We start from the raw sequence: 71149 nt of genomic DNA, 5'->3' as shown, positions 1-71149 counted from the left end.
ACCTATAGTTCCAGCTACTTGAGAGGCTGACGTGGGAGAATCACCTGAGCCCTGGGAGGTTGAGGCTACAGTAAGCCATGATCATGCCACTGCACTCCAGCCTGGGAGACAGAGTGAGAACCTGCTGTCTCAGGGAGGAAGCTCTGATTGGTGAGGGGTGGCAATGGTTAAGACTAGTCAGGATAGTAGCAGGCCAGGCGTGGTGGCTCACACCTGTAATCCCAACACTTCGGAAGGCCAAGGCGGGTGGATCATGAGATCAGGAGATCAAGACCATCCTGGCGAACAACGTGAAACCCTGTCTCTACTAAAGATACAAAGAATTAGCCAGGCGTGGTGGCGGACGCCTGTAATCCTAGCTACTTAGGAGGCTGAGGCAGGGGAATTGCTTGAACCTGGGAGGCGGAAGTTGCAGTGAGCCAAGATCATGCCACTGCACTCCAGTCTGGGCGACAGAACAAGACTCTGTCTCAAAAAAAAAAAAAAAAAGGAAGAATAACAGCAGGCTGTTTCAGTAGCCGTTAGATAAACTGGGTTCAGTTTACAACAAGCCGGCAGTTTCAGCAGGCAGGCTTGCAGAGAATCACATATTCAGAGCAATGTTACCCTCCCTGGGAGTGTTTCCCCCCAGACTCTCTACTCTGATTTAGTTGGGTACGACAAGAACGATACAATTTGCACCACCAATTTTTACAAGAGTTTTGCATTCTCAGTCCTTCCATAAACCCTCCTCCTTTTCTTTCACTGAGATCTTGTTTTCTCTAACCACCCTGGTACCACAGTGCACAGAATCTGCTGGGTCAAGGCCAACAATGACTCTCCCTCCAACCCCCAGCCCAGGCCAGCATGCCCAGGTAGGAGCCAAGAGGAAAACAGTGCTTCTGTCCTGCACTGGGTGGTGGTGATGGGGGTAGGGTGCCTCCCTCCCTTTGGGAGACATCCACCCAGGCTTTCTCGCCATTGTTTGCCTGGGCTCAAGTAAGGGCCAAACCTGCATCTGCAGCTCAAGCGAGTGTTAATGCCGCCACCTTCATAACACCCACCTCTGCAAGGAAGTTCTTCAGACATAACATACATTTTTGCAAGGGGCGTAGTATCAAAGATTAGGAAAGGAGATGGACGATGCCTCTTTCTGTTAGGCAAAGAGCTGAAATGCCACTTTTTGAGTGAGGGCTCTCTTATGTGCTGGGTAGGGACAGGTGTCTGCACAGCCTGGGCGGGGGGTGGGGTGGGGGGGACTGCTGACATGACATTTGTGTGAGTGGCACCTGCTGGTCCTCACAGCAGCCAAGGTATATGCTGAGAGTAAAACTCTCCAGCATCCAGAGTAAAACTCTCAGAAGAAGAAACTGGGCTGCAAGACTAGGACTCAAACCTGTGTGTCTGATCCATTCCATGCTAACCCCAGACAAGGATCGGAGGACATTTCCTCCCTCTGTGGACTTGGGTAAGTTATTCCAGTTCTATTGGCCCGGGTTCCCTCTTCTGAAAAATGGACATCCTACTTCTTGGGTTGTTGTGAAGATTAAATGAGGTAACACATTCAAAGAGCTTAGAATAGTAGCTGTGTTCCCTCCACAGCTGCTTTTAAAAAAATATTTAAGCTGAGTGTGGTGGCTCTCACCTGTAACCCCAGCACTTTGGGAGGCCGAGGTGAGCAGATCACCAGGTCACGAGATCGAGACCAGCCTGGCCAACATGGTGAAACTCCGTCTCTACTGAAAATACAAAAGTTAGCTAGGCGTGGTGGTGCGTGCTTGTAATCCCAGCTGCTGGGGAGGCTGAGGCAGAAGAATCACTTGAACCTGGGAGGCAGAGGTTGCAGTGAGCCGAGATCGTGCCACTGCACTTCAGCCTGGCGACAGAGTGAGACTCTGTCTCAAAAAAAATCAAAAACAAAAAACAACTGTTTAAACATTATCCTCATTATTACTGTAGTAGCAGCAGCCGTAGCTATTATTATCCCCCTTGAGGTCTCCCCGCCAACCCGACACCTGGGAAGCAGGACCAGTGCTCCTCTCGTCCACCAGATGGCAGCATCGCAGAGCGGACCGGCCCTTGCCAGCCGCCTCTGCGCTGGATTTGCAGGGAAGCCCTCCAGCTTCCCCAGAAGGCCGGGAGAGAACCAGCACCTCCGCCAATGCAGGAAGGACATCAAAGGTCAGGCTCCTTCACCCACCGGCCCCTGTTCTTGCCCCAGCTTTCTAGGACTTCCTGCCCGTGGGGGGCCCAGGGTCTGGATCTTGGAAAGTTCATTATTTGTATTTGCCAAATGCTTCGCAGAGGGCCAGGCCGAGGAACCTTTTCAGGAACCGTCTGATGAACCCTCCGGGTGTAAACTTCCCCAGCGAAGGCCCAGCTCTTTCTGGGTGCTTCCTGCTGAAAGCCACCCCAAGCCCTCCCGGCTGACCTCCAATGCCTTCCAGGGGTTGACTGCCCTATCTGCTTCCGGACTTCCGCGTAGACACAAGGACTGTGGGGTCCCCAGGAAGGGCTTTCAGAAAGGCTCTCTTGGTTCCATGCTCACGGGCTCCCTACACACACACAGTCCCACCACTGCTTCTACCTTGAGAGACCCCAAGCCCTGACCTCCAGCCTCTGGCCTGCTCACTTGCACCCACTGGCCATGTCATGGGAGGGCCGGCTGCCTTAGATCACAGATGGAGCTTATCAAAAGGGTGAATTCCAAAGCCTCACCTAGGACCAGAGGTCCTCAAAGTGCAGTTCCAGGACAAGGGCAGCACCTCTCATGGGAACTTCCAAGAAATGCAAATTCTCCCCACACTCCCACTGAATCCGAAACCCTGGGTTGGGGTCCAGCAAGCTGTGTGTGATGTTGCTATGGCATTTGTAAACTGTCATGGTGGGAGTGTAGCAGTGACAACGACTAGAGGTCATTCTCAAGGCCATCTTGGTTTTGGTGAGATTTGGCTGGCCTCTTTACTGCATGCTGTTTTATCAGCAAGGTCTTTATGACCTGTATCTTGTGCTGACCACCTATCTCATCCTGTGACTTAGCATGCCTTAGCAGTCTGGGAATGCAGCCCAGTAGGTCTCAGCCTCATTTTACTCAACCCCTATTCAAGATGGAGTTGCTCTGGTTCAAACACCTCTGACATAATCACATGAGCCAATTCTTTATTAAAATGTCTATCTCTCTCTGTGCATCCAATGATTCTGTTTTTCTGGAGAATCTTGACTAATCCAGCCCCCAAAATAGCACTTAGGAAAGAGGTGTGGCCGGGCGTGGTGGATGACACCTGTAATCCCAGCACTTTGGGAGGCTGAGGCAGGTGGATCACTTGAGGTCAGGAGTTCGAGACCAGCCTAGCCAACATGATGAAGGCTCGTTTCTACTAAAAATTGAAAAAAAAGAAAATAACCTGGCATGGTGGCTCGCACCTGTAATCCCAGCTACTCAGGAGACTGAGGTGGGAGAATCCCTGGAACCCAGGAGGTGGAGGTTGCAGTGAGCCAAGATTGTGCCACGGCACTCCAGGCTGGGTGACAGATTGAGACTCTGAAGAAAGAAAGAAGGAAGGAAAGAGAGAGAGGAAGGAAGGAAGGAGAGAGAGGAAGGAAGGAAGGAAGGAAGGAAGGAGAGAGATGAAGCCAGTGCGCTCCAGGCTGTGTGTCAGAGTGAGACTCCATCAAAAAAAAGAAAGAAGGAAAAAAGGAAAGAAAGAAAGAGAGAGAGAAAGGGAAAAGAAAAGAAGTGAAACCACTGCTCTCCAGGCTGGATGACAGAGTGAGACTCTGTCAAGAAAGAAAGGAAGGAAGGAAGGAGGGAAGGAGGGAAGGCGGGAGGGAGGCAGGGAAGGAAGAAAGGAAGAAGTGAAGGCAGGCAGGCAGGCAAACCACTGTCCCCATCACAGATATCCCAGCTGAAGGCAGTGCTAAAGGAGAGGAGAAATTTAAGTTAGATAAAAAACTAGAGTTCCAATATTGCTTAATATTGAACAGGGCTTTTTATTACTAAAATGAAACTGTTCTTAGACAACATAGACATTTGTGCAACAAACAGGTTCCACCAGGAATGCAAGTGTGGTTCAGTATTAGGATAATTTAAAAACCATGTGATCAGACCTATAGATGTTGGGAAGGTATTTGATAAAAGTCAGCATATGTTTCCAATAGAAAACTCTATATAAAATAGGAATCAGGCGGGGCACAGAGGCTCCTGCCTATAATCCTAGCACTTTGGCAGGCCAAGGCAGGTAGAACGCTGGAGCTCAGGAGTTCGAGACCAGCTGGGCAATGTGGCAAAACCCTATCTCTACAAGTAAAAAAATAAAAAAATAATTAGCTGGGTGTGGTGGGGCACACCTGTAGTCCCAACTACTCAGGAGGCTGAGGTGCGATGATCACTTAAATCCAGGAGGTCAAGGCTGTGGTGAGATATTGTGCCACTGCACTCCAGCCTGGGGGACAAAGTGACACCCTGTCTCAAACATAAAATAGTAAAATAAGGTAAAATAAAATAAAACAGGAATCAAAAGAAACTACCTAATATTTTAAAGACTGTGTACCTGAAGCCAGCAACTCATGTCTATTTTTTATTTTAAAATGCAGAAAAGCACAAAGAAAAAGAAATTATTCATATTTTCATCATCTAGAACTAATAATTTGACTATTTGCTTATGGCTTTTTAAAGAAAAAGTATTATGCTCTGTAATACATGTTTATTAAAAATAACTATAAAAAAGTACAACAATAAAGTTTGAAAAAAAATCACCAATCAGAAACAGCCTGGGCACGGTAGCTCACAATTGTAATCCCAGCACTTTGGGAGGCTGAAGTGGGCAGATCACTTGAGATCAGGAGTTCGAGACCAGCCTGGCCAACATGGTGAAACCTAGTCTCTACTAAAAATATAAAAACTAGCTGAGCATTGTGGCAGGCACCTGTAAACCCAGCTAATTGGGAGGCTGAGGCAGAAGAATTGCTTGAACCCAAGAAGAGGAGGTTGCAGTGAGCAGAGATGGTACCACTGCACTCCACACTGGGCAACAGGGCAAGACTCTGTCTCAAAAAAAAATTTTAGCTGGCCTTGGTGGTGCAGGTCTGTGGTCCCAGCTGCTTGGGAGGCTGAGGTGGGAGGATTACTTGAGCCTGGGAGGCTGGGGTTGCAGTGAGCTGAGACTGTACCACTGCACTCCAGCCTGGGTGACAGAGCCAGACTCCATTTCATAAAAAAAGAAAGAAAGAAACAGTCATTATTAATATCAGGTAAACATCATTTCACATATCCTTCCATACATATTTACAGATGGACAGAGATACATACATTTAATTTTACCTAAATTTGCATCTGTATTTGTGAGGAATACTGGTCTAGAGTTCTCTCTTCCTGTAGTGTCTTTGTCTGGTTTTCATATTAAGGTAACACTGGCCTCATAAAATGAATTTGGGAAGTGTTCTATACGTCCTTATTTTAAAAAAAGAGTTTGTCGGCCAGGTGTGGTGGCTCACCCTATGATCCCAGCACTTTGGGAGGCTGAGGTAGGCAGATCGTGAGGTCAGGATTTCAAGACAAGCCTGGCCAACATGGTGAAACCTTGTCTCTACTAAAAATACAAAAATTAGCCGGGTGTGGTGGTGTACACCTGTAATCCCAGCTACTTGGGAGGCTGAGGCAGGAGAATCGCTTGAACCTGGGAGGTGGAGATTGCAGTGAGCAGATACCGAACCACTGCACTCCAGCTTGGGCAACAGAGCAAGACTCCATCTTGGAGTGGGGGAAGAGTTTGTATAGTATTGCTATATAAAAAAATAATGTTTCATAGAATTCATGAGTAAAGCCTTCTGGACCTGGAGTTTCTTCTGTGGGACGTTTTAAATTACAGGTTCAATATTTGGAATTAGCCTAAGGATATTCAAAATTTCTGTTTCTTCTTTGGTAGTTTGTGTCCCAGAAGAAATTTTTCTATTTCATCTAGATTGTTCAATTATTTTGCATAAAGTTGTTCATAATATTTTATTCCCTTATCATCCTTTTAATATCTGTGGAGGCCATAGTCATGTTCCTTCTTTCATTCCTGATATTAATAACTTTTTATCTTTTCTCTTTTTTCCTTGCTTAGTTTGGCTAAAAGCTTATCAATTTTGTTGATATTTTCAAAGACCCGGTTTTTTATTTCATTGATTTTCTTTATTGTTGATCTATATTTTATTTAATTAATTGCTGTACCTGTCTTTGTGGTTTGCTTTCTTCTACCTTAGGTCTAAATTACACTTCTGTTTCCAGTTTCTCAAGGTAGGAATACAGATAATTGGTTTTAGACTTTTCTTCATTCTAATAGAAGCAAACATTTAAAGCTATAGATGTTTTCTTACCACTGCTTTAGCTGCATCTGATAAACGTTAATGCGTTATCATTAGATTAAAATATTGTCCAATTTCCCTTAGATTTCTCTTTCGATCTACGGATTATATAGAGTGGTGTTGTTTAATTTTTAAATATTTTGGGGTTTTCTAATTATCTGATTTTTCATAAGCACTAATTTAATTCTACTGTGATCAGAGAATCTATTCTCCAAAATTTCAGACCCTTTAATGATCTGGACCATCATAAGATGTATCATATACCCTTGAAAAGAAGGTATTTGGCTATTTTGTGGTATAGAGTCATCCTTCAAATATCAATTAAGTCAAGTTTTGAAAGTCTCTTTCGATCTATATCTTTGTTGATTTTTTTGGTCTGCCAATTGCTAAGGGAGGGATGTAAAAACCTTCCGATTTGGTTAAGAATTATCCATTTTCTCTTTGCTGAATGTTTGAGCGGTAGTGATATGGTTTGGATCCATGTCCCCAGCCGAATCTCATGTTCATTTGTAATTCTCAGTGTTGACCATGGGACCTGGTAGAAGGTGATTGGATCATGGGGGCAGATCCTTCATGAATGGTTTCGCCATCCCTTAGGTGCTGTTCTCGTGATAGAGTTTTCACCTCCTGCTCCAGCCATTGAAACCATGCCTGCTTACCCTTTGATTGTAAGTTTCTCGAGGTCTCCTCAGCCATGCTTCCTGCACAGCCTACAGAACTGTAAGCCAATTAAGCCTCTTTTCTCTATAAATTACCCAGTCTCAGACATTTCTTTATAGCAGTGAGAGAATGAACTAATACAGGTAGAAAGGGAGAAAAGGGGAACAGACACCAGGTAGAGCTAAGAGAAAACAAAGAACAACACAGCACACTTGAGACCAAATATATCAGTTATTACATCAAATAAAAAAGGACTTCAACACTGCGATTAAAGACAGAGATGATCTGACTGGTTATTAGATAATGACTCAACTTTATGTATATGAGACATTTTAAACGTAAGAACACAGGTTGAAAGTAAAAGGATGAAAAGAAACATATCATACATACAGTAGGCATGAAAAAGCTGAGGTGCCTATATTCATATCAGGCAAAATAGACCTCAAGACAAGAAGAACAATCAAAGATAAACAGGGATATTTTATAGTAATAAAATGGTGAATCTATTAGGAAGACATAATTATAAAATGTGTATGTGCCTAACAGCAGAGCTTCAAAATACATGAAACAACATTTGACAGAATCTGAAGATGAAATAACAACAAGCACATTTGGAAAGTTTAATGCTGCTCTCAGTAATTTAGATGATAGCTAGACAAAAAACTAGCAAGGATATAGAAGTTCTAAGCAATATTATCAATCCTCTTGATGTAAGTGACATTTATAGAACAACTACAGAATATACCTTATTTTCAAGTACTCATGGAACCAACATAGACTCTTTACCGTGCCATAAAACAAGACTCACCACATTTCTGAGGCTTTAAGTCATTCAATATACGTTTTCTAACCACAAAAAATTAAATAGTTAATAACAAATAAACTAGAAAATCTCCACCTATTTAAAAATTAGAGAAGAGACTTCTAAATAATTAATAAATCAAAGAGAAACTCACAAAGGAAAATAGAATATTTTTAAACAGAACAAATAAGGAAACTCTAACATATTGAACCTAAACCTAACATAAGAATACACAAAATGTCTGAGTAATCATAGATGTTAACAAAATTAGGCCTGGCACTGTGGTTCACGCCTCTAATCTTAGCACTTTGGGAGGCCAAGGAGGGAGAATTGCTTGAGGCCAGAAGGTCATGACCAGCCTGGACAACATAGCCAGACTCTGTCTACAAAAATATAAAAGTTAGTGGTGGTGTGTGTCCATAGTCCCAGCTACTCAGGAGGCTGAGGCTGGAGGATCACTTGAGCCCAAGAGGTCGAGATATGTTCACACCACTTAGCACTCCAGCCTGGGTGACAGAGTGAGACCATCTCTTAAAAAAAAAACCAACAAAAAGAATTGCAGGAGTGAAGCAGAGCTGAGAAGAAGGGGCAGCGTAGGAATAACACTGTGGGAAGGGATGAGGGAGTGTGGGAAGGATATCCCAAACTACAGCTTCCAGGCCCTGTCTAAAAGTCCTGGAACCTGGGCCGGGTGTGATGGCTCACACTTGTAATCCCAGCACTTTGGGAGGCCGAGGCAGGCAAATCACAAGGTCAAGAGATCGAGATCATCCTGGCCAACGTGGTGAAACCTGTCTCTACTAAAATTAGAAAAATTGGCCGGGCACGGTGGCTCAAGCCTGTAATCCCAGCACTTTGGGAGGCCGAGGCGGGTGGATCACGAGGTCAAGAGATCGAGACCATCCTGGTCAACATGGTGAAACCCCGTCTCTACTAAAGGTGCAAAAAAATTAGCTGGGCATGGTGGCGCGTGCCTGTTATCCCAGCTACTCAGGAGGCTGAGGCAGGAGAATTGCCTGAACCCAGGAGGCGGAGGTTGCGGTGAGCCGAGATCGCGCCATTGCACTCCAGCCTGGGTAACAAGAACGAAACTCCGTCTCAAAAAAAAAAAAAAAAGAAAGAAACATTATCTGGGCATGGTGGTGTGCGCCTGTAGTCCCAGCTATTTGGGCGGCTGAGGCAAGAGAATCACTTGAACCTGGGAGGCAGAGTTTGCAGTGAGCTGAGATTGCACCATTGCACTCTAGCCTGGTGACAGAGCAAGAATCCATCTAAAAAAAAAAAAAAAAAAAAAAAAAAAAGGAAGAAAGAAAAAAGAAGTCCTGGAACTATGCACACCTGTCTGCAAGCAGCAAGGGCAGGTATGTGGAGGGATATGAGGTCGCAGATTCTAAGAGAGGCCTGGCTGAGGTTTCAACATAGTGGTTGTCGTCCTGGCCTCCATCCCACACCATGTTAGAGAAAGAGAAGCAATCAGAGCCTGACTGTCCAAGAAGACAGCAACTCCACCTTCTCCCAGAACAGTGAACACCAAGCAGGCCACCTGCTTCACACTTAGGGTGTGAGGTGTGTGAGAAGTGTGGTGGGGCTGGAGACCCCGGCGCAGGCTGGATCCCTCAAGAGGTGATCTTGGGCGGTAGGCAGGGGTCAGATCATGTAGGACATTGCAGAGACATCGCTATTCTCTGACTCCCGATGTCTTCCTGCTGCTCCTCCACACACCCACCTCCACCAAGTTTTCCTAAGAGTGTAAAATAATTGGCTTCTTACATGCAGTCTCTGCATCTGCTCTCACCCGCAGGGCCCCAAACTGTGCTCCAAATGTGGTCAGTTTCACTGGCTGTCACATTGGTTCCAGGCACAGCCCAAAAAGATGATAGGGTGAGCAGCCTAAGGGGCTGCAGCTTTCTGTCCACCTGTTCATCAGGCAAGGTGAGAAGGACTGTCCTGTTTGTGGCTCAAAACATTCTCGTGTTCATTCACGTGTGTGTTTCTTCATGAACACTGAGCACCTGCTGCACTCCAGGCACTCTGATAGGGGCTAAGCTTGGCAAACCAGAAAATTATTCAGATACACTCAGAGAATTGGTTGCCTTTTGCAGGATAAGGCCTCAGAAACACTCTGGTTAAATCCTTCATTTGATCCAACAGCTTGCCAAAGTCTAGAGTGGGAGTGGGATTTGCCCACAGTCATACAGAAAATCATTGTTTTTGAGTTTTAAAAAATGAGATGCTGTACAAATGGCCAAAAAGTACACAAAAAGATGCTCAGCATCACTAATCATCAGAGAATGCAAATCAAAAACCATGAGATGCCACCTCACATCCATTAGAATGGCTACTATTAAAAACAACAACAACAAAACTAACAAGTGTTGGCAAGGATGTGGGGAAACTGGAACCTTTGTGCACTGTTGATGGAAATATGAAATGGCTCAGCTGCTGTGGAAAGCAGAATGGCAGGCCTTCAAATATTAAAAATAGAATTACCATTGATCTAGCAATTCCTCTTCTGAGTATTACCCAAAAGAACTGAAAGCAAGGTTGAAGAAGAGATATTTGTACACCCAGTTCACAGCAGCATTACTCACAGTTGTTACAATGTGGAAGCAGCCCAAGCGACGATGGACAGACGATTGGAAAGACACAACGTGGTAAATACCCACAGTGAAGGATTAGCTTTGGAAAGGAAGGAAATTCTGACACATGCCACAACATGGATGAACCTTAAAGACATTCATGTTTAAAAAAAAAAACAGTCACAAAAAAAGACAAACATATGGAATTATGTTTGTAATTATAATTCCACATAAACATACGGAATTATAGAATGTAAGATTCCACTTATATGAGGTATTTAGAGTAGTCAAAGTCAGAGCGACAGAAAACGAAATGGTGGTTGTGGGTATTGGAGGGTGTGGAGGGGAGTTATTGTTCAATGGGTATAAAGTTTTGGTTTTGCAAGGCCAAGAGTTCTGGAGATGGTGATGATGGTTACACAACCATCCGCGTGTACTTATTACCACTGAGCTGTACCCTTAAAATGGTTAGAATAGTAAACGTTATATGTATTTTGCAAGAATAAAAAAGTTTTTTTAGTAGAGACGAGGCTGGAGAATTGCTTGAACCAGAACCTGGGAGGCGGAGGTTGCAGCGAGCTGAGATTGCGCCACTGGACTCCAGCCCGGGCTGCAGAGCAAGACTCCATCTCAAAAAAAAAAAAAAAAAAGAAATTATACAGGTAAAACACAAATACATTCTTGTTGTAAAAAGTCAAACAAGACAAACAAAACCCCAGTTCTTCTCTGACAACGTCCCCATCTGGATATACAGCCTTACACACATTGCATCTGACTCAGTCCTCATGACCACCCTATGGTTTAAATATTATGATCTGCATTTCACAGATAAGGAAACGGAACAACACATTCTCTAGTTCCAGAGTCAGTAAGTACTTGAGTCTCAATTTAAACCCAAACAAATGCAAGAGATTCTGATTTTACCCCATGCTCCCTAGCCTCTTCCTGTAGGTCAGGCTCGAACCTAGGCACTGAGACAGAAAGATATATGAGATACAGCGGCTTCTCTCAAAGAATACCCAGTCTAACAGAGGGGACACAGAAAATTTCTCTAGCTCTGTATGGAAAAATAAATAAATAAATAAAACTAATGACACCCGTGGGCATGGAGGCTCATACCTGTAATCTCAGCACTTTGGGAGGCTGAAGCAGGTGGATCATTCTAGGTCAGGAGTTCGAGACCAGCCTGACCAACATGGTGAAGCCTCGTTCTACTAAAAATACAAAAAAATTAGCTGGGCGTGGTGGTGCATGCCTGTAATCCCAGCTACTTGGGAAGCTGAGGCAAGAGAATAGCTTGAACCTGGGAGGCGGAGGTTGTAGTGAGCCAAGATCACACCACTGCACTCCAGCCTGGGGAAGAGTGAGACTCCACTCCTATAAAACACAAACAAAAAACTAATGACACTTACATAGCAGAGGACATATATCTTTCTGTTCCAAAGGGGAGATGATTTGTGAGATACTAAATTAAAAAAAATAATATAATTAGGCTGGGCACTGTAGCTTCTGCCTATAACCCCAGTACTTTGGGAGGCCAAGGCAGGCAGACCACCTGAGATCAGGAGTTTGAAACTAGCCTGGCCAAGATGGAGAAACCCCGTCTCTACTAAAAATAGAAAAAAATTAGCTTTGCATGGTGGCACACACCTGTAATCCCAGCTACTGGGGAGGCAAGGCAGGAGAATCGCTTGAACCCAGGAGGCGGAGGTTGCAGTGAGCCAAAATTGTGGCTGCAGCCTGGCTGACGAGAGTGAAATTCGGTCTCAAAGAAGAAGAAGAAGAATAGTAAAGTTGTATGTACACTTTGGCCATCTTTTAAATTTAGGTCTCAACCTAATTTTCCAAATCAATCTGGCTAAAACAGCCCTTCTCCCCACGCCAGTCACTCTCTCTCAGCCTACTCACTGCACTCTCTGCAGAGCACCTTTCCTGACCTGCTGTTTTCTTGCTCTTTATTTAAATGTTGGTGTCTGTCTTCCTACACTAGAACGTCAGCTGTATGAGAGCCACGAGCCTGTCTGTTCTGTTTACCCTGAATCTCGTATGCCTGGAACGGTGCCTGGCACTCAGTAGAAGGCTGTATTCATTTCCTAGGGCTGCAGTAATGAAGTGCCACAAACTGGATGGCTTAAAACAAGAGGATTTTACTCTCACAGTTCTGGAGGCCAGTAGGGCTGAGCTCTCTTCCATGTTCTAGGGAAGAATCCTTCCTTGCTTCTTCCTGGCTCCTGGTGGGTGCCAGCAATGCTTGACGTTCCTTGCCCTGTAGCTGTACCCCTCTGGTTTCTATGTGTGTCTTCACATGGCCTTTCCTTCCTGTGTCTCCTCTGTGTCCCCGTCTCCGAATCTCTCTTTTCTTATAAGGACACCAGTCATTGAATTTAGGGTCCAGCCTAATTGAATATGATCTCATCTTAACTTGGTTACATCTGCAGAGACTCTTTCTTCTTTCTTTTTTTCTTTTTGAAACGGAGTTTTGCTCTTGTTGCCCAGGCTGGAGTGCAGTGGCTTGATCTCAGCTCACTGCAACCTCCGCCTCCTGGGTTCAAGCGAGTCTCCTGCTTCAGCCTCCTGAGTAGTTGGGATTACAGGCACCCACCACCATGCCCAGCTGATTTTTTGTATTCTTAGTAGAAATGGGGTTTCTCCTTGTTGGTCAAGCTGGTCTTGAACTCCCAACCTCAGGTGATTCACCTGCCTCGGCCTCCCAAAGTGCTGGGATTACAAGTGTGAGCCATTGTGCCTGGCCCAGAGACTCTACTTCAAATAAGATTACACCCACAGGTACCAAGGGTTTCAACATAGACACAGTTCAATCCACAGTAGTGACCAATGAATATTTATTTGAGCTTCAAACAGCTAGTATGTAATAGGATGCACATTCAAATGTGTTCAGGCAAAGGCATCATTCTCCCCAGGTTTGGCTGTGATTAAACCACTCAACAAATATTATTTTGCTGGCTGTAGTAACTAGATGTCCAGATCAAGGGAAATAAAGGCTCCAATATTCTAGGCACAGATTCCATCTCAGGTAGATTAGAGAGCTTTCAATGTCATATTCTCAATGTTCTCATATATTTAATTTATGAGTATTTTACTGACATTATAAATAAGGTTTTTAAAGGGGGGGGCAGGCATGGTTGCTCACACCTATAATCTCAACACTTTGGGTGGCTGAGGCAGGTGGATCACTTTGAGGTCAGGAGTTCAAGACCAGCCTGGCCAACATGGAGAAACCCCGTCTCTACTAAAAATACAAAAATTTTCTGGGTATGGTGGCAGGTGCCAGTAATCCCAGCTACTTGGGAGGCTAAGGCAGGAGAATCACTTGAACCCTGAAGGCAGAGGTTACAGTGAGCTGAGATTGCGTCGCTGCACTCTAGACTGGGCAACAGAGTGAGGTTCCATCTCAAAAAGCAAATAAATAAAAATTTAAAAATACATTTAAAAAGGGGGAAATGTAGTAATAATCCCACCATCCTAACATACTTTGGAGAAGTTGTAGAAGAGGAACATTCCAGGTAGAGAGAACAGCAAGCACAAAAGCCTTGAGGCATAAATGAGCTTGACGTGTTCAAGGAACAGAAAGGCGATGCAGCTGGGGGTGGCAATGTCCCGCAGGTCTCAGGCTGGGCATCTGTGGCAGTGGGTTTCCATCCAGTTCACAAACAACCAACCTTCTTTTCTCTAGTAATCCCCCCACAAACTCACTACCTTCCACACCCTCTCCCAAACTAACTCACATGGGGTTTGAGGTGTGGACCTGCTGTCTGTGAAGGATGAAAGGGATGATAGATTCAGTTGTATCCTCTTCAAGGGATTTGAAATTGGGACAGGGTCAAGGCCGTCTCTCTGGATTGGTGAGACCTGTGTCCTGCAGCTCTGGATGTTGGGAGAAAGTCTGTTCTGCACTTCAGCCAGCCAGGCAGGTCAGCAGGGAGGGACACAAGGATGAGGAGCGCAGTTCTGCCAATGAGCTTCCTGGTCCGTCCATCCTGAGAGCAGCCACATTCGGCCTCAGATTCCAGAATTCCCAGCATCACTATCGTACACTCTCTTTTGCTTCAGCAGACCTGGGTCAACCAACAGAGAAGTATTTTCAGGAAAGAATTCTGTGGTCAAATAATCTGGGAAGCACTGGGTTAAATAGAATTTAATAGCTGTTTGAAGGACTTCACAGAGCCTTTAATAGGACTGTGTACATGCAACTCTCTAGAAGGAACTCCAGTAAGCAGCATTTCTTCTGTTGATTTCCCAGGCTACACTAGGAGCTGCCTGTGTTACAGGAAGTTAAGTTGGGGGACTTTCAGCCTCTGTTTTGGCTGAGTCCTGGAAAGCCAAGAACAACAGAGAAGGGTCCAGGTATTCTGACCATCAAAAACACACTCATTGTTGAAAAAATTCATTGCGTTAAGTTTATCCAAGAGAGAGGGATAAAACCAGACAGAGAAAAAGAGAGGGAACAAGTGCGAAAGAGAATGAGAATGAGAGAGAGTGAGGGTGGGGGTAGAGAGAGAAAGAAGGAGAAAAAGAAGAGAATACAGCTGTCTTAATGATTGCCATCCATCGGCTCCAGCCTTTCGATAAAGCTGTTGAAAGGATAGAGAGTCATTCCAAATCATTCCTATACATTTGTCAACTCCAAAATCACATTCCAGTAATTGATATGAGTCCTTTCATGTGGTCGCCTGAAATATATGCTATCCACAAGATGATTTACTATCAGAACTTAAGCGCTTCGGAGCTCCACCTGCTCTGATCGTTCAAGGGCTAGAAACCATGGGCTTTGCCGTCGACTGTCACGCACTTCGGGGCTTCCTCTTCATCTCTCCTTTTATTCACCGGTCACTTGCCCTTGTTGGGCGCCCCACAGATGGCCAGGACGGGCCGGCCCCGGGAAGTTCCGGGTCTGATGATGCCGGGAATGACAATCCAAACTGACACCTCGCAGAGAGGGTGGGAAGAGCCGGGCAGAGGGTTTTGTGGCGGGCAGGAGGGACCCTGAGCTCAGCTCGATGAGGCTGGGGGCTAGGTCCAAGCTTTACAGATGCCAGAGGAGCTGGCAGCGTTGCAGGCTCTAGGGGCCAGTTGGAGGGCGGAGAAGCAGGATCTGAGGCTGGGGAGGCCTGGCTGAGCCTGCCGAGGGAGGGCCTCGAATGCCGGCTGAGTCCAGCCTGCACTGTGTAGTGCTGTGTATTATAGACTGCGTGTAGGAAACAGGTTTTAGGTGATGTTTATCCATGATAAGCCAGTTGTACACAGGCCTCGGTGAGTCATCAACCACCTAGGGCTGCACTTGGTCCACCCAGACCGGCGAGTGCGCACCTCCGCCTGACGCCTGCGCCGCAAGCTGGGGTCGGAGATCGAGCTCACCTGCTGGCGGCTCTCGAGCCAGGCCGGCGGCCCGCCCCCCTGGGGCGGAGACTTCCGGAGCGGCGGGCTCACTGGAGCCGAGCGCGGCTCCGTGCGTTTCCAGGCGCTGCTCTCCAGTGTGCCGAGAACGCTTAGCCGCAGAGAACGCTGAGCTCGGAGCGCAGCAAGGAGGCGCGGCCTGGTCCTCGCGCTTGGGAGACAGATGCGCCCGGGCGTCGGGGAATGCGGACCTAAGCTCGGGTGAAGCTCTCGGGAAGGGCAAGACGGCGGCGACGAGATGCGAGCGGAGGAGTCCTGCGCCCCCCAGTCCCCCAGTGCCCCGGGAGCCCAGCGCGCGCCGGGCCCCGAGCTGCGCCTGTCCAGCCAGCTGCTGCCGCAGCTCTATACTTTCGTGGTGCGCGTGCTGTTCTACCTGGGACCTGTCTACCTGGCCGGCTACCTGGGGCTCAGCATAACCTGGTTGCTGCTCGGCACCCTGCTGTGGATGTGGTGGCGCAGGAACCGCCGTGGGAAGCTCGGGCGTCTGGCCGCCGCCTTCGAATTCCTCGACAATGAACGCGAGTTCATCAGCCGCGAGCTCCGGGGCCTGCACCTGCCAGCCTGGGTGAGCTGAGCCGGGCGGGGGTCGGAGGTGGGCAGAGGCCTTTCGAGGTTGGGAGGAACTTGCAGTCAGCGGGGAGCTGGGGCGCGTAAACCCGAGGGAGGGCGGGAGCCCGGCGACCCGCACACCGCGTTCCCCACGGCACTCGGCGCACAGACCCTGGGGTGGTGGCCGTCCCTCTGGTCCGACTTTGGTGGGAGCGGGGAACCTGGGTTTAATTTAAGGCTCCAGAGCCTGAGAGAAGAGTCACGAGCGGGCCACACCCTGGAGGAAAACAAGGGCGTCTGGGACTTCGCAGAGTAACTCGCGTTGGAACCAGAAGGCATTTCTTCCATCCGCCTGTTGGTTCAGAGAACCAACGCCGGACGCAAAACATAGATGGGCAAATACAGCAGTGACAGAAACAGCGGGACCCAGTTGCTTTCGTTCGAGGCCGGACCGCGGGAGGGGGAGGGCTCGGCGGGGCTGGAGGTGGAGTGGCGGGGGCGGCGGTAGACCCACTGCGCCGTGTTCCAGGCCTCGGTCCCTCCCTTCCTCCCTCTGCCGGATAGGGATGCCCGGGCACGCACACTGCGCCGACAGATCCATCTCCTGGGGTGGCATGAGTGGCACTACGGTTCCTGAAACGCTTCTGGTCCTGGCTCACCTAACAAAACCCAAGTTCCTGGCCCCATCGCGTAACTCCCAGGGTGGCGCAGAGGTACCCCAGGTGATTGTTATGATTGGGCGAGCTTGGGAAACACTGGCGAGAGGGGTATTCCGTCCAAGGGTTGGCCTGTGGCAAATCCTACTGTCCCTCCAGTGTTGGGGTCTCTGCCTTCTCAGGTTTCTTCCAGATACTCTCAGGCCCACGGGGGAGGCTGCCAGATCCCTCATTGTCTCTAGCCGGTGGCCTATAGAGTCCAGCAGGGCCATAGGTTCCTCCTGACAGTAGTCTACAAGGTAGGGTGTGAAAAAAAAAAATATAAGGCCCATTTAGGCCATAACGGAGTACCGCAGGCCGCGTGGCTTAAGCAGCAGACACTTCTTTCCTTTCCTTTCTAGAGCCCCAAAGTCCAAGATCAAGGTGTTGGCAGGGCCGGTTTCTTCGGTGGCCTCTGCTGGCTTGCAGCTGGCTGTCTTCACAGGGTCTTCCTTCTGTTTCTACTCTTTTTAGAAGGACTTCAGTCATATTGGATTAAGGCTCACCCTAATGAACTCATTTTAACTTAATTACCTCTTTAAAAACCCTACCTGCAAACAGAATCACATTCTGAGGGACTGAGAATTAGTACTTCAAAGTGGGCATACACTTCATAACACTTAATATTTCATGTACGAATTGATGGTAAAGCTTTGTAAATAGTTTACATATATGGGGGATGAGGAGCCAAAAACTTTTCCCGATAAGGGTGCACAGTTTTCTATGGTAGCCGTAGGGGTAGTGCATGGGGCCTCGCTCCCACAGACCTTGGTTATCCTGATGGTTCCGTGGGGCTTGTGATTCTGAAAGGTGTGGACCCAGAGAGCAGGCTCGACCTGTCCACACCCTTACTCACTGTAGGCAGCTCAGGCCACCTGTTAGATCTATTTTGTCCCCCTTGGTGGCCTTAACCCGTGAAAGTGGGCCTGTGAGACTTCACTAAGTAACACCTCTTTTCTCCCCTTCTGTATTAGGTAAGCCTGTAGACACTTAGCTCTATGTAAAGGCAGCATGTCTGATTCAAAAGTCAGACCCTGTAGGGGCATTGACACCCTCCCTGCCTCTTCCCTGCATATACCAGAGACACAGTTGGCCTCTGTTGAGGACATGGACCCCAGGAGCAACATGGACCTAGCCAACAGGGAGCTCAGCCTGAACTCAAGGCACCTCCTGGGTTTTCCCCTCAACCCATATCCTAAGCCTGACCCAGCTGGCTATGGGGACACCCAGAGGAAGGTGATGCTCTCTCTCCTACCAAGAGGGCAGTCTCGAGGGGTGGCAGACAGATGCATAACAGGTAATTGCTATAGAGGGGAATTGGAGTCAGGAGTCGGAGAAGAGTCCAGACAGGTAGAAGGCCTGGTGTGAAGGACACCCTATCAGGTTTCCATACCATGTTGTTCCCACATTGCAGCCTTAGCCTGCATTCTGCAGACTCCCCTGGCTGGCTTGTCTGGGCTTGGATAACCTGTTGGATTGAGCCGCTGGTGCGGCACAGGACATTCTGGCCGAGGGAGGCGGTGAGCACACACTGGAGGTGTCACTCCGCTGCTACATGAGGGAGCGCTGTGTGCTGGGCCTGGCTGAAGAGTGTGGTCCGGGTTGATGGACGGAGTCAAGTTGAGGCCGACTTGATGGAGGCTGGCCCTGTTCTGAAGGCTGCAAGGAGCCTTGGGTGGTTTTGAAAGGCCCTTCAGAAAACAGCATGGTGGGACGAGTAAGGCGGGAGGAGACGGGCCAGTTGGGGAAGTGGTTTGAGCCAGGATGGTGGTAGTGAGGGAGGAGGGTGGGAGATGTGTGGGAGCGGGACTTTAGATGAGTGGTAGCCTCCAGAGTTGGGGTGCAGGGGGATCCAGGGGTCTTCCAGGGCGCTTTCTGTTTAGGGAGCTGGTTGCCCATTACCGTGATTGGGATTCCAGGATGAGAAACAGGTCTGGGGAGCTTGGTTAACTGCATGAACACCTGTGAAGTGCATAAAACTAGATGCAAGTGTGGTCTTCCCCCGGCCTCGGGAAGGTTTCCACGCCCAGGGATGATACAGAAAACCTGGAGTCTACGTGGTTGAATAGTTTTCCTTTGCCTCTTTAGGAACACAAACTGTGAAAGCAAAGAGAGATGGGGCTCTGGGTGTGGTGGGGGCAGCACGGCCCCTTGTGCAGAATTTTGGGCACGGATGAATGCATCACTTTATCATCACCTGCCGACCTTTGAGTATGCCTTCCCTCTTGAGAACTGATTTCTCTGCATGAAAGAGAGAAGGAAGGCTTATGACCTCCTTTGGTATCAAGAAATATTTCTGTGTTAACAGATGACAAATCAATAGAGGGGGCCTGAAGAAAAGTTGAATAGCTCAAGGGCCTCCTACCTCAAGGACACTACACTCAGGTGTGCCTTGTGTATTAAGCTGGCCTGGTACTCGAGCCCCCAGTGGGGAGGGATGGATATCCGCTCACCTGCTGCTTGTCAAGCTATATGCTGCCTGGAAGAGGCATCTTTTTCTAATTTGCACTGACTCCCTATGAAGGGGTGGAGGTCAAGGCCTGGCTGAGCTGAGGCAGGGACGCCAGCCCTCCCCCTGCCATCCACAGCAGTCATCGCCAGCCGGTCCTCAGTCACGCACGTCTTTCCTGCTTGGTCTTAGACTCCTTCTCAACATTTTGCTCCAAGCTGCTGCCTTCAGGTAATCATAGAATTGGCTTTCCTTGCCTGAACTCGTTTCCCAGCCTGTAAAAGGAGGTGGTATTGGATGGTCTTTGAGAGTCATTTTGGCCCTGATGTCTGATTTCTAGTCACACTTCAGACAGTCCTGCTTCTCCTCCAGGTCCCTGGCCATGGGAAATACAGCTCAAAGGTAGAATTTGCCTTACTAGAAGAGGCCAGGAGGGAAGAGCCTGTGGATCATCTTGTGAAAGTGTCCTGATTGCATGGGGAAGAAAGCAGGTGACCCCAACAGCTCACCTTGAACAGAGGGTTCAAGAGGCTGCATGTTTACACGAGTCTGCTCCTTTGACACAGTGTTTATATCTATTTTTGAAGGGATTAAGAGCGTCCTCGGTCAGCTGTCCTTGTCGGGTGGGGACTGTGTATAGCACAGTGACAAGCACGGAACCCTTGATATTACTCATTTAGTTGTAGGCCTTTGAAACCACAAAAGCTCTGTTTCCACACCTGGTTGTGGGAGTCACAGAGCCAGACACAAGCGAATACATGGTGGGGGCTGTCCCTTTATGTTCCTCAGTTTCTCTGGCTTCCTATCTACCGTTTCCTAATATGAAATTACTGCCCAGTGTCCCAGGGGCAAGCTGGGCTTTCCAGCAGTTGGATGACTGTCAAGGAGTGAAGCGAGCAGAAGGAAGTCGCAGAGCATTTCTCTGGAACCCCCTGCACCCCAGCTCTCCCCGGAGCCTGCCCCTGTGGGTTCTCAGAGTCCCAGCTGTGCTGCTGGTGCTAGAGCTGCCTTCTGATCTTCAGAGCCCATCCTTCATGCTTCGGGCTCCTAAGACCCTGCTCAGGGTGACTGCTGCTTTGCCTCCCCGCCCACCTCCCCTGATAGGGGCCCCTGCGTGAAGCTCGGCAGCTTTCACTCCTGGATTTGTGCATGGATCAGCTCTTTACTGACTTGTGAATTTCCAGTTATTCATTCAGCCATTGATCAGTGTTTCAACTGGAATGATTGGGTTGCTTATCAGATATTGATTTGCCCTGGCCATGACTGGGCCCCTGTGAGGAGGGAAGTTTGAAATCTTCACCTTGCTCAGGGTTAAGGGAATGAGAACTGGTAGTAGGAAAACAGCCTGAGGCCATGTACAGAGGAGAAAGAGCTGTGGGAAAACTTTGCATTTTGTCTGTCTGTGGTTTCTAGCCAGGCTGGCTCTCCTTTCAGCTGGTAGCAATCAGTTACATGGTTGCCGCTTTGTGAGGGGCAGTTAACCCTTGTGTGTCTGCTGGTGAGATGGTTGTGATGTGAAATGGTGGGATCATTGGAGTCATTCACAGAGGGATCTTGAGAAGCCACCTTTTCTCGCTGGGCCTCTGATTTCTCTGAAAATAATGACATTTTAGGGGGTGTTCTATACAATCTTTGTAGCCGTAGGGTCTGCCATCATTAACCAGTCCTGAGTCAGCTTTTCTCTGGTGCCACATACCCCACAGGGCACCACTCCCCACCTTCCATGCCTGTCCCCATCCAACCAGGTGCACTTTGGGGCAGAAGCAAGCACCTGGGGAAGAGGTGAGCCATTCACACAAAGCGATGGGCATTCCAAGACACAGAGCAATGTCCCTGGGATTGCCTGCTCCAAACCTCCCTGCCAGCCATTCAGGCAGACAGCCACGGGCTGAGTGCTCTGCTTACCTAGTGCTGAGAGCTTGACATTCTTTCTGTGGCTGGAGCCCAGGCTCTCACAGTCTGTCCTGAGATACTTCAGTTAATTAGAGGAAGTTAATTCAGTGACAGCTCTGAGCTAGCCTGGGCACTCTCGGATTAGATCCAAAGCCTGATGCTTGCAGCCGGGGCCACGGAACCTGAGTTTACACCTCAGGACTGGCTGGGGGCTGCTTGGACTTGGGGAGACTTCTTACCCTTGAGGTCCCTGCAGCCCCGTGAAGTTATTCAAATGACTTGGCATCAGGCCTGTCCTCAAGAAGGAAGAAGCAGATCGATTGTAGTCATGCTTTTGGGTTTCTGCCCCTATGTGTTAATGATGGTTCATGGACTTACGTCCTGGGCCAGGATTGGGCAATGTGAGTGACAGAGTGTGGGCCCTCTTTCCTCCAAGCCCAACAGAGGGATCCTAGGAATCCATGTGTTCATTCCTATACTCACTCAGCAAGCATTTATGGAGAGCTTGCAGTGTGTCAGGCACAGGGCTGCAGGTGGGGCAGCCGAGCCATAGGCATGAGTGACACATGGCCCTGCCCTTGAGGAACTCATGAGCTAGATGGAGATTCAGACCCGCCAGGGCAGCCTCTTCGGATGCAGTGTGATCAGTTCTCTGAGGTGGCAGTCTGAGGCTCCAAGACAGCATGGGGGAGGGAGTGTATGGAAGTGGCCCAGGAAGCCTTCTTGGAGGAAGAAGCACTATGGTATTTTTGGCTGTGGTAGGGATTTGGGGACTCGGCCCACAGTCTTTCACGGGTTAGGTCAGTTGAGCTCACGATTGAATCTTGGGATGAGCAGATTCTGGGACAACAATGTATGATACCTGAGCTCACATGAGACTACTTACTGCTTCATTTACAAGGGGCTGAATCTTTCTGGGACAGGAGTATCCAGGCAACCTTTTCTCAGCCAGTGGCCTGAGTAACTGAGAGGTCACATGGGGGATGAGGATAAGGGCCACAAGTAGGGTCAGGCCCTGTTCTCCTGTGTTGCAGCCCCCTCTCCAGTGGGCAGGAAGCTGGGGAGAGATGGTCACCAGCTTCCACTGGCTCCTGGCCCAGCTGCTTGATAGCAGGCGGAGCTGGCACTTCTGTGGGAATGTCTCTGGTGACTTTGAGGAGGGGGCTCTGGAAGGTATGAGCTGCTCCGCTAAAGACCTGGGAGGGTAGCAACACAGCTGCCTCTAGGAGCAGCAGCTGAGTGAGACCTGATCTGCCTTGCTCCTCCCCCTCCCACTCCTGCCAGCAGAGTTCAGGGATTTCTTTTTTTTTTTGTTTGTTTTTTTTTAAGACGGAGTTTCACTCTTGTTACCCAGGCTGGAGTGCAATGACGCGATCTCGGCTCACCGCAAGCTCCGCCTCCTAGATTCAGGCAATTCTCCTGCCTCAGCCTCCCGAGTAGCTGGGATTACAGGCACGTGCCACCATGCCCAGCTAATTTTTTGTATTTTTAGTAGAGACGGGGTTTCACCATGTTGACCAGGATGGTCTTGATCTCTCGACCTCGTGATCCACCCTCCTCGGCCTCCCAAAGTGCTGGGATTACAGGCTTGAGCCACCGCGCCCGGCCTTGGGATTTCTAAGTCTCTGGGAACCTAGAGCTTGTGGCACAAAAGTGTTCACATGTGCTTGAGGCCAGTGATTTCCTTTTCCTCCTCCTCCTCTACTGCAAATATTGAAGAAGGATTTAAGATGTTTTTCTGCCCCATTGAGAATTATTAAAGGGACAAAACAACTTTTTTTTTTTTTTTAAAGGACCTCTGTATTTCAAACTAAGCGTAAGAGACTTGATTTCTTCAGGCCACAGAGGGCTGCCGAGCCCAGGTCCCATAAGCCCTGTCTCTGTGGGAGGGTGGCCGAGAAGCCCCTTGCCACTGTGTCATGAGCCCTGGAAATACTCAGTAAAAAGCCAGGGAAATTCTCTAGGCTATAGGATGTTTCAAGACCCCAGAATCACCCACTCTATTCCTTTGCCCATGTTGTATTTACTTTTTAACAAAATTGGTTATAAACTTTCTAAAAATGTGTTTTTTCTTGTCATAAAAGTAAACATTCTCATTGGAGAATATTTGGAAATGGCCTAAAAGTTAAAATTAGGATAAGCATTTTACAATCCCTCCACCCAGAGATGCAGTATGTTTGGGTGTACTTACTTTACATAGAAAATATATGAGAACAGTTTTTAAAAAATGTATACCCTTTTTCTTATTTTTTATGTTCTTAACATTATATTACAAACATTCTCCAAAAACACTTCTAAGGACGATCATATCTTTAATGTAAATATACCCCAAGTTATGTAATTGTTTCCCTAGCCTTGATTATTTTGGTTATTTCAAAGTTTTCCTGGCACATGGCTAGCGGAGATAGATGGTGGATTCCCCTCTCTGTCCATAGTTTCTCTCTCTGATCTCCCCATCAAGATTCTGTGACTCATCCTTCAAGTCCAAGCTCAGGCTCCACCCCCAGGATCTTCTCCTTGGGCTCCTACAGAGCTCTGAGCATGTGTCCGTCACTCTGCTTCCCATACTGATTTTTAACCTACCTGCTTTTATGGGTAACTTTTCTTCCAAGCTGAAAGTTCTTTTAAGATAAGGTATGTTTCTTGTACATACTTGTAGCTTCAGCTACTAGCTCAATGCCCAGTACCTAGTAAGGACTCAATAGAAACCTGCTGAATGAATGCTAAGTGAATGCCTACTGTGTAAATCTTAGTCCACATTTCTCAGTTTAGTTAGTATGGATTCCTAGAAGCTTATGAAGATTTTAAAGACACTTTTGCCCATTCACTGTGGCCTTATCAGCAATGAATATTTTCTTTTTGGGGCTTTTGCTAGTTTGATAAGCAAGAAGACAAGTTTTTTAACTTCTAGGAATTACCAACCCTGACTGGATCTTTGAACTCTCTGAATTTACCATCATCACTTAGGTCCCCATTTAAAAACTACTCTGTGGACATTTCAGGCCCACCCCACTCTGCTTTGAGCCCTTATTCCTTAGCAAAGAGTGATAGTGTTCAGTGATCAGTGTTCTCATCACTGTGACTAGTGAAGTTTCATCCGCTCGGTTCTGCTGGGTCCAGCTGATGTGGGCCAGTTTGCTGGCTGCGTGTATTAAGTAGCATGTGGATTATAGAACAGTGCCAGACAGATTCTCAAGTTGGCAAAGCAATTGTTTCCCTTCAAGTACCTGAGTCGGGTAATTTAAAGCAGAAGGGTTGAAAGATTTAAAAGTAGTTTTAGTGGTTAAATGTTTGCCTCCCAAGAACAGAGAAAAAAAGGACAAGGGCTATGCATCTGGAGAAAAGTGAAACTGAAGGACCACTTTGCTTGTAAGGCAGGAACCACTGAACAGGCAGCCACAGAGCAGCTGCCTATCTTGTGAAGACAGGAGCCAACCTGCTTTTGTAGGACATCTCTGTAGGACACTCAGAATAAGTGGGTCTCCTCTACTCTGAGCGGTTAGTTAGCAAGGGTGTATGTCTGTGAGAATGCCCTTTGGAGTAGGGAAGAACCATTAGGCTTTTATTTTAGGAAACAGTGTGCGTCTTTGTGCATGTGTTGTGAGTCTGGATGTGACTGTGTAGTTGTGCATTTGTTGTGAGTCTGCGGATGTGTCTGTGTAGTTGTGCGTGTGTTGAGTCTGCGGATGTGTCTGTGTAGTTGTGCGTGTGTGTGAGTCTGCGGATGTGTCTAGTTGTGCGTGTGTGTGTCTGTGGATGTGTCTGTGTAGTGCGTGTGCGTGAGTCTGTGGATGTGTCTGTGTAGTTGTGCATGTGTTGTGAGTCTGCGGATGTGTCTGTAGTTGTGCATATGTTGTGAGTCTGCGGATGTGTCTGTGTAGTTGTGTGTGTGTTGTGAGTCTGTGGATGTGTCTGTGTAGTTGTGCATGTGCGTGAGTCTGCGGATGTGTCTGTGTAGTTGTGCGTGAGTCTGTGGATGTGTCTGTGTAGTCGTGCATGTGCGTGAGTCTGCAGATGTGTCTGTAGTTGTGCGTGTGCGTGAGTCTGCGGACGTGTCTGTGTAGTTGTGCGTGTGTTGTGAGTCTGCGGATGTGTCTAGTTGTGCATGTGTTGAGTCCGCGGATGTGTCTATGTAGTTTTGCATGTGTGTGAGTCTTCGGATGTGTCTGTTTAGTTGTGCGTGTGTGAGTCTGCAGATTGGTCTGTGTAGTTGTGCATGTGTGTGAGTCTGCAGATGTGTCTGTGTAGTTGTGTGTCTGCATGTGTTTTCACATACCTGTGTTTGTGCATCTCTCTGTCTGTGTGACTGCATGGCTCTCCCATGGGAGGAGCTGCTACCCCCACCCCGTTCAAGGGAGTTGGCAGAATTCCCCGAGTGACAGGGAGGCCCTTTAAATGAAGCTCCTTAGTCCCTCCACCTCCCAAGAGGGTCTGGTGGCCCAAACTCTTGTCAAGGCCTCATACCCCAACCCCAGACACATCTGTGTGGACCCCACCAAAACCTCGGCTACAATGGGAGGCAGCTGCCATTCTGGCTCCATTTCCTCACTGAGGTGGAATCATTTTTCCTAAAGGGTTTAAGAACATTACTGGGTGTGGTGGCTCACGCCTGTAACCCCAGGACTTTGGGAGGCCGAGGCAGGTGGATCACCTGAGGTCAGGAATTTGAGACCAGCCTGGTTAATATGGTGAAACCCCATCTCTATTATAAATACAGAAAAACTAGCTGGGTGTGGTGGCACGCACCTGTCCAACTACTCAGGAGACAGAGGCAGGAGAATCGCTTGACCCCAGGAGGTGGAGGTGCAGTGAGCTGAGATTGTGCCACTGCACTCCAGCTTGGGCAGTAGAGGAAAACTCCATCTCAAAAACAAAAGAAAACGAAACAAAAAACCACACACACAGACATCACCACCTAAAGATGGAGTATTCATGTGGGCCTCTTTGGTGGCCTGTTCAGCGTGGAATTCTACTCAGACATGCGTTTGCTTTACCTTTTCCTCTATTCTCCTCGTCACCACCACTCCTTGACAATGCCTAAAAACACTGTTGTTAAAATATTAGCTCACTGTGCCTGGAATGCTTCGGCCAAGTACACTAACAGCATCAAGAGGTATGCTCATTTAGGGAGGCCTCAGACGGGGAGGGTGGAGGGTTGTAAACTATGTAAACTTCTCTGGCGAGTAGTGCAGGAAGGACAGCACAGATCTGAGATCCTGCTGATTTGACCATGTGCCTCAGCATCTTTGGAATTTTCCAGGCCTGCTTTGGGGAAATGTTCCCCCCTTTAATACATCAGTGAGGACTGGGTACATGTTTGATGGGGATGAAGCTTGTCAGAGTGCTGAAATCGTCTCCAGCACCAAACCACTTAGAAGTAGATTTATGTCCACTGTTTGGCTTGACTGTGGATCTGGGAAGAACAGGAATTAACAGCCTGACTTACTAATCAACAAGAAATCTGAGGCTGAAGGGAGTTAAGACCAAAACCCTGTGCCTCTAAGTCCCTGACCACACTTCCTCCTCTTCCTCCTGCTTGGCCACAGAAAGCAGGTATGGGGTGGGGGTGGCTCACCTTTTAGAGGGCAGAGCAGTCCTGGAGCCAGGGAAATCATAATATTTTGTTTTTGTCTTTTGGCTCTGGCCTCATCTTGCTCTTTGGGAAAGAATTCCCTTTATAAAGGAGTTGAGGTTTGTAGGCTGCTGGTAAGAATTTGGTGACACAGCAGCGTTCTCCCAGGAGTGACAGCCAGAAACCCAGGCGGTGACTTTGGAGCTTAGTGAGAAACCCTTGGAGACAGAGGAGCCATCTTCTGCCAGGGCCTGAGGAGGCCCTGTTCACTCATTCTTCCATACCCTCCACGAAGATCAGAACCACCAGGAGCTTGTTAAAGACTCGGGCTTCCAGCCCCTGCCCCAGTCCTCCCGATTCAGAATCTCTGTGGGCCGTGACCGGGCAGCTGTACTGCAGCAAGCTTTCCAGGTGGGATCGTTGAACGCAAGTCTGAGAATCACTGCAGAGCTCTTTGCCAGGTGGTGTGAGCCCCAGAGACTCCCAGCCTCGTGGGGAACTGCAACAAAAGCTCAGTGATTTTAGGGCTCAGTCCAGTGTGAGCCACCCATCTTATTTTTCAGCCCTCTCTTTTGTTTCCCTAGTGAGGAAAGACACAAGGCAGAGGCTCTGATTGGGTGTGGGGCCCCCATTGGGCAGAGTTTTGCACGGTTGCCTGGCAGGCACTGGGCCCAGCTCTCTGTGGCCGTTTTTATCTGAGCCACAGAGATCCCTGGGCCAATCAGCGAGGCCAGGGAAACACCAACCAGCTGTGTTCCTCCTTCCATTGCAGCCCTTGCACTGTGTTGTATCTTCCTCATTCTCTATTCTCCCATCGCCGTGGTGGCCAGAGGCACTAGGAAACTCAGCAGAGAATTTGCTGGGCTCTGGGTGGGCAGAACTGGACACATAACCCAAGTGACCTTGTACTTGCATACACTTGAGGTCAAAGGGGTCAGACTGCCTGTGCCTCCCAGGTCTGTATGACTTCTAGCAAGAGTTACCACTTCCTGAACACTTATTTTGAGCCAGGAAGGACGCTGAGCACCATCCATGCGCTGAGTCTTCTCAGGAACTGTGAAGGTGGCAGTATTGTACCCATCTTGCAGATGAGAATGCTGAGGCTTACAGAGGTGAATTCTTAAATGCACAAGACATAGTTTAGAAAAACAGGAATGGACTTCAAATGCTGACATTTCAGGTGGAGGAGGGGGAGAGGAAATGGATGAGAAAAAGATTTGAGGGTTGGGTTCCAATCATATGCAGGTGAGATCTGGGTTCTGATCACATCGGTAATCCTGGCAAGTACTAACTAGTCTCTGAGCCTCTCCTCAGTTGTAAAATGGGAATAATTATATCTTTGCTGTTCACTTTATAGAGTATTAGGAGCATCAAATGAAAGTGTTTATGGAATGCCCTTTGTAAGTCATAAGGCATGGCCTACCAATCAGGGCTGAAGCCCCATAAGGGCAGTCGCTTGCTAAATCCCAGTCTTTGTATAAAAGAGGTTTCTATAAAACCGTACATGATGCTGGGTGAGGTGTTCTTAGGAGGGGTAAGTGGACGGTGTGGAAAAGCAGACTTTGTGGTCAGACGGACCCAGGCTTGGGTCTCAGTTCTAGTACTCCGCTACTGGTGATGAGGAGTTATGTAGCCTCTCTGAACTTTAGTTTCCTGATCTGTAAAATGGGGCAAAGAAGATGACATGCTGAGAATAAGATGGAAAATACACAACTGGGCAAGTCTGAAACACAAGCAAGCTGAGGTGGCAATTGTCATATTAGACAAAATGGAACTTGGACAAAGGTTGTTGTCTGCTTGTGAAGGGCAATAATGACATGCCTAGACATGGTGGCTCACACCTGTAATCCCAACACTGATTTGGTAGACTGAGGCAGGTGAATGGCTTGAGCTCAGGAGTTCGAGACCAACATGGGCAACATGGCAAAGCCCCATCTCTATGAAAAAAGTAAAAAGTTAGCCAGGAATGATAGCATGTGCCTGTAGTTTCAGCTACTAGGGAGACCAAGGCAGGCAGGTAGCTTGAGCCCAGGAGTTTGAGACCAGCCTGGGCAACATGACCTAACCCCATCTCTACCCAAAAAATCACAAAAATTAGGAGTGGTGGTACACGCCTGGAGTCCTAGGCCCTCTGGAGGCTGAGGTGGCAGGATTGCTTGAGCCTGGGAGGTCAAGGCTGCAGTGAGCCAAGATCACACCACTGCACTCCAGCTTGGGTGACATAGTGAGACTTTGTCTCAAATAATAATTGTGATAATCACAGACATATATGTATTAATATAAACAAGATATAAATCAACAACTGACATGAGGAAGTAGATAAATCAACAGTTGGGCTTGGAAACTCTTAACACATCCCTTTCTGAAAATGATAAATGAAGCAGCAAAGACGAAGCAAGGGTAAAGCAGATTAGGAGGATGTGATTAATAACCTGATCACACATGGACTAGTCATGGAAATTAATCAGACACTAGGCCACAAGGTATTGTCAACATATTCCAATGAATTGACAATCCTACAGACTGTTCAGGCCACAAAGAAATGAAATTATTAGAAAACAACAGAAATAGCTATTGAAATCCTGCATGTCTAGATATTTTAAAACATGACTATTTTAAAAACTCATTTAAAGAGGAAGTTATAACGGCAATAGAAAAAAATTGAGAGCAGAATAGCTACAAAAATATTGTCCAAAACTAGAGGAATTTATACCTTTGAATTCATTTATTACAAAACAAGAAAAATGAAAAATAATGATATACCCCAAACTCATAAAGTTCAACTCTAAAAATATAAAAGAGCACCAGAGCTAGATCAAAGAAAAAGGAAGCATTCTGGGAGAATCCATGAGCAATTAGAACTATCAACAAATTCAGCAAAGCTGCTCAGAAAACGAAGCCAATACCACACAGTAATCCAACCAAAAAATATACAGGACTTTTATAAAAAAATAGTTGAAAAGTTTATGATCCTAAATATGAATAGAAGAAAATGTGAATAAATAAAGGGAAAATTCTGTTGACATGCAGTATTTAACAGTGTCAGTTATCCCACAAGTTAACTTATAACTTGATAACAATTGGCTGGGCGCAGGCACTTATGCCTGTAATCCCAGCACTTTGGGAGGCCAAGGGGGATCACGAGGTCAGGAGTTCAAGACCAGCCTAGCCAACATAAGGAAACTCTGTCTCTAATAAAAATACAAAAAAATTAGCTGGGTGTGGTGGCAGGTGCCTGTAATCCCAGCTACTCAGGAGGCTGAGGCAGGAGAATTGCTTGAATCCAGGAGGCGGAGGTTGCAATGAGCGGAGATTGTACCACTGCACTCCAGCCTGGGTGACAGTGCAAGACACTATCTCCAAAAAAAAAAAAAGAGGATTTTTTTTTTTTTTTTTTTTTTTTTTTGTGGATTGACAAGCTGATTCTAAAATTCATACAGAACAATAAATACCTACTATTATGTAAGTCAGTGTGAAAAAGAAAAGCAAAATGGGAAATCATCGGCCAGGTGCAGTAGCTCACGCCAGTAATCCCAGCACTTTGGGAGGCCAAGGTGGGAGGATCACCTGAGGTCAGGAGTTCGAGACCAGCCTGGCCAACATGGGGAAACCCTGTCTCTTCAAAAAATACAAAAAATTAGTCAGGCATGGTGGCAGGTGCCTATAATCCCAGCTACTCAAGAGGCTAAGGCTGGAGAATCGCTTGAACCTGGGAGGCAGAGGTTGCAGTGAGCCAAGATCGCCCCATTGCACTCCAGCCTGGGTAACAAAAGTGAAACAAGAAGAAAAAAAAATGGGCGTGGGGATCGCCCTACCCCAGGTCATTTGGCAAAAACACAGTAATGAAAACAGTGTGGTACTGGTACTGGAACAGGCAGACTGATGGAGTTGAATGGTAAGTCCAGAAACACACCGAAGTATGTATGAGGAGCTAGTTTTTGAGTGGTAGATTCACAAGTCAAGGAAAAAGATGGATTTTTTTTTTAATGTGTTGGTAGAAAACTGCTTTAGTGAAGGTATAGAGGGAGACAAAATTATATCTTTGCCTCACCCTATGTAAAAAAATCCAGAGAGATTAAAGACCTAAAGGTGAAAGCCAATAGATAAAAATCCAGGGTAACTTTGAGAATGTGGGATGGGACAAGATTTCTTCAAGTTCCAAAAAAAGGCCAGTTATAATGGAAAAGTAGATCGATCTGTTGATGTCAAAATGGCAGAGCACTGAGGATGAGTTGTTGCTCCTTAAGGATCGGTCCCTGTGACTTCATCGCCTGCTCCAAACTGACTTGGGGGGCAGTCACAGGCATGTGGTCTGGCTCCTGCACCTCGGCTCACTGGGAGTGAAGGCAGCTGCTGAGAGTCAGGCTGACCTTCAGGTCCCTAGGCAGGGTAGGGGACTTGCGGCCTCTTACTTTCTTGGACTGAATCTTTGCTGTCTTCAGCGGGGTCAGACTCATCAATGAAGAAGGCTGTTGGTGAGGAGCTTCATATGCAGGCATGGGTAATTGGGAGAGACCAGGACAGCTTAACCAGTGTGGGTCTTGCTCATTCTGTTGCTGCCTACACTTTATTTTTCTTTGTTTTGTTTTTGTTTTTTGTTTTTTGGTGGTTTTTTGAAGTGGAGACTCGCTCTATATGCCAGGCTGCAGTGCAGTGGTGTGATCTCAACTCACTACAACCCCTGCCTCCGGGGTTCAAGTGATTCTTCTGCCTCAGCCTCCTAAGTAGCTTGGATTACAGGCACGAGCCACCATGCCTGGCTAATGTTTGTATTTTTTAGTAGAGATGGAGTTTTGCCATGTTGATCAGGCTGGTCTCAAACTCCAGGGCTTAAGTGATCTACCTGCCTCGGCCTCCCAAAGTGCTGGGATTATAGGCATGAGCCACAGCTCCCGGCCTTGCTTCCTACATTTTCAAGATGCATATGGGTCACCCTGAGGCAAGGGGTGGGCTGGTTATTGATTCCCAACCCTGACTGAACTCCAGCATCATACCAGGAGCTTGAGAAAAGTAAGTTGGCGAGCCCCACCCTGACATACTCTGATTCAGTGGCATGAGGCGGCTGAGGAATCTTCATCTGACCAACTCCCAGGGGTGGATGGGGTTGGACCCACCAAGCAGGATCACCTTTCAGGGTCCAGAGATCAGAATTACTCAGCTCCTGAAGTCACAAAACCACCTGGGCCAGGGGTGTGGGGTGGGCATTGTGATGCCGGGGCTGGAAGAAGGACAGCTACTGGTGAGGCCAGCAGGCTTCTCTGAGATGCCCCCTCTTCCCACCTTAGCACTGACCCTGTACCAGAGTGATCTGTTAATCGCCGGCCTGCGAGTTCCGTGAGGGCAAGAACCGTGCTTCATTCATTCATTCCACAAGTATTTATTGAGGCCTTTATATGTTAGAAATAGGCTTTACTGGGGGTGAGGCTCAGTCAGTCGTCCTAGAGCTTCCAGTGTTGGGAGGTAGGCAGTAAGACCAGGCAGCTCTAGTAGAGTGTATTAAATGCTGCAGTAGAGAACTAGCAGGTGCCTCTCTTATCCCCAACTTGGGAGACCCAGAGAGGCTTCCTGCAAGTGAAGTCTAAGATAGTGATGAATGAGTGAGTAGGAAAGACTGTTTTGGATACACAGAATGGCACATGCAGGCCTTCGGTAGGAACAGAAAAGGTAAAGGTGGTTGGATTGAAAGGGCCCAGTGGGAGTGGGCAACGAGGCCATGTCAGCCAATGGGACAGTCCCTCCATTATTCCACCCACCTTCCGCTGTTCCCCCTTCCCTCACTTGAGCTGGGTCCCCTCTCTAGGCCCATGTGTAGGAGTTTTTCCTTTATTTACTGAGCAGTGTAATAGGAAGCAATGGAAGGGTCTTGCCTTCCATTTGCCTGGTTTCCAGCTAGGACCTGACCCAGGGTGGCTGCAGAGAATGTGTGCTGAGCAGGTGGCATCACCCACACTGAGCTGGATGGGCTGATCTGAGCTTCTGCCCACTCTCCCCACAATTCCTTCCCCCATCGATCTCCTTTGCCAGCTACACCTCTGGGAACCAGGCTGTGTTATCTCTTACTTACCTGGAAATATCGATTCCTCTGAGTTAGTATAGGCCACTGCCCAGAGCAAGGGAAACTGAGGCTGGAAGAATAGTATGGTATCCCAAGAGTCTCAGAAGCACTGGTCTCCTCTGACCAATCAAGGCTGTTCAAAACTGTAGTAGGAGAATTGAATTGCTCTTTGCCCTGCTTTGGGAATGGCTGTGATCCTGGGCCAGTGCTGTAGGCCAGGGCATGTGTGTGAGTCTTTAGGGCAACCCCAAAGCTGGCTCAGGACCTAGCACTTGGTAGGTGTGCAGTAAGGGTGTGAGCTGCAGGGGCCCGTCTACTCAGTCCCAGGACAATGACCCTTCTGAGCTTCCGGATAGGGAGGGCAGCACCTTTCCCCACCGTGGGTGGTCCCAGGCCCACTCTGAATCTGACCCCAAGCCAGCGCCTTGCTCAGGGGACTTGGGGCATAGCCATGGTGATGGCTGTGGCTGCCATTTTGGTGATCGGTGTTTTGTGCAGGTACCCTGTAGTGTGCACACCTACTCCTCTGTAAGAAACCCCTTGCGGAAATGAGAAGCTCAGCAGACAGAGGCAGAGGCTGAGACTCCTGGAGGGGCTAAGCACTCTCAGAATTATGTCACGCCCATGTCAGCCAACAGGACCGTCCTGCCGCTACTCCACCCGCCTTCCACTGTTCCGGCCTTCCACTGTTCCCGCCTCCTGCACTGGGGTTCCCCCAGCAAGTGGAGCTGGAGTGGCTAGGAATTGTGACCCCGTAGCTGGAAGCTACCGTGACTATAGGAAGGGCCTAAGGGGAAGGGAGGAGGCTTGGGAGGGGCTTCTGGGAGCCCAGGTGGGCAGAGGTGGGAGGAGCGCCCCATAGCACCTCGTTCCTTAGTTGTCCATGAAAACATCAAGCTAAGTGCTTATCACTGGGTGGTAGAAATCTCTAGAACTTTTTTCTTTTGGCTTAGCTCATTTTTACGTTTTCTAATTTTTCTAGAGACTGCATATTGTGTCATTGAAACGAATAAGGGGATGGGATTTGTAAGGAGTACCCCGAGTATTATCCTGGGGCGTCCAGGTTGGGCCCTGTGCTTCCCCAAGAGTGGGGATTTACTTGCGTGTACAAACAGGCAGTTTCCAGCCCTCCCTTTCCTCCTGCCTTCTCTGTCCTCTCCCACCTGGGCCTCCAGGCCTGGAGGCCTGTGCTGCCCACCACCGCAGGCTCAGGAACGCCCACGCACGCGCTGCGCGCCTCAGAGCTGGGCTATACTGCGGAATCGGTGCCAGCTCGTTGGCTCGTTGCCTGTTTATTTGCCGCCTGCCCCACCAGATGGTGCGCTGTTTGAGGGCAAGACTGGTTCTGAGTTGCCAGGGCTAGGCACCGACTGGGTGCGGAGAGCGCGCTGGTGACCCACGTGGAAGCAGTGGGAGGAAGGGTCAGGCGCGCAGGGGTGGAATGGGGAACCCGCCAGGCCGGCTGGCTTGGTGCCCAGGGGGTGTACGGCTTCAAGTCTAACTCCCCTCGGGGCTTCTTTCCTAGATCCACTTCCCGGACGTGGAGCGGGTCGAGTGGGCCAACAAGGTAAGGCCGCTGGCACGGCCAGACCCAGCCAGCCTCCCCCTCCCCGCGTCTGTCACCCCAGCAGCCTGATGGGGGCCTCGCGGCAGGCAGTTCCCTTGCCTGATGGGGGTAGGGATGCTCCCCTTCCCTCTTCTGTCACCAGAATGGCTTTCTTTTGTTAACGACAACAAAAAAGTACAATTCCCACTGGCCCACCAGGCCAGGAGCTGCACTTTCCTAGGGAGAGGGAGACATTGATTAGACAACAGCTCCTGGACATAGCCTGGTTTCCTGCCTAGATCCAACACCATTGCTGCGCAGTCTTGGGCAGATTGCCTAATGCCTCTGAGCTGGTTTCCTTATCCGTAAAATAGGAATAATTAGGGTCCTCACCCTGGCTCGATCCACTGACATCATTAGTGTAATTGCTGTTAGGTCACCCCTGGGAACTCCCTTTGGAGTCTGCTGCCATATGTCCCCAGGAGGCCCCTGTTGGATGATGACCCCTGGTCGAGTCCTCCCCAGCAGGAATCCCAACTTCACAGAGGAGGAACCAGAGACCTGCCCCTCCCTGATCTGCCCAGACCTGTCCCTAACCATGAGGGCTCCATGGCAGTCCCCACCTGAAGTCTCCTGACTGAGGAATTTTTCTAATACAAACCTTGTCTTTTGAGGAGGCTTAGCCCATAGCAGGGATGACTTAGGTATAAGAAAGGACTTCCTGATGGATGTTGATCCAAGATTGGTATTTTCATATTACCAGAAGTGTCATTGCTGAGTGCATCAGAAAGCATTCCCTGGCTGGGCCTAGTAGCTCACATCTGTGATCCCAACTCCTTGGGAGACCGAGGCAAGAGATTGCTTCAGCCCAAGAGTTCAAGGCCAGCCTGGGCAATGTAGCAAGGCTCCATCCCAAAAACAACAGTAACAAAAGAGAACAGAGAATGTTCTCAGCCTCTGGGTAAATCTGGAAGAAGCGGGTTGCCGCTTTAAGAGGAGCAACTGGATTTCCGAGGATTTGTGCAGGACCCAGTGCCTCTGGGGCAAACCTTGTGTGTTCCTCCTGCACTGTGTTAGCTGGTTCACAGAGCTCTGCCTGTGTTACGTCTTTCTTTCAGAAACACACAGAGGCCTCCACATGGCACTGGAGATAGAAGACTGTTGGGATATGAGGCTCCCACCTTCATCTTGGATGGGGGGACAGGGACAGTTGTGTAGATAAACCACATACTAGGGCACAGAGTGTGGCCTAACGAGCTTTATACACGGGAGGCACTTGGCCAGTGACAAACCAGCAAGACAGGAAGGTGAGACCTGACCCGAGAAAGAAGAACCTGGGGCTTGGAGCGGCTTTGCGAGATGGGAACAATGCGCCCTAAAGTCTCGCAGCCTTCAGTCTTCTCCAGTGATGGCTTTGGAAGGGCGCACAGAGGAAGGACATGAATCTTTAAACTGAAGCTCAAGCCCATAGGAAAGAAGAGAGAAACAGCCCCAGAGTTTGGGACCGGCTTACATAATTTAGGAGGACCCATCTCTACAAAAACATTAAAAAATAGCCAGGTGTGGTGGTGCACGCTTGTGGTCCCAGCCACCCAGGAGGCTGTGGTGGGAGATAACCTAAGCCTGGGAGGTCGAGGCTGCAGTGAGCTATCTGCAGTCCAGCCTGGGTGACAGAGTGAGACCTTGTCTCAAAGAAGAAAAAAGGAGGCCGGGCCCAGTGGCTCATGCCTGTAATTCCAGCACTTTGGGAAGCCAAGGCGGGCAGATCACTTGCAGCCAGGAGTTCAAGACCCCTGGGCAAATGTTGAAACCCCATCTCTACTAAAAATACAACAACAACGAAATGAACCGGATGTGGTGTCAGGCGCCTGTAATCCCAGCTGCTTGGGAGGCTGAGCCAGGAGAATCGCTTGAACCTAGGAGGGCGGAGGTTGCAGTGAGCCGAGATCATGCCACTGCAGTCTAGCGTGGGCGACAAGAGCGAAATTCTATCTCAAAAAAAAGAAAGATGACGGAGAAGCCTTGCCCCAAACAGAGCGTATCTGCTGGCCGGCCCTCCCCCATCCCCTGATTTCCACCCTCCTCCCTCCTCTCCGCCACCTTCCTTCTCCCCAGGTCCTGCGCTTAGTTCCCAGACCAGCACAGTGAGTCATTCTGCTGCAGAAATGGGGCAAAGGCTGCCTTTTCTGATTGCTAGAAATTAAATCCATAGGAAACAATTTCTCTTCTGTAATTTTTTTCTTAAACCTCTGGCATCTGCTACTTTTTTTTTTAAAACCACAATGTAGAATGAGATCATGTTTTTGCACAGAACTAAAGGGCTCCGTAATATTCAGTGTAGTGAATTAGTAGTTCATGGTGCTCTGCAAAATAGCACCAAATCTTGGGGTCCTGCTGCCTGCATGACAGTGGGAACCACAGCTGTAGTTATCGGATGTTTGATGGACAGACAGATGAACAGGTGAGCAGATGGGTGGGCAGCAGGCAGGTGAGTGCTGCAGCATAGGGACCCCCACCGTGAGACCAGGCTGCAGAGAATCAGGACCTTGTCTTATGCAGCTGTGGGTCTGCAGTGGGGGTACAGACCTGACTATCAAGGGCCTCTTCCCGTCTTCACAGATCATCTCTCAGACCTGGCCCTACCTCAGCATGATCATGGAAAGCAAGTTCCGGGAGAAACTTGAGCCCAAGATCCGGGAGAAGAGCGTCCACCTGAGGACCTTTACCTTCACCAAGCTCTACTTTGGACAGAAGGTGGGTGTGTCTTGGGAGGGTCAGCCAGGGCTGGCTGTGCAGTCTTTTCTCTGTCCCTGATCTTTCTCCCACTTAGGTCAGTCATATGACCGCAAAGATCCCACTGGACCTTACAGGAGTATATCTCCCCTTACCTGCATTTCCCAGCCTGTCAGCCTCGGTAGACGCCCTTCCCCCCATCCCTGCACCACCATCTCCCCAGGTTCCGAGGAAGTCTGGCTCAGAGGAAATGCGGGAAATATTTCTACTTTTCTTTTCTCCTTCCTTCCTTCCTTTCCTTCATTTCCTTTCTTTGATGGAGTCTTGCTCTGTCACCAGGCTGGAGTGCAGCGGCGTGATCTCAGCTCAGTGCAACTTCTGCCTCCCGGGCTCAAGTGATTCTCCTGCCTCAGCCTCCTAAGCAGCTAGGACTACAGGCATGCACCACCATGCCTGGCTTTTTTTTTTGTATTTTAGTAGAGATGAGGTTTCATCATGTTGGCCAGGATGGTCTCGATCTCCTGACCTCATGATCGGCCCGCCTCAGCCTCCAAAAGTGCTGGGATTACAGGCCTGAGCCACTGCACCCAGCCATTTCCACTTTTCTTAAGCAAAATTTGGAAGACGTGCCATGCTGGTAGCCAGATAGAAAGATGGAAATTAGTCGCTAACCTCGGTGCTGGTGAACACATGCTCATACTTTGGATAGTCAGTGCTGCCAAGCGCTTTATATTTTCTACGAATTGGCTGGTGTGTCAGTCAGTGTGACGAGTCCATGCTAGTTCTGTGAAGATCAGTAGGTGTCCTAGTATGAAATGGTCTGTGGCCAATGAAATTTGTATTGGCACACCTAACACCATGGTCCCTGTTCTAGACTGGGCTTCCCATTTCAGCCTTGGTGCCCTACTCCTCCTGCCTCAAAGTGCCCCCAGTGACTTGAGTCTTTTGATCATCCAGAATATATCCCCCAGGTAGAGACCACTGTGACCCAGTAAGTGAGAGGCACTGGGGACGAGCAGGTGTCCGAGTACAGTCCAGCCTGCTGAGAGCTCTCTGGCAGCCCTGCCTGGCTAGCCCTGGCGCAGGGGTGCATTAGGCAGGCCTGTGCCCTGGAGATTGGGGTTTCTGCCACTCAAACTGGCTTGTGCCAGCATCTGTTGGTTCGTGCGTTCTTTCCTTGTTTCATTCACCTGTGAGTTACTGAGCATGTGCTATGTGCTGGGCATCATGGAGTCGGGTGTGGCTGCACCCCTTCCTGTGGGAGGGACACATCGACCGGTGGATGACAACATGGCAGTGTATGCGTGCATGACGGCAGAGGAATGCGAGTTCAGAAATGGAGGGGTGGAGGGGCTGTGGGAGTCAGGGAAGACTTCCAGGAAGAGGTGATGTCTCTGTTGGCTTTTGAAGAATTCAGCAGGCTAAGAGCCAAGAGGCTTGCAGAGTGCTGTGTGCACAGCGGAGCCTGCTCAGCCAGGCTGACCTCTGGTGGTTGTGCCTATGGCAGGGGTCCCCAACTCTCAGTACCAGGCTGCACAGCACGAGGCCCGCAGCTGGGGCGAGCATTGCTGCCTAAGCTCCATCTCGTGCCAGATCAGCAGTGGCATTAGATTCTCACGGGAGCACAAATCTTATTGTGAACTGCGCATGTGAGGGATCTAGGCTGTGTGCTCCTTATGAGAATCTAATGCCTGATGTTCTGAGGTGGAACAGTTTCTTCCCAAAACCATTTCCCCCCAACCACCCCCCGTTTGTGGAAAAAGTGTCTTCCAAGAAACTGGACTCTGGTGCCAAAAAAGCTGGGGACTGTTGGTCTACGGGATGTAGAGTGCTGGCAGGCAATCCTAAGAAACGGTGTCTGCCACTTCAGGAGACCCTGCGGGGAAGCTGCTGGCCCACCACATGTCCCAGCCCTGCGGGAGAAACACCTGCCTCTCGATCCCGGCATCCAGCGCTCTTCATGTCCTGGTCCCTCCCTCCTCCCTTCTGCTCTCCCTTTCCCCACATATCCCCTCCTCTCCTTCGTGGGGTCACAGAGGACTCACCCCACCCTCCTGGGCTTGACCAGGACCCAGTGCACTCAGCACACCCCCTTTCTTCACATACCCATAAACATTAAAAACAATTTTTTTTTCCAGCTGCCACAAGTGTTCATTCACACCCATGAGTATGGCCAGCTTCCTCCAGTCCCCATGCCTGTGCCCAGTGCCACCTGTGCTGTGGTGCCAGTGACTTGACTTCTCTAAGCTCCAGTTTCCTGTAAAGGGAAAGGACCCACTTGTAAAGTTTGCTATGGGACATGAACAATGGCCCTGGCCGCAGGGCCGCTCTGTGTGGCTGTGTGAGTAGCGGCAGGAAGGGAGAGAGAGGAGGGGACACTTTCTAGGGAGGGAAGTCTCAGGGCTGCAGGAGAGATTTACGTGTCTGTGCCTTATCCTGGAAGTGTGGTGGTCATGCTTGGTGCTGGCAAAACCCAGTGCCAGGCAAAGGGCTGGCAGCTGTCCCCTGCTGCAAGAAGCCTGTGACCTAGCCCTTTTGGCATTTCTTCCAGTGCCCCAGGGTCAACGGTGTCAAGGCACACACTAACAAGTGCAACCGAAGACGTGTGACGGTGGACCTGCAGATATGGTGAGCCCTGCCACCTATGGGGCCGGGTATGGGCTTCAGGGGGTGCAGGGGATGCTCTTTGGGAACAGCCAGTTTGAAGATGGAGTAGCATATATACACTCTGACTTGGGATGTGGAACCCCTCACAGGACCCCCCCGCCCCAGCCTCTCCCGTCCCTTGGCACACTCTGGGTTCCAAGGCCCAGGCAGCAGAGCTTTCTTGGAAGCTGGGGCTGGGTCACTTGGAAGGTCAGACCAGCTGCCTCAGAGAGGATGTGTCTAGTGGGAGCAGGTGTGACAAGAAGATGTGAGGACTCATGGTGAGGCCCAGGGAGCTTCCAACACAGGCTGTGAGAGGTCAGCTGGAGACCTGGGTTCTGTGGCACCCCAGGAAAACAGAGAATGCAAAGACATGTAAGTGACTAGTTCAGGGGGTTGGGCAAGGACAGCTCTTTGAAATGAGGTTCATAGTGAGCATGAGTCAGGAAGAAGGGAGATTCAATCCAGGAAGTCATCCTGGAGTCGGAAGATTTGAATTGCTTTAAAAGACAAAGGACCAACGCCTGAGGATCTGAGTGTTGCCGTTCCTTTCCAGTGTCTCACTCCTTCCTTAACCTAGAGGCTGGCACTGAGAGCATGTTGGGAAGATAGGAGCCAGTTCTTAGGGCCACCAATCCCCATGTGGGGGCTGTCCCAAGTGTGTGGAGATGGTGACAGGCTGTTGGGTGCTCCCAGCCCCCGGGGCTCTGCCACGAGATCCTCGTAGGAATACTCGGCACATAGAGGTTGTGTGGCCTACCCAGCTGCCCAGGCAGTCCCTGGGGTCCCCGTCTCTCCTGTCCTGCTCACTCCTGCCCTTTCAAGAAGCACTTGGCCTTTGCGTGACTTGTGACATCCAGCCCCTCTGCCCAGGCCCTGCATATGTCTGCTGGCTGCCCTCTCCCTCCCGTGAGTCTCCTTCAGTGCTTTCCCAGGATCTGCTGATCTTTACCCTTGAGGGCACCTATTCTGGGCCCGCTGTGCCCATCACCTGGCGAGAGCCACTAGGTGGACTTGGGCTTCTGTGCTGAAGCCTGAGCCTTGTTATCTTTACCCACTTCCACCAGCCCCAGCAGCACCAGGAACAGTGGCTGGATGTAAGCAGTGGGGGCTGCTTCTGTGTCCCCATGAAAGACACCTGGGCAGAATGGGGCAGGGGGATGGCAGTGGTGGAGAGGTGGACAGTGTGTTTACCAAGAGCCCCTCCTTTTCACCTTTGGGGTGTCATGGGTGAGGGGGGTGCCCAGAGTCACTGCTCTCATGGTCAGAGATGGAGATATGCCTGGGATACCTGAATGCAGGGGCCCAAGGGGGCTGCCTCCTGGGGTCTGGGCTTGGGTCAGGGTCTGGGCAGAGCTGAGAAAGGCTGAGGCTACTAGGCCATGTGCCCAGTGCATAGAGCTCAGGGTTGGCAACTGGCTGCTGGCCTCAGGCTGTGTGATACTGGGCAAGTTTTCCAACCTCTCTGAGCAAGTGGACCTACCCATCCTCCCTACCTTCCATCTCCACCCCTCATTTCAGCTACGTCGGAGACTGTGAGATCAGCGTGGAGCTGCAGAAGATTCAGGCTGGTGTGAACGGGATCCAGGTGGGTGGAGCCTGGCAGGGCTGCCTCTGTTCCAGCCCCCAGGATGGGGATCAGGGAAGGGGGAAGCCGGCTCCTGCCAGAGTAGGTGGCAGAAGGTAGTGGTGACACTAAACACAGAGGCTGGTGACTACAGAGGAGCTGCAGGCCTGAGGTCATACGGCCAGGAAGTGGTGGCTGGTTTCACCAACCCACTGCTGTCCTCTAGAGACCCCCCAGCCTGATCGGTGACTGCAAAGGGGTTGGGGGAGGCTTTGGCTGCCTGGGAGAGGTGGTGTTCACAGAGAGAGCGGTAGAAAGCCACTGCTTAGAGACTGAGATGGACCCAGGAGGTGAAAATAACTCTCAGCCGGAGTAGAAAGCTGATTTGGGCCTGGAGATCATTCCTGGGTCCCTGCTGGCTGGGCCAGCCCAAAGCTTGGCAAAGGCTATAGGTCTCCCAGGCCAGCACACCAGTGGAAGGCAGTGGGGCCTGCTCGGGGACCCTTGGTAGCTGTCAAGGGGTGGCAGCTGTGTCCATGCCTCAGTACATTAAGTGTGGCTCCTGCTGTGAGAGCAGGCGGCCCGGGACAGGTGGTCCTGACGTGGGGCGGCATGGGCATGAAATGAGGCAGTAGATGGCTCAGCTGAGCCCAGCAAGCATGGGGAGAAAGGAGGCCCGAGCCCCTCACGGGCCCTCTGTGCCCATCCAGTTGCAGGGCACCCTGCGGGTCATCCTGGAGCCCCTACTAGTGGACAAGCCCTTCGTGGGAGCCGTGACTGTGTTCTTCCTTCAGAAACCGGTGAGTCCCAGAGACCACGGTAAGCCTGCTGCTCCCTAGGAGCAGGCACTGGTCTGCTGGGCCCTAGACACTGGGTTTGAGTCCAAGAATGGACATTGTCCAAGCCCACTGAGACCTGGGCAGTCACATTCCCTATCTCATTTAATCCTTAAGGCAGCTTGAGCTAGACTCTGCCCTCCCCAAGATGAGGCAGCTAAGCTCAGAGAGGGTCACACAGATGGTCTGAAGTGGAGCTGAGGCTCAAACCCAGAGCTTTCAAAGTCCAGGCCAGCCTGTGGCCATGAGGATGATCCCGCTCCTGTGGGAAGCAGATGTGGCCCGGCCCCATCCTGAGCTAGGCCTGGGCCCTCAATACTGCTAGATGCCTGAGCTGGGCTGGGAGGTGGCCTCTCCTGCCTGGCACCCTGGCAAAGGGTGCTTGGCCTGCTTCCCCCCCAACTCCCATCCTGGCAGGCTGGGTTCTCCATTCACGTGGGTGTGAGTCTCTTGGCAGGGGGTTCTCAGCCCTGGCCTCCCAGACCTTTCCAGCCTAATAGCCTCCCTCTGCCCCTGAAGCACCTGCAGATCAACTGGACAGGCCTGACCAACCTGCTGGATGCGCCGGGAATCAAGTAGGTGCCTGGGAGAGCCTCGTGGGAGATCCTAAGTTTGGAGGCCTCTAGGGCTCTGCAGCCAGTGACAGGAGCCGTGTAATGGCAGTGCCTTCCCTCCTGGCACTCTCTGCAGAGGGGGAAGCATTGGTCTGTTTGGAGTGACAGTGGGAGGCTAACAGTGTTGTGTGGCTTCTGTGGGTGGGCACTGTGCCCAGTACCCCCCCATACACACCACACACTATACCACATACACCACATACACACACACACAGGAACACACACACACCACACACACCCATCACTACACACCACACACCACACACCCACACACCACACACACACCCCACATGCACCACCCACACACAATCACTACACACCACACACACCACACACCACACACTCACACACCACACACACACCCCACATACACCCCATACACACACCACACACCACATATGCCACACACACACCACACACCACATACACACACCACACACCCCACATGCACTACATACACACACCACACACACTCCATCACTACACACCACACACCACATGCACACACCACACACCACACATAACACACATCACACACCATGTACACACTACACACCACGTACACACACACCACACAGACACATCACATACACCACATATACACACATCCCCACACACCCCACACACCCCCACCAAACACACACACACACACCCCCACCACACACCACACACCACACACACACCGCACACCACATACCACACACACCACACAGTACACACACCACACATCTCACACACACATCCACACACACCACACATCCCCCTCACACACAGAACACACACATCACACATCACATACACCACATACCACGCCCACACACTACCTACATACCACACACACACCACACATCCACACACACCACATATACACATCCACACCACATATATACACCACACACCACATACACACCACACCACATACACACTACACACCACACACACCCCCATCACACATCACAAACACACACATACACCCCCCACACACACCCCCACCACACACACTGAACACACCACACCACACCACACACCACATATACACACTACACACATCTCAGACACATACCACACACACACATCCACACACACTACATACCAGATACACACCACACCCCCCCACACTACACACATCACACACACACACCACATACACACCACACATCCACACCATAACACAAACACACATACACCCACCCACCACACACATATGCCACACATCACATACACACACACACACCCGCGGAGTGGGCAAGAAGTGCTTTGCCGAACATTGGGATGACGTTCAGGTACCTGTCCTGGTGCAGGGGGCAAGTGGCTCTGATCTGCTGAGGTGTGTGGTCCGAGGGGAGGCTGTGTGGCTCTTGAACCAGAGGCAGCCAGCTCCTGGCTCTGTCACTTAGCAGCTGGGTGACTGTGGGAAGTGGGTTCACCTCTCCGGGCTCTTCCTCAGTAAAAGGGGAGCCTGGATGCTCTGTCTTGGGTCCCTGGGAGGACACTCAGGTATGTGGAGGCAGCACATAGGGTGTGGACATAGGAGTGTCCTCCTTTCTTTCTTACTCCATCCCTCCCCAAACCAAGTGGGTGGTGAGAAGCCTATGTGACTTCCCCTGACCATGGTCACAAACATAGGCATGGAAGGGGCACTGTCACAGCAGAGGTCAGTGAGGAGGAGGTGGTCCTGGAGATCTCACCATCTGGGGGCAAGTGAAGGCTGCTCACAGAGCCCCAGGCCCCTTAAAGGAGAAGAGAAGGGCACCAGCCCCACTGGACACACCTCCCCAGGAGGAAGGGACACTTGAGACTGGCAAGGGCTGGCACCCGCTGGCTCGCCAGGCTCAGGAGAGGCCCGCTGACTCACTCACTGACATCTGCATGGATCTCACCCACTCTGGACAGAGAATCAGGCATGTGTTCTTTTATTCAAAAAGTATTTACTGGCATTTACAACCATGCCAGCCCTGTTTCAGGCACAATCCCTGTCCCCCAGTACCAGGAAGTGGAGTCAGGCAGTGAACAAAGAGAACATGAGTGATGCCAAGGAGGAGGGCTCTCATGGCACTTACTGTGGACTAGATGCTGCTCTCAGCACCTTACCCAGATGCCCCCAGCCCCACAACAACCCCAGGAGTACCCATTATTAGCCCCAGGTTAGAGGTGAGGATGCTGAGGTCCAGAGAGGTTAGAGACTTGCCAAGGCCATACAGCTAGTGGGTGGTGGAGCTGAGATTCTAACACAGGCTTCAGCCTTGCTCTTAGCCACTGTGCTGTGTGACCTCCAAGAACAAAACAGCCTGGAAGCAGAGGGAGTTGGGGATGTGTAGGTGGGAGGCCTGCTATTGAGACACAATGTCAGGGGCTGTCACGATGTATAGGCACTCCCACTGCTACCCAGGTAAGCCGGTAGCAATTCTCCAGGTGGGGCCCATCCTGCCAAGCTGGGCTCCTGGTTCCTGCTAGGCATGGAGTGGCAGGTGGCATGGGGAGGCGGTGCCACCCCTCCACAGCTGGTCCTGCCTGTGTCCAGTGAGGTGTCAGACAGCCTGCTGGAGGACCTCATTGCTGCCCACCTGGTGCTGCCCAACCGTGTGACTGTGCCTGTGAAGAAGGGGCTGGACCTGACCAACCTGCGCTTCCCTCTGCCCTGCGTGAGTACCCAGTACCAGCCACAGAGCAGCTGGGGGGTGCTGACACCTCACATGCATTCTCAGATGGTAATCCTTATTTCTGCCCACTAAGGGCACAGCATCCCCACTTTTTTAGGGAGGAGACTGAAGCTCAGGAAGGTTGAATGACTTGCCCAAAATCACCCATCTAAGAAGGAGCAGAGCCCAGGGTGGCATTCTTTCTGGGCTCCTGGTCCTCCTGTGTGGCTTCTGTTGGAGACTTTTGGGGTCAGTCAGCCCCATGAAACTTGGAAGCTCCTATCCTCCCTTCAGGGAGGCAAGGCTCCCCTGACTCCGTCAGTTTGCTTCTGGGAAGAATATTTGGGTCTACTGGGAAGGAGAAGTCTTAATTGAGCCAGGACATGGCTTCCTTGAGTGCTAAGCCCCACTGTCCCTGGCATCCTCAGCTCATCTCAGGAGGCCCCTGAGGATAACCGTGTGGTCTCCCTAAAGAAAAGTGCCCTTGGTGTGTGTGGGCCTGAGCCCCTTGGGGCTGGGAGTCAGGGCCTCAGGAAAGGGGAAAGTGCCCATTTTTACCATCAGCACCAGGTGGGAGGCATCGCCTTCTCACACTCGGCCTGATGCATGCTGCGCCTCACACCTGCGCCACACAGGCAAGGCCCAGGAGGACACAAGCCTGCTGGGAGGCAGCACAAATATCCTCTCAGCCTTCACATGCGGTGCAGTGGCTTTACCTCACACCAGTGCTTGACAGTCCCAGAGTAATGGGATAGACACCATCACCCACGTCGTCATTACTAAAGACGTTTTTTTCTTGGGTTGTATCCCACTTGGGATACTGTAAATTTGATACTGTCAAATTTACTGCGTTTTAAACCTGCTTGGCATAGTTTCTCTGTGTGTGTGTCACAACTGGCCCTGAATATTACGTTGACTTGTTTCATTCTCTTCTCCATTTTTAGGGTTGTTTTTTTTTTTTTACCTTAACTTCCTTTTACAGTTAATGTAAAGTAGTTGTACATTTCCAAAGTCCAATTAAAAACCAAATTACATTTTAAGAAGTCTGGATTCTATACCTTGTTCCCTCCACCTCCTCCCCACCCTTCATTTATAAGTAATGGTTTATCCTTCCATTTTATTGATTGGTTGATGGGGTCTTGCTCTGTTGCCTAGGTAAGCTGGAACGCAGTGGCACAATCACAGCTCACTGCAGCCTCCACCTCTTGGGCTCAAGCAGTCCTCCCACCTCAGCCTTCTGAGTAGCTGAGACTACAGGTGTGCACCACCACACCTGGCTAATTTTTGTATTTTTTTTTTATAGATACAGGGTTTTGCCATGTTGGCCAGGCTGATCTCAAACTCCTGGGCTCAAGTGATCCGCCCACCTCAGCCTCTCAAAGTGCTGGGATTACAAGCATGAGCCACCACACCCAACCTTTGTTACTCAATATGAACAAATACATATTTGCTTATATTCAAATTCTCCCTTTCTTTGATAGATGGCAGCATAGTACAGTTTCCCCCAGCGTGTTTTTGTTGGTTTTTTTGAGATGAAGTCTTGCTGTTGCCCAGGCTGGAGTGCAGTGGCGCAAACTTGGCTCACTGCAACCTCGGCCTCCCGGGTTCAAGCGATTCTCCAGCCTCAGCATCCTGAGTAGCTGGGACGACAGGCATGCGCCACCGAGCCTGGCTAATTTTTGTATTTTTAGTAGCGACCAGGTTTCACCATGTTGGTGAGGCTGGTCTAGAACTCCTGACCTCAGGTGATCCGCCCACCCCGGCCTCCCAAAGTGCTGGGACTACAGGCATGAGCACTGCATCTGGCCCTCAGTATGCTTTTAACACCGAGTATGTGATGCGGATCACACCGTGACAGTGTAGATTAGAGATCTTCCATGTTCTTTTTAAGAGCTGCAAAGTACTTCACTATGGGAATGTATTGAAGTTTTATTCGACACAGTAACTATTGATGGACCATTATGTTGTGTTGGGTCTTTTGCTATTACAAATAGTAGCGTAATGAATAGCCTTGCATGCATGTCTTTTTAGATTTTTGCTAGTATGCCCTTGGAATAGATTCCTAGAAATGAGATTTCTGGGTAAAGAGTAAATGCATGTGTGTTTACTGATATTAAAAAAAAATTCTAGGAAGGAGATACATCTCAAAGCACATGAACTACACCTATCCTAATTCTTGTGCCCCTGTCTTTGTTAACAGAGTCATATTCCTTTCCTTTTAAACATCTATCCATTTAAGTCTTTCCTGTAGCATAGCCCAGAGTGTGGTGGAGATGAGGCTCAGTGCTGGGGTGTTTAGGAGTGCAAGGACCTACTGTCAGCAGCTGGCAGTGCCCCGGGGGCCAGGAGAAGGGATGCTAGGACTCAGTCTATATGTAGGACACACAACACAGGGGGCTGGAGTAAAGGGGAAGCCTCATTAGGTGTCATGATCGTTGGCACAGGAGGGAGACCAATAGCTGCAGCTTAATAAGCCATTCATGTGGCAGTTTGGAGGCAGGGAGTGGGGAGGCCAGGGATATGGGCAGGGAATACTGGTGGAGAGAGCCCTGCCATCGCTTGCTGTGTGGCCTTGGCCAGGTCACTGTCATATCAGGCTTCTATCTCCCAGTCCAGACCATGGAGGGGCAATATGGGGGCAGCAGTGATCTCTGATGGCTTTAGTTCTGATACTCCAGGACTTGGGGGCCCTAGGAGGCAGGTGGTAGCCCTGGGCTTGGGCTTTTTCCAGGGGGTGATCAGAGTGCACTTGCTGGAGGCAGAGAAGCTGGCCCAGAAGGACAACTTCCTGGGGCTCCGAGGCAAGTCAGATCCCTACGCCAAGGTGAGCATTGGCCTGCAGCATTTCCGGAGTAGGACCATCTACAGGAACCTGGATCCCACCTGGAATGAGGTGTTTGAGGTAAGGGTCTCCTTGGTTGCCCCTGGCATCCCTTGATCCCTCTAGCCTTCACTCTGGATCAAGCCAGGCAGAGGCAAGGGAGGGCCTTTCCCTTGTGGCTCTCACATACCGAGGGGCAACCCTAGGCGGGGAGTGAGCCTTGGAGACAGGCAGGTCTTTGGAATTCCCACTCCCCTATCTACCAGGCTTCCAGAGTGGGCTATTCTGGCTCGACTACAGGGCCAGCCCGAAGACAAATTCCTACCTCTTTTCTCTTTCCAACTGTGTTACAAATTTTCAAATCAAAGAGAAACAACCTTAGAGACATTTCTGCTCCACTCCTCAGCCTCCCCTGTCAGAGCCAAATACCAGGAGCCTGAAATTCTTAAGTTCAATCATGATCCCTACTATTTGAAGAGTGGGACCCACAGCCTGTTTAGGCCCCCCAGATTACATGCTCCAGGAGAGCCACATCCTAGGTGACCCCTTTCAACTTCCCCTCCCAATATACCCTCGGTTGCTGTGTTACATTTGGGGTGAGGCAATGAAAGCAGGGGTGATAAAGGGCAGCTTGGGGCTTCCTGGTATTGCAGACCTATGGGGGCCAGGAGAATGTGATGGACACATGCTCTGGATGCTGCACGGCCTATACAGAACAAACAGCAGCCACTGTCCCCTAGACATCCGCTCTGCCGTGGCCTTGCACATGTTTTCTCTCATCTTCTCTTCCCCCCTGCAGGGGAGGGGCCTCACTCCCTTCTTATGGGTGGGGTTCTCCAGGCACTGAGGAGGTCAGGAATCTGCAAGCATTCCAAGCTACGATTTGGCTCCCCTTAGATCCTACGTAAGGTCGACTGTCGTCTGCAGGTCATGACACCCCTCTTTCCTTCCAGTTCATGGTGTATGAAGTCCCTGGGCAGGACCTGGAGGTAGACCTGTATGATGAGGATACTGACAGGGATGACTTCCTGGGCAGGTGAGGAGGAGGGCGCACAGCTGGGCCTGGAGGCAGCCTTCTGTTCCTGGGGGTGCTGGCTGGGCCTTGGGACATAGATACCCTGCTTCTACCACTTAATGACTAGGAACCCTCTCTGGTCACCCTGACATGGTGACTGTGCCAGGCAACCTGCCTCACCATTCTATGCCTACCACAAACCTTCCCAGATGTCTCCCAAGTGCCCAGCCCTGACCTAGGCCCTGGGGGGCACAGAGAGGACCACAAGGTTTGTATCCCATGGCTCTGCTTTCTGCCTTCATGATAATGGACCAAGTCCCCCTGTGGAGTAGTGGATAAGGCTGGCATGGATGGCCAGATGCCCAGTCCCAAGGAACGCTGGGCCATGTTATAGCGGGTAGAACCCAGCCCCTTCAGGGGTATGGGATGATGAAAATGGCCAGAGTGGGACTGGCTATCAAAATTTCACTTACGTGTATTTTGGTCCAGCAGTCCTACTTCCAGGATCTCCTCTAAAAGCCCTACTATCTAAAATGTTTATTGCAAAACTATCCATAGAAGAAAAACAACACCCCCATCCCCCCAAATGAATATCTTTTTTTTTTTTTTTTTTTTGAGACAGAGTTTCGCTCTTGTTACCCAGGCTGGAGTGCAATGGCACGATCTCGGCTCACCGCAACCTCCGCCTCCTGGGTTCAGGCAATTCTCCTGCCTCAGCCTCCTGATAGCTGGGATTACAGGCACGTGACACCATGCCCAGCTAATTTTTTTTCTATTTCTAGTAGGGACGGGGTTTCACCATGTTGACCAGGATGGTCTCGATCTCTTGACCTCATGATCTACCCGCCTCAGCCTCCCAAAGTGCTGGGATTACAGGCTTGAGCCACCGTGCCTGGCCCCCCAAATGAATATCTAATCTCAAGAGGACATTGGCTGAATGTTTGAATAAATTTTTCATTGCCAAACTAGAGAATATTCTGCAGCTCTGAAAAACAAGTAGAATCTGTGTATTAACCTGGAGGACACCCATTATGAAGTGGGGGAGAGCAGCTGAGCATAACATGTCATGAGTCATCATCTGGGAGAGGAACCCTGAATGGAGTATTTTGCATGTGTTCATGTGAGCAGAGAAAGGCTGGCTGTTACACCGCTTATCTCAGATGAGGAAGCAGAAAAGGCAGGTTTACTCAAATTTTCAGATTCCTGTATTGTTTAGCTTGTTTCCATGATCATGTAATTTGGAAAAGTAGAAACAAAACAAACTGGGAGGGGCACAGTCTGACAGCTTAAGAAACAAGTAGGATCTATGTGTATTAGCCTGGATGTTAATACTCATAGATTCACCACCAGATGTTGCTTATTTTTTATTATCTTAATGAAAACAGTTGCAATTTTTGTAATGTTGCAGATTAGAAGTGTGGCTTGTGGGTCATGCTTTATTAATAACCAATTTCAGGTGTATTTTGAGCTTAAGCACATTTCTTACAGTTATATTGAATTACATTTTCCCCTCTGGCCATCAGGACCTTCTGGTTGGGCTTGGCTCAGGGTGAGACAGGGGCAAGTTAAGGTGTGGGTGTTACCTCCTCACACACACACATGCTGTACTGGTCCATATTTTGTTGCTATAAGGGATACTCGAGGTCAGGTAATTTATAAGGAAAAGAGAGTTGTCTGGCTCATGGTTCTGCAGGTTTACTCATGGCAGAAGGTGAAGGGGGACAGGTATGTCACAGGTATAGCAAGAGAAGGGGGATGTCCCAGCTTCTTTTTAACAACCAGATCTTGCATGAGCTCATTCCTTGGGGAGGGCACCAAGCCATTCATGAGGGATCTGCCCCCATGACCCAAACACTTCTCACTAGGTACCCCCAACCTTTAACATTGGGGATCACATTTCAACTTGAGATTTGGAGGGGACAGACATCCTAACTACATTACATGCCAACAATACTTATCCCTTGCAGGGTACCTGGGGTAGTTTTGGAAATGAAGGGGCATTTGGGGTTATTAACATGACTGAGAGGTGGTGCCTCTGGCATTTAGAGGGCACAGGACCAGAAGGCCAAATTCCTGCAATGCATGGGTAGTTTTGCACAATGAAGAATCATCCCACTCAAAATGCCAGTTGCACTGTCATTGAGAAATCCAGAAGTGATGTGTCCAACAGCCTCTGCTTGTCCCTTCTGGGGATAGGAGCACCCTGCCTCACCAGGTAGCACACCCAATGGGAGCAGCCCTGACGGTAGGTAGTCTTTCCTTCAATTGAGCTGACACTGGTTCCCCACTGGTTCCTTGGGGTAAGATCCTCTGTCTTAATGGCCTCACTCAGATAATTGAAAACAGAGTCCAGACTGGGCCTCCATGCCCTCTGGTTCTTTCTTCCTCTGCACTGACCCAATCAATCCCCTCTCTCTATATATTCCAGCCTGCAGATCTGCCTTGGAGATGTCATGACCAACAGAGTGGTGGATGAGGTACCGTGAGTGCTTGTAACCCCTGGGGGTTTCAAGGTAGCCCTTTCCTGTGGACAGCTCCAGTAGGTTGCCTCAGCCCGGCTATTCTTATGCTGTGGTCCCCCTCTGTGCTAGGCTGCACACGTCCATCCTCAGGGGCAAGAGCTGGGTGAGGCACAGAGATGGCTCCAGGGAACACCCCAGGGTATTCTCCAGGGCCTTCTGGTTGTAAGAAGTTTCCCTGGAAAATGCCCACAGACTAAGGACCCCAGCAGGGGACAGTCACATTACAGAGGAGGGCAGGCTGGGCCTGCGTTTTTCTTAATCCCACAGTGTAGCACCTCTTTTTATAAGCACATCTCCCAGTCCCTCTGAGCCCAAAGCTGGTCCACCTTTTCCCTGGATTCCCTACTAGGGTCCCACCAGGTCCCAGGACCAAGCTGCCCAAAGAGCATCAGTAGCATCTCCCTGCCCTTTCCCTAAGCTTTCTGCCCCCATCCCACAGTGGTTCGTCCTGAATGACACAACCAGCGGGCGGCTGCACCTGCGGCTGGAGTGGCTTTCACTGCTCACTGACCAGGAACCTCTGACGGAGGTGAGTGCAAACTGTCAAGGGCTCCCTAGCAGAAAGGTGGAGGAGCACATGTGCCAGCTGTGTGCAGGTGAAGGAAGGGAGGGAGATGATGCCCCCTGTTCTTGCTTACCTCCTGGAGAACTGTGACTCAGCCTGTCTCCACACAGGGCAGCTTCTGATGGCTTTCAGCAAATGTCCTCTGAGCATCATCTTTAGATGGTGGGGTCCTTAGAACTCTGTGTCAATGTCTGTCCTCCCAGTTCATAGGGAAATCCACTCAGTGTCTAATTTGAATCTGCCATGCACCTGTCGCATTCTTAACCTCAACAGAAAGCTAGGTTGTGAGAGGTCTTCCGGCAGCTAGACTGGAGTGTGAAGACTAGTTGGCTCTCTTCCGCCATGAGTAGGCTTTCTCTCCTGCTACTGGGAGTACTCAGTGAGGTTCTGCGTCTGTTTGCAGGAACATGGTGGCCTTTCCACTGCCATTCTCATTGTCTTCTTGGAGAGTGCCTGCAACTTGCCGGTGAGTGGTGACATGTCCATAGTGTCACACACATGCAACGAAAGTGCCCATCACTTTCAAATGGTCCTGTGTTGCTTTAACCCCATTATTCCTGTGCTGCAGAGAAACCCTTTTGACTACCTGAATGGCGAATATCGAGCCAAAAAACTCTCCAGGTTTGCCAGAGTGAGTGAGTATATGGCTGAAAACTCCAGGGAGGGCAAAACACAGCTTCTCTCCCCAGAGTAACCACAACCCTGTGTCTTCTGGGTCACAGTCTGCACACACGGCCTGGGGATAAAAGAGGTGCTGACTGTGGAGTCTGCTGTGTGCCAGGCACTAGGCTTGGTAACTCATCCCCCACATTTGTTATCCCTGAGTCTCACAATGACTGTGTCATTCATGTTTATTACCATTTTATGGGTCACACAGCTAAGAGCAGAAGCCAAAACTTGATTCCACTGTTTCCATAGCCCCAGGGAACAAGAGCCTATTCCCCAGTCAGGCCCAGCTCTGGTTTCTGATGTTTTAATTTGAAACTGCATTCTGGGGTCAGTCCTGTCCTGGGGCTTGCATAGTAATGACAGCCCAGGGGGAATGGGGCACCAGAGTAACTTTCTCTCAAAATGAAGTAATTGGCTGGCCTCAGTTCCCCAGATGCTCCTGGTGGGTGGGGGTAGGACTGTCTCAAGCTGATACTGACTATGCCACCTTCACTGTTAATGGATTTGATTCTTCACAGAACAAGGTCAGCAGAGACCCTTCTTCCTATGTCAAACTATCAGTAGGCAAGAAGACACATACAAGTAAGGTAAGACAGCTTGGTGTGTAGCCCCAGGGTAAGGAAACAGGGACCCAGCCTTTCTCAGAAAGAGGCAAAAGGGAAGGGAATTAACTTACGGTGAATGCCTAGTTGGCACTTGATTTTATTTAGTCTTCAGAATAACCTCACAAAATAGTTTCATAATTCAAGAATCTAAGGATCGGAGATAAATGACTTGACCAAGGGCACAAAGCAGAACTAGGGTTCAAGCTTGGGCATGGTTCTGAAGCTGTGTCCTTTCTCCCAATCATGAATTTTCTCAGTTCAGCAGCAGAAATCCTGTTGCCTCTCCTCTCCTTAAGTGAGCTCTAAAACCAGGATGATTTTCAGCTGCCCTGTAAAACTTCCCAGCAAACCACTCCCTGCCCTTGAGTGTGGTTGTCCTGTCCTGGTGCCTCCCACTAGCTGTAGCATGTGTGGGTCTGATCCCAGGGCATATAGGTAAGATTCCTAATGTACTTGGTGGCCAGAGTGAGAGCAGAGGGTGCTGGTATCCAGCTCTGCCCAACCTAACCCTTCAATGATCTCTCCCTCTTCTGTTCCCAGACCTGTCCCCACAGCAAGGACCCTGTGTGGAGCCAGGTGTTCTCCTTCTTTGTGCACAGTGTGGCCACTGAGCAGCTCCATCTGAAGGTTTGCTGGAAGATGGGCGCTTGAAACAGAGTTAAGAGGTTTCTAAGCCAGGTGGGGTGGGGAGCTTGAAGTGCACCTTGAGCAGGTTCTCCTGGCAGTATTTAAAGTCAGCTGCTTGTATGTGAGAGGGGTCACTACATACAAGTAGTAGTGTATGTAGTGAGGCTAGTGCCTGAGGTCATAGTATAGAGGGATGTGGAAGGATAAACCCTCAAGCCCCTTGATTTTCCCTGCAAAAGGGTCTTCATATTTGCTACACAGCATCCAGAATATCCTGTGCTGGAATCTACACAGGACATTAATGGTACACACACACACACACACTTCATTTAATCTTCACAAAAGATCTGTAGAATGAGCAAAGAGAGGCAAAAACAATGTCTTGTCCAAGATCTCAATACCAACAAGTGATGGAACTGAGATATTTTGGGGCCCTGAGCCCTGCCTGGGGAGCAGCACAGCTCATCAGTCCCCAAAGCCCACTGGCTCTGGGCATTTAACGGACTAGCTCATCCATATCATAATTGTCACTGTCTTGCCTGACAGAAGGCAAGGATCAGGAGTGGCCTGATCCCATTCCAGTTTTCAGAATAGGAACAGATGCCCATAGAAGCACAGTACAGACTGAAGTACACCCAAACTTGGTTGGGGCCCAGATACGAGTAGTGGTGTGGTGGGGCTTAGTGATCCTCTTGTTTTGTGACTGGCCCACTGCCTAGGTGCTTGATGATGACCAGGAGTATGCTCTGGGAATGCTGGAGGTCCCCCTGTGCCAGATCCTCCCCTATGCTGACCTAACTCTTGAGCAGCGCTTTCAGCTGGACCACTCAGGCCTGGACAGCCTCATCTCCATGAGGCTGGTACTTCGGGTAAATCTCTCCTGCCCCCTAGAGCTCTGGCAATGAAGCAGGGTGAACTGTCCCAGCACTAAACACCTGCTGTGTAACTGGAAGAAGCCAGGAGATGGATTCATGTTTTTCATCAATTTTGGAATACTGAATGGGAGCAAGTCAATGTTTGAAGATATACTGGTTCTTCAAATACTTCCTCTGCTCCATTCTTTTAAAATTCCTCTTTCTAGAATTTTTATAATGTACCTTCTTATTTATCCTCCATGCCTCTTGACCTCACCTTTATATTTACCATCTCTGTAGTCAGGGTGGTACATTCTAATTCCCTCAGAGCTGTCTTCCAGACCACTAATTCTTTCTTTGGCTGTGCCTAGTTTGTGGTTTAACCTGTTCATGGTTTTTTTAACGATGATTTTTCATTTCTATCTTTATCTTTTCCAAATCTACTTGGTATTTTCTCATAGAATTTTATTATCTTCTCATGTTTATATTCATCTTTGGTCATTTGAAAATATGTAACAATAGGTTGGGTGTGGTGGCTCATGCCTGTAATCTCAGCACTTTGGGAGGCCAAGGCAGGTGGATCATCTGAGGCCAGGAGTTTGAGACCAGCCTGGCCAACATGATGAAACCCCATCTCTACTAAAAATACAAAAATTAGTTGGGTGGTAGTGGTGCCGCCCTGTAATCCCAGCTACTGAGGAGGCTGAGACAGGAGAATTGCTTTGGGAGATTGAGGTTGTAGTGAGCTGAGATTGCACCACTGCACTCCAGTCTGGGCAGAATGAGACCCTGTCTCAAAAAGAAAGTATGTTACAATGTATTAATATGTATGTTCTATTATTTGAAGATCTTAGGAGTTAAATTTTGATGTTTGTCTGTTGATGCTTTTTTTTTTTTTTTTTTTTTTTGAGACAGTTTTGCTCTGTCACCCAGGCTGGAATGCAGTGACGCAATCTTAGCTCACTGCAACCTCTGCCTCCCAGCTTTAAGCAATTCTTCTGCCTCAGTCTCCTGAGTAGCTGGGACTACAGGTGCGTGCCACCACGCCTGGCTAATTTGTGTATTATTAATAGAGATGGGGTTTCACCATATTAGCTAGGCTGGTCTCAAACTCCTGACCTTGTGATCCACCTCCCAAAGTGCTGGGATTAGAGGTGGGAGCCACCGTGCCTGACCTGTTGATGCTTTTTGATGGTGACTCATTTCTGTTTTATAACTTGGATTGCAAACATGTGTTCAGTGTTCCTTTATGACCTGGATTGAGGTTGTTCTCTTCCAGGGAGTTTCTGCTTTTGCTGCAGCCCAGTATCTCAGGTGCATTAGAAACCTGAGTCCATTTTTACGTTAATTTTTAAACTTGGGGTTTCAAGATTCCATAGGTAGCTCATATTTATACTCAAAATTCATATGAGGACAGGCCTATGAGGTATCACGTTAGCTTTGTACCCCCCAACCAGAGTACAGGCTGTGACAAACACGTGGTTTTGTCATCAGTCTTTGCCAGTAGGCAGAATAATTTTTATTCTAAACTACTTTTTGAGTAAAGAGATTCCGCCTTCATGGGTTTTCCCTTCAGCTCCTAGCCTCACAGCCTCTTCTTCTAACTCCCTGAATTCCAAGGTTGATATAAAACCCTAGGAAAGCTTAACTTTTATTTTTCGGTTTTCTTTTAACAGAATTATCCTTATTTTCTTGTGAATTTGGCATTTCTAACAAGTTTTTCAGAATATTTCGAATACCATACGTATTACTAGAAATGGAAGTCCCTAGGAAGGGTCTTGATAATTCCCAACTAAAGGGAAAGGGGGAAGGAGAAACAATGGCTGAGGTTATAGAAGTGGTGGCCCAGCTCATAAACCACCCTCTTATTTGGCTTGCAGTTCCTTCGAGTGGAGGAACGAGAGCTGGGGAGCCCATACACAGGACCTGAAGCCCTAAAGAAAGGCCCTCTGCTCATCAAGAAGGTGGCTACCAACCCGGGTCCCAAAGCCTCACCTCAGGACGAAGGCCCTACAGATTTGCCATGTCCCCCAGACTCTGCTTCTGAAACTAAGGACACAACCAAGATTACCACAACCACCACCAGTGCTACCACTGCTGCCACCGTTGCCACTGAGCCCACACCCCAAGAGACAGGCCCAGAGCCCAAAGGCAAGGACAGTGCCAAAAGGTTCTGTGAGCCCATGGGGCAGAAGAAGAGTTCAACCACCATCTTCCTGACTGTCCCAGGCCCCCACTCTCCAGGACCCATCAAGTCACCCAGACCCATGAAATGCCCGTCTTCCCCATTCCCATGGCCGCCCAAGAGGCTGGCTCCCAGCATGTCCTCGCTCAACTCCCTGGCCTCTTCCTGCTTTGACCTGGCAGATATCAGCCTCAACATTGAGTATGCACCTCTCTGCTTAATCTTTTCTAAAATCGCCTGTATGAAAAACACCTCACTGGATGGAAAAGTAGATATGAACTTACATTTCTGTACAAGTTCTGTTTTTCCACAAAATTTCTTCGTAAGAGGCAGCATGGTGTGGTAGAAAGAACACAGGACAAGGGAGAGAGACCCAGACAGGCTGGTTATGGCTCTAGCTACGTACTGACTGTAAAGTAGATGCTGGACTGTGGTTGGTAAGGTCCCTTCCAGCAGAACCATTTCCTGATTCTAAAGAGTTATACTGGGATGATATGTGAAGTTTAATATGCAGTATTATGTAATAAATGGCTGTCATTTATGAAGGGTTTACTATGGGCTTAGCATGTTATCTGATTTAATTCAACTTTCACAATAACCCTACAAGATGGAACTTATAAAAGTTGAATAAATTCATTCAAGGCCCCCAAAGGAATCATAATACAAAGGCAGATCCCACTTCAGGGTTCCCATTCTTCCTACCGTAAAGTAGGATAACTATACATGAATGCTGGATGGAACTAATTCCAACAGAAAGTAAACTCACGGCAGATTATCCCACATGGCTCTATGCTCCTCAAGCAGGAATGCTGCTTTGTCTTTGGGGGTTGCGGAAGAGGGCCAATGCTTGTTACTGCAAGAGAAGTGATGTGCTCTTTCTTTACAGAAGTGGGGACCTCAGGCGGCGGCAGCTGGGCGAGATTCAGCTCACAGTGCGCTATGTGTGTCTGCGGCGTTGCCTCCGCGTGCTCATCAACGGCTGCAGGTAAAGAGATTCTAGGGCCAAGGAGGTTCTTTGGGAGCATCAGGTGACCATAAATCAGAGTAGGGACACTCAGAGCAATGAATAGGGCACAGTCCCAAGATAAAGAACACTTTGGGGAAAATAAAGGAGAGAGACTTGAAACCCTGAACATTGTAACAAAGTCCTTAAAGGGGCACTTTGGCCGTCATTCTTTAGTGGTGCTGACAGGCTCAAGAGCCAAGGGCTTTGCTCAGATGCAACCACTGCAAGACTGTCTGGAGTGGCTGGTAGCCAGTACATTTTCCAAGTGAGAATCTCGAACTTCCATCCAGTACTTGCTCTACCCCAAGCTTTATAATAAAGATGCATGATTTCAAAACCATGCATCTGATACTTTGTCCCCTAAATTCTACAGACTTTTGACCATCAGGACTACTGAGCATTTTTGTCCTCAAGGGTATCTAATGCTGAATGGCTAATATAACCTTCTCCCAAATGAGTATTTTCAGTGTGTGAAAACCAGGGGCCTTTTTTTCCCTAATGTCTTTGACACCAAATCAGAAACCTGACACCATGTACCAGCAGTGGAGCTGATCCCTACGTCCGTGTATACTTGTTGCCAGAAAGGAAGTGGACATGTCGTAAGAAGACTTCAGTGAAGCGGAAGACCTTGGAACCCCTGTTTGATGAGACGTAAGTGGGCTGGTGGCCTGCCTAGAGTGCCTCATCTATTTGAGTATTTGTCAAGTCCCTGTTACGTTGCCTGATAGCCTGCCAGATGCCAGAAGGCTGAACAAGAGAACATAGTCTGTGACTTCATGAAGCTTCTATATTGTAGTGGAAAAAAAGGAGTACCAGGGAAGTTTATCAAAATGGCTTCCTAATTTACTGCCCATAGAGCCTAAAGTGTTCGTGAATATGGAATGTTCTCTACTCTTTGTTTAAAGTAAGTCTCTCTGGTACTAAAAAGGTTAGAATCTGTTCAAAATTTTTTTTTTTTTTTTTTTTTTTTTTTTTGAGGCGGAGTTTTGCTCTTGTTACCCAGGCTGGAGTGCAATGGCCTGACCTTGGCTCACCACAGCCTCCGCCTCCTGGATTCAAGCAATTCTCCTGCCTCAGCCTCCTGAGTAGCTGGGATTACAGGCATGCGCCGCCATGCCCAGCTAATTTTTTGTATTTTTAGTAGAGACGGGGTTTCACCATGTTGACCAGGATGGTCTCGATCTCTTGACCTCGTGATCCATCCGCCTCGGCGTCCCAAAGTGCTGGGATTACAGGCTTGAGCCACCGCGCCCGGCTCAAATATTTTTTTAATCCATTTTAATTCTAGCAGTTAAAAATAAACATTCCTTGAACCTAAGGACCTAAAGTTTCCTCTAAAGCTTGAAACTCTTTGGCCTGTCTTCCCTCCTGCAACTAAACATAGGTGGCAGATGGAGCAGATGCCCTCCCCTTCTCCACAAAGGCTTGTCCACTGTGTCCTTGGGGACAAGGGTGACTCTAATCACATTAATTGCTTTTGATGGGCCATTGGTGGCAATTCTTTTTTTTTTTTTTTTTTTTTTTGAAGACGGAGTTTCGCTCTTGTTACCCAGGCTGGAGTGCAATGGCGCGATCTCGGCTCACCGCAACCTCCGCCTCCTGGGTTCAAGCAATTCTCCTGTCTCAGCCTCCTGAGTAGCTGGGATTACAGGCACACACCACCATGCCCAGCTAATTTTTTGTATTTTTAGTAGAGACGGGGTTTCACCTTGTTGACCAGGCTGGTCTCGATCTCTCGACCTCGTGATCCACCCGCCTCGGCTTCCCAAAGTGCTGGGATTACAGGCTTGAGCCACCGCGCCCGGCCTGGTGGCAATTCTTATCCCAAATATTTTTATTCTTAGAAGTCTGAATCTCATTAGCGCATACTTCTGCTTCAGGGTTCTAAAAAGACATTTCTAGCCAGCTTAGTAAAATACTACATCTCATAATTATCCTGATCAATAACTTTTTTAAAAAGGGTTACACTGAGTCCTCTTTGGGCCATGTCTAAGAACTAATATGTTCCTTTGAGAGCTATGCTTTGAGTTCATCAGTGTTAAGGAAAGGGTGTGGGGAAGAGAGACTGTTCATTCAACATTTACTGAATGCTTTATGCTAGGCACTGTCCTATACTCTAGAGCCATACAAGTAAGAGATTTTGCCCTCAAATGGAGTGTTAACATAATTATAAAAAGATGTAAAAACTGTGTTTTGGTAACTACTATGTGGCTAAGGAATTTTAAAAAATTATGTGGAAACATAGGAGGGAAAAGGCTTAACATTTGACTTTTGTGACAAACCTAAATCTGTTAGTAATTCGCAAATGTATGACAGTCAAGATAAGCTTGGATTGTCTGGAAGGCAGAGTTGGCAACCTCCACCCTAAAAATAAACCTAAAAGAAAGAGGGTTCCTCTGCCTTACGCCACAGGAGGTGGCCACTATTTTCCATGCAACTAGAGCAAACCTAACTGTTCAGTGTTCCAGCCCTTAGCTGGTAAGAAAACACTGAGAGGGGGGTTGAGGCAGTCCTACGAGCAGGTAATATTTGGGGTGAGGACAGCCAGCTAAAAGAGTGGTAGCTGGGGAAGAACTGGAGAAGGAAAGATGCCAACTAAGCCACAATAGTCTGAGGCATTCTAGGCAAACAGCCTCTTAGTATTTCTGGGTTTTATGAACAACACAGGACAGCGATTATCTGTGGTAATGATACACTGTGAGTACTTACAAGCCAGTCCTGCTCTAGGTGCTCCTAATAGCCTGTTATCATCTATTTTAGTAGGGAAATGGATGAAGCACTTTAGATTTTCAAGAAAACTGAATGAAATACGAAATTCTAACTTCCTGACTTTCTGCTTCCTGAAGATTTGAATTTTTTGTTCCCATGGAAGAAGTAAAGAAGAGGTCACTCGATGTTGCAGTGAAAAATAGTAGGCCACTAGGCTCACACAGAAGAAAGGAGTTAGGAAAAGTAAGTACAAGAGATATTTGATACACCAATGAGGCTATGATCAATTCACTTTATCCCAATTCCTTTCCTTAATGCAGTGTTTTGGAGGGGAACTAATTACTTGTGTTTATTTAGGTACTGATTGACTTATCAAAAGAAGATCTGATTAGGGGCTTTTCACAATGGTAAGTGTGCCCTCTCATTTTATCACTATTAGCCTGCTATTCAAGACAGTTTTCCCTTTCAGTACTATTTCCGCTCCTTTGGTTATCAAGAAGGGAGAGACATGAATGCCTTTATTTAAGGCTTTACTGCCTGCAGATTTCACTAACACCCTAAAAGGTACCTGTAAACGCTAGCCTTAACCCTGAACCCTGGCTGGCCCACTTACAGAGAGTCAGGTTATGCTGGTCTCACAGAGGCCCAGGCAGGCAGGATGGGCAGTTTGTCCTGTTACCACAACACACTGTCATTACTAACGTGAAGTCCAAACCTAACTGTTTTACAGGTATGAGCTGACTCCAAATGGACAGCCCAGAAGCTGATGATGAGAATCCTTATCATTCACCTTTATGTTAAAATGTGTATATATGTATTTATTTTTTCTTTTGGATCATGTACATCAAACAATGTCATTTAAATCAGAACAACCACTTGAAATTATATACATACATTCTTGTGTAGAATTTAACTGCATGACTGAATAGCATAAGGAAGAGGTTATTTAAAAGCAAGAACTACTTTTTTTGTTGGATTTTTTTCAAGTCCAGAAAGAAATGATATTTTTGTGCCTACTAAATTATCCAAAACCTCAGTGGTGATTTTTCACTTTTAGTAGGTAATTATATACCATCTGATTTAGGACTTGCCTGAATATATGTATGTACCAGAAAGTGTCCTGCCCCTGGCATAGGAGCTGGGGCAGGTCTGTTTCTAGAGCCACTACCAGCATTCCTGGGAGTGACTGGTTAAAGGGAAACAGAACTGCCAAGAGCTAACACTGCCAAAGCCCTTCTGGCTGCCACCTGTGGTACTTGTCTGCCTGGAGATTTGTTCTTTTATTTGACCTGGAGCTAAAAATGTATTTCCCCAGTGGCAAAAATGTCATGTATTTAAATACCTTGAGTTAAATACTCTTGTGTGGTCTAAGGGCCAAAACTCCAGCATATAGCATTATTTCCATAGGAAAATACAAACCAAGTTCCAAACCCAGGTCTCTGTCTGACTCTCATAGCAAAGCATTGGAGACTGCTGAAGAGTGTCACCATCAGAGAAAAGGCAGCTTTCTGTATCTCTTTCAGATAAGTTTAGGCCATTCTACTTTCTAAAGAGATGTTTGGTTCACCTAAATAACATGTTAAAAGCAAAATACATAAATTATACTTAAGTGCCTTTTTTACATTTCAGACTTTACAAGACCAAATATACTTCCCATACCCTCTAACATTCCTGGACCTCCTCTTCTCCCTTACCGACTCAGACAACACTACCTGCCATCATCAGTTTTCTGTCTCTGCCACTGCCTTCACTGCCACTTTTCTGAACCAGGACAACATTCTAAAACAAAGATTTTGTTACGTTACTCTTATTCCCGTTTTCTGCAGATGTTTTCACGTGCAGATGTTCTATTCTATAATAGTCCAAGTACTATGCTCTGCCTATTCAAGTCTTGTCTCAAACCTATCTCCTCTATTAAGTCAATCCATACTGAAATGACCTCTTCCCACCACCTGTAGCATTTACTGTTGATACTGAGTATTTTCTATTTTAATAGTTCACAGCCTTTATAACACTAAGTTTTAAAAAAACATTGATTAGGGCTGGCCCGGGTGGCTCATGCTTGTAACCCCAGCACTTCAGGAGGCCAAGGTGGGCAGATCATGAGGTCAGGAGTTTGAGACAAGCCTGGCCAATAGGGTAAAAACACAAAAACTAGCCAGGTGTGGTGGTGCATGCCTATAGTCCCAGCTATTTGGGAGGCTGAAAGCAGAAGAATCGTTTGGACCCAGGAGGTGGAGGTTGCAGTGAGCTGAGATCATGCCATTGCACTCCAGCTTGGGTGACAGAGCAAGACTCCATCTCAAAAAAAAAAAATTGTTATTAGGCACCTGCTAAGGTTACATACAAAGAACAACTTATATTGTATTTAGTATTTAATATTTGTTTACTCTCCAGTTGAACTATAAGATTTGAATTCTTTTTTACCCTCATCATCCAAGACTGGGTTAACTACATAGATGATCCATGATAAAATTTGTTTCTGCTGAGGTTTCTATTTTAAATGGAAAATTCTCATAATAAAATGGAGCATTGATGCCTACCCTATCTACCTCATGACGGCATTCTAATTGCTCCCTAAATAGACAAGTGCCTTGAAAATAGAGAAGCACCAGAGAAATAAGGAAATGTATCATAGACAGATCTGAAACATTAGCAACCAGAGAAATAAGGAAATGTATCATAGACACATCTGAAACATTAGCAACCATAAAACAGCTAATCAAAATGGCAGACAAGTGAAAACCTACCCCTCCTCTTCCAAAGTTAAACCATAAACATTTATTTTAAATATGGTCAATTAAACCATTCTTACCTGTCAGGAAACACAGGTAAATTCCTGGTGTTAGTCCAAAGCGGAGTTAAAATGTAGAAGGGAACCAGAATTTTAATACACACCAGACAGGAGCCAAGGTTATATAGATAGGCCCTGTGTGAGGGGCAGGGAGCCTGAAAACTTGTTAATACCTTGGCTGCCACTGAGGACAAGAATTGGTTTTCAGCAGTGGGTGGAAACAATCAGCTAGTATGCACAGGCATAGGGTCTCAAGTTAACAACAGCTTGGTACAGAAACCCCCAAATCTAGGAAGGAATGTGAATACTGGTTTAACAAACCTGGAACCTGTGAAGCCTCAACAGAGGCAACCATAAAACTGGCCACAGAGCGTTGCCACTCACATCCAGGGCACATGTATGACAACTGCAGCAGATAGCTGTCACTAAAGGGAAACCCATGGGCAAAAATTATGAAACCAAACAGTCTTACAAAAATATTAAGCGTGCAGGAATATCAAACTGAAAAATAGCCATATTTCAGCAAGAAGGAAAATGTACCAGTAAGGCAGAAATGGCATGTGAGAAGCAGTGGAGAGCAAAGAAATCCATAAAATATTTTGGCAAACCTAAGCAAGTTTTGATTGTTCACAAGATATAAACAAACAACCAAAGATTTTTGCAAGGGTTCAGGAAACACAGTAGAACTAAAATGCTAGTACTAAGAAGAGGCAGCTAGGATGATTCAGAAGAAAGTATTCAAGACCATACATTATTTAGGAAGCTAAAGATATTTATCTTAAAAATATAACTGTGTGTGAGTCAGTAGCAAATTACCTCTCAGCTTCAAATTGACGTCTGTCTCCTCTCCCCTTCTCAGTGGGCTTGATGTTTGGCTTTGCCAATAGGGGGCGATGGAAGGACACTGCAAGGCCATAGCAGGAAGAAGAGGCTTTTCTTCTGTTTTCCATGGTTTTCCATTGGTGTATAGAGCTGTTCTCAATTACCTAAGCGCACCCCACAGTTTACCCTTGGCTCATGCTCTAAGAACCATGGCCTTTATGTTTTATCAGCAGATACCACCTCTTGGCAAGTTTCTTAGTCACAAATGGTTTGCGCGTTCCTGTGGCAGCCAGAGGTCTAAATCTCAGCCTGGTAGGGAGGCACTTAGCTAGTTTCTAACTTCCTTTCTTGTTCTCTCTCCCTTACCCCTGGGGGAAAGCACCTGCATCCCAAAGTTGATATTCTGTATCCCCTAGAGTCCACTTCTACCCCTTTTAGTAGTAAACACAAGAATTGCTAACTAGTAAAAGGTGATTAAGCTTTTCATGTTTCGTTACCTGTGCAATATGGTTTCTGTCTCCTTAGTATGTGTTCAAAATTGCAAAATAACTATGAAAATAAAGTAATAGTAGAAAGCCAATAAAGTTGATACGTAAAACTTCCAAATTAGCAGTGGAGGAGAAAAAGTTAAAGAAAAATCAACCCTGCAAAAATGGGAATAGAGACATAATTAGACAATACAAAGATGGTCAAAAGCTTTCTAAATGTATTTGTAATTACAACAAACACTTAAAATCTAGAATGTCAAATGGAATAAAAGTCAAAAGCAGTTACATGCTGTTTATAAGAGGTTCATGTCAAACACAGAAATGCTGAAAGTAAAAAGATGAAAAAGTCCATCCAAGAATCATTTAGATTTGTTTATAATAATGGCAGCAAGCATCATATTAAGAAACAGCTGCTTCCTGTTATCACTTCTATTCAACACTATATTGCAGCCTGAGTAATAGGCCAAAAATAGGTATATCTAACCAGAACCTTTATGTGCAGATGATATGATCATGAGCATGAAATCCAAGGTAATCTAAATTGCTAGAATTACCCAGAAAGTCTTTGGCAAGGTTGCTTGAATCAATGTTTTAAAAAACTGTAGTTCTGTTCCCTAACAGAAAATAAAATTATAAGTGCACAAAATATCAAATTCTATGAATACATTCAACAATCCCTATAGGAAAACCGTAAAACTTTTTAAAGAAATGTTAAAGTAAATCTAAAGAAATGGAGAGCTATGCCATGTCTGAAGTTGGAAAACCCAACAAATGCTATATTTCTTCAAATTAATCTATTTAATGAAAGCCCAATAAATGAACAGGTTGTATGTATGTGTAACTTGATAGGCAGATTCAATATACACGGAACTACAAAGGGTAGAAAGCCTTCAACTGAACACCAAGGTTCATTTTCAAGCTGTAATAACTAAGACAGAATGGTACTAGTGCAGGGAGACAACTGGGCCAAAAGAACAGAGAAGAGCCCAGAAACAGACCCATTCACAGATAGGTACTCAATTTATGACAGAGGCAGCACTGTGAACAAAGGGAATAGACTTTTCGATAAATGGTGCTGCGACATTGGATATTCATGTGAGAAAATATGAAATGACCCTTTATTATCACATTCAAAAATCAATAAACTCCAAGTGTATTAGACTAAGTGTGTGAAGCAAAACTACAGCTTTAAGATAATACAGGAAAATAATTTCACAACTTGTGACTGAAGCAAGATTTTGTAAGATGCAAAGAGCACTGACTAAAAGACCCATACATCTCTCCATGAAAATTAGGTACTTCTGTTCATAAAAATAAACTATAGCCCAGTGCGGTGGCACACACTTGTAGTCCCAACTACTTGGAAGGCTAAGGTGGGAGGGACCACTTGATCCCAGGTGTTCAAGGCCAGCCTGGGCAACATAGTGAGAGCCCATCTCTTAAAAAGAAACACTATGGGAAAATGGAAAGATATTTCACAGAATAGAAGAAGACATTTGTAACACACATAACTGTCAAAGGGCTCATGTCCAGAATATATAAGTAACTTTTACAAATTACTAGGTCAATCCGATAGAAAAATGGGCAAAAGACAGAAGCACTTCAAAAATGACATGCAAAAGTCCAATAAACAAAAGTTGCTTAACTTCATTAGTAATCAGGGAATAAATATTAAAAGTACAATAATAGCTCTATACATTGGCAAAAAGGATGTGGAAAAGTGGGAGGTTTCATACATTGCTGTGGGAGGAGTATAAATGGGTACAACCATTTTGGAAAATAGTTTTTCATTTTCTCCTAAAGTTGAAGGTACAAATTCCCTACCAAAGTTACCACTCTGTACGCCTCCAGAAGCTTCACTCGCATTGTTATCTGTAGAAATGCTACTGCCTCAAGTTGTACAGTAGTGCATGGCCTATGTGGCTATACACATTTCCCAATGTTTCCCCTATGACCCAGTTGTATATATCTCAGTTCTGGATATATACTCTAGGAAACTTGCATACAAGCGCATGACGATGCACGTTGATAGCAGCACTATTCACAGTAGCTAAGAACTGAAAATGACCCAAATGTCAACTTAGACAAATGAACTGCGAAATATTCACAGATGGAATACTATATAGCAAGAAAACAAATGACCTAGACCTAACAAAAACAACATGGATGCACAGTATAAACAATACTGAACAAATTAGAAATATTTTTAATATATGCAATATTCCAGTTTTATAAAAACAGTCAAAACTATATTGGCTTAGGCATACACACACAAAAAAGTGGCAGAGCTATTTGGAAAAAAAAAAAAGGAAGTGATTAAAATCTGGGATAATAGGAGGGAGGGGAGAAGGTGGGGAAGGATTACCAGGGGCACAGAAAACTTTTGGAATGATGGGTATGTCTATTATTTAGATTGTGGTGATGATTTCACAGGTGTATTATCAGAACTTACCAAATTGTATGTATACTTTGAATATGTACAGTTTATTTTGTGTCAAGGATACATCAATAAAATTGTTTTAAAATCAACGTATTTTATATTTTAAATGCTTAAATATTGTTAAACAATAACTGCACTTTTATTTATATTTTTAATTTAAAAAATTGGATAAAAGTGGATGTGATAGGGAAAGCCTAAAGCTATTTCTGTTAGTGGCACTATCCTTCTCAATGGCCCTTCAGGCACCTTCAATAAAGCCTGAACCCTCTGAAGAAGAGTTTGAAAACTTCTATTTTAAACTAAGTCTTAACTACAGGTCTTAAGCCAGCTGACAAAATTTTTAAATTATATTTCTTTAGCTCTAATAATATTTAGTTTATCAGAGAATTTCTAAAACTTAGAGAACAATCTCAAGTATTTAATATAAGAAGGTTATATAACACCAAGCAGATTTAACCCAAAGGAGATGACTTCAAGGCATCTAATAAACTCCCAAAGGTCAAGGATAAAGAAAGGATCCTAAAAACAGCAAGAGAAAAGAAAGATTATAAATGGAGCTCTTGATGAGCCAATTAAAAATAACTACAACAACTCTTCAAGACATACTACAATAAGGCTGGACATTGTGGCTCACATCTGTAATCCCAGCACCCTTGGAGGCCAAGGCAGGCAGATAACCTGAGGCCAGGAATTCAAGACTAGCCTGGTCAACATGGCGAAACCCTGTCTCTACAAAAAATGCAAAAATTAGCTGGATTGGTAGCACGCACCTGTAGTCCCAGCTGCTTGGGAGGCTGAGGCACGAGGATTGCTTGAACCCAGGAGAGAGAGGTTGCAGTGAGCTGGGATCACACCACTGCACTCCAGCCTGGGCAAGAGAGAGAGATTTCATCTCAAAATAAATAAACCAATAAAAAAATAAACCCCACCTGTACTAAAAATACAACAACAAATTAGCCAGGTTTGGTGGCCCATGCCTCTAATCCCCAAGATCAGCCTGGCCAACATGGAGAAACCCCATCTGTACTAAAAATACAACAACAAATTAGCCAGGTTTGGTGGTCCATACCTCTAATCCCAACTACTTGGGAGGCAGGAGAATTGCTGGAACTTGGGAGGCAGAGGTTGCAGCGAGCCAAGATCATGCCACTGTACTCTAGTCTGAGCAACAGAGCAAGACTCTTCACAAAACAAACAAAACAAAATATACACAGTACAATAAAATATGAAGAGAAACGGCAAAAACTTTAAAAGTGGAGGGATGGAGTTCAAGTGTAGAGTTTTAATTTTTGTTTGCTTGTTTATGCAATCAGTGTTGTCATTAGTTTAAAATAATGAATTATAACTTGTAGTAAGCCTTGCAGTAACCTCAATTCTAAAAATACACAAAACATAAAAAAAAAAACAAAAAAACAAGAAATTAAACCATACCACCAGAGAAAACCACCTTTACTAAAAGGAATACAGGAAGGAAGGAAAGAAGAAAAAGACGACTACAATCAGAAAAGACAATGGCAGCAATAAGTCCCTACTTATCAGTAATAACATTGAAGGTAATTGGACTAAACTTTACAATCAAAACATAAAGAGTGGCTGAATGGATGAAGAAACAAGACCCCAATGATCTATTGCTATAAGAAACACATTTAACCTATAAAGATACACAGACTTTCAGAAAGGGATAGAAAAAGATATTCCATGCTATTGGAAACCAATAAAGAGCAGGAGTAACTGTAATTATATTAGACAAAATAGATTTCACAACACACTGTAAGAAGAGACAAAAAGGTCATTATACAATGATAAAGGGGTCAATTCAGCAACAAGATATGCTTGCAAATACATATGCAGCCAATACTGGAGCATGCAGATATGTAAACTAAATATTATTAGAGCTAAAGAAATATAATTTAAAAATTTTGTCAGCTGGCTTAAGACCTGTAGTTAAGACTTAGTTTAAAATAGAAGTTTTCAAACTCTTCTTCAGAGGGTTCAGGCTTTATTGAAGGTGCCTCAAGGGCCATTGAGAAGGATAGTGCCACTAACAGAAACAGCTTTAGGCTTTCCCTATCATGGTTTCTCCATGTTGGCCAGGCTGATCTTGAACTTCTGACCTCAAGTGATCTGCCTGCTTCAGCCTCCCAAAGGGCTGGGATACCAGGCAAGAAATTTCAATAAAACTTTCCACCCTTCTTTCTCTACTTCCTCTGTAAGACCAGTAACTCGTAGATTTGCTCGTTGGAGGCTATTTTCTAGATCTTGTAGGCATACTTTTTTCATTCTTTTTCTCCCCTGTGTATTTTCAAATAGCCTGTCTTCAAGCTATTTCTTCTGCTTGATCAATTCTGCTATAAAGAAATGGTGCTGCATTTCTCATTATGTCAATTGCTTTTTTCAAATCCAGTTTCTGCTTCTTTTTAATTATTTCAATTTCTTTGTTAAATTTATCTGATACAATTCTGAATTCCTTCTCTGTGTTGTACTGAATTTGAGTTTCCTCAAAACAGCTATTTTGAATTCTCTGTCTGGAAGGTCATGTATTTCTGTTTCTCCAGGCTTGGTCTCTGATCCCTTAATTCAGTTCATTTGGTGAGGTCATGTTGTCCTGGATGCTCTTGATGCTTGTACATGTTCACTGGTGTCTGGGCATTGAAGACTTAGGATCTTATTTATTATAGTCTGGGCTTGTTTGTGCCCATCCTTCTTAAGAATGCTTTCCAGGTATTCAAAGGGAGTTGGGCCCCAACACCAATAATACTGTGGTTTTTGCAGACTAATAGAGATACCACCTTGATGGTCTTGGATAAGATCTGGAAAAATTCTCTGGATTACCAGGCTGTTCTTTTCCCTTCTTTCTCCCAAACAAATGGAGTCTCTCTCTGTTCTGAACTGTGTGGAACTAGATTGTGGCGATGCAAGGACCCCTGTGGCCACCACCACTGGGACTGCATTGGATCAGACCTGAAGCCAGCAAAGCACTGGGTCTTGCCCAAGGCCCACTCTAACCACTACTTGACAACCACCTACATTCACTCAAGGCTTTAGAATTCTACAATCAGCAGGTGGTGAAGCCAACTAGGTTAGTATCTTTCGCTTCAGGGTGGCACGTTTCCCTAGGCCCTGGGAAGGTCCAGAGATGCTGTCTGGGAGCCAGAAGTTAGAGTCAAAAACCATAGAATTTTGCCTGATGTTCTACTATGGCCAAGTTGGCATTCAAACCACAATATGAAGTCCTTCCTGCTCTTCCTTCCCCTTGCCATTGGCAGAGGAGCTTCTCCTTGTGGCCATCATCACCACTGGCACACGGGGTGTTCTGCTAGGCTACCACCAATGTTCATTTAAAGCCCAAGGACTCCTCAGCCAGCTTATGGTGAATGCCAGGCCTGGGACTCACCCTGAAGGGCAATGGGCTCCCCTTTGGCCCAGGGCAGGGTCCAACAGGCAATGCTATCC

General features: G+C 47.7%; 1 protein-coding gene across 6 annotated transcripts; it reads left to right on the top strand.

The window, feature by feature from the left end:
* The first annotated feature begins 15731 nt into the window (after window positions 1-15731).
* ESYT3 (extended synaptotagmin 3) lies at window positions 15732-67785 on the top strand. Of its 6 annotated transcripts, XM_003930970.4 has the most exons (23): window positions 15732-16345; window positions 34519-34560; window positions 37159-37293; window positions 39824-39900; window positions 41440-41506; window positions 42196-42285; window positions 42841-42896; window positions 45457-45577; window positions 48306-48476; window positions 49349-49431; window positions 51839-51887; window positions 52372-52461; window positions 52901-52963; window positions 53066-53128; window positions 53685-53753; window positions 54312-54398; window positions 55118-55267; window positions 57133-57638; window positions 58324-58422; window positions 58963-59094; window positions 61290-61395; window positions 61510-61559; window positions 61883-67785. In XM_003930970.4, the coding sequence occupies exons 1-23, from the start codon at window positions 16019-16021 to the stop codon at window positions 61917-61919; spliced, it is 2670 nt and encodes an 889-aa protein (XP_003931019.1). In that variant the 5' UTR covers window positions 15732-16018; the 3' UTR covers window positions 61920-67785. The 6 variants fall into 6 exon arrangements, 5 of the variants coding, with proteins under 5 accessions (XP_003931019.1, XP_010339905.1, XP_074261951.1 ...); XM_010341603.3 differs by having other exon boundaries at window positions 52901-53128; XM_074405850.1 differs by lacking the exons at window positions 61510-61559; window positions 61883-67785 and having other exon boundaries at window positions 52901-53128; window positions 59025-59094; window positions 61290-61379.
* The last annotated feature ends 3364 nt before the right edge of the window (window positions 67786-71149 follow it).

This window comes from Saimiri boliviensis, chromosome 9, assembly GCF_048565385.1.
Source record: "Saimiri boliviensis isolate mSaiBol1 chromosome 9, mSaiBol1.pri, whole genome shotgun sequence".
Lineage (NCBI taxonomy): Eukaryota > Metazoa > Chordata > Mammalia > Primates > Cebidae > Saimiri > Saimiri boliviensis.
The sequence above is the reverse complement of the archived record's forward strand: the minus strand, read 5'-3'. Positions and strand labels throughout refer to the sequence as shown.

Excerpts from the sequence above, each read along its gene's own strand:
- ESYT3 (XM_010341603.3), top strand. The coding sequence starts at position 16,019 with ATGCGAGCGGAGGAGTCCTGCGCCCCCCAGTCCCCCAGTGCCCCGGGA. Across the intron at positions 49,432-51,838 it reads AGGGATGACTTCCTGGGCAG|CCTGCAGATCTGCCTTGGAG; the intron begins GTGAGGAGGAGG and ends TATATATTCCAG. Across the intron at positions 53,754-54,311 it reads AGAAGACACATACAAGTAAG|ACCTGTCCCCACAGCAAGGA; the intron begins GTAAGACAGCTT and ends TTCTGTTCCCAG.